At 40.3% G+C, this 72089-nt stretch overlaps 2 protein-coding genes and 1 pseudogene across 2 annotated transcripts; all 3 read left to right on the forward strand.

Annotated features, from left to right (window-relative positions):
• Positions 1 to 4362: 4362 nt before the first annotated feature.
• LOC139474336 (uncharacterized) lies at positions 4363 to 7333 on the forward strand. The gene is made up of 3 exons (XM_071257313.1): positions 4363 to 4477; positions 5022 to 5342; positions 7221 to 7333. Exons 1-3 carry the CDS (start codon positions 4411 to 4413, stop codon positions 7331 to 7333), a joined length of 501 nt encoding a protein of 166 aa, XP_071113414.1. The 5' UTR covers positions 4363 to 4410.
• Positions 7334 to 30838: 23505 nt separating this feature from the next.
• On the forward strand, positions 30839 to 38201 carry LOC139475465 (uncharacterized; annotated as a pseudogene).
• A 3279-nt stretch (positions 38202 to 41480) lies between these two features.
• LOC139475466 (uncharacterized) lies at positions 41481 to 47661 on the forward strand. The gene is made up of 3 exons (XM_071258671.1): positions 41481 to 41550; positions 46807 to 47121; positions 47492 to 47661. The coding sequence occupies exons 1-3, from the start codon at positions 41481 to 41483 to the stop codon at positions 47659 to 47661; spliced, it is 555 nt and encodes a 184-aa protein (XP_071114772.1).
• Positions 47662 to 72089: the final 24428 nt, after the last annotated feature.

A 72089-nucleotide genomic window follows, 5' to 3' on the forward strand; every position in this document is an offset into this window, starting at 1 on the left:
GACATCTAAGTCTCAAACAAAACTTGTTTACAGTAAGCTGAAAAACAATGTCCACCATGCGATACCTTAAGGCAGAGGAAGTTCATCGTTAGAAAGGGATCCGCGGGTTGAAACGGCAGGACAAACACGTGGGTGAGGCTACAAAGGGTTCATTTTTCTGAGAGCAAGATCTTTTTCTTCTGTGGATTTACCGTAATCAGTCAACAAGCATATATAGAAAATATATACTTAGGCAAGAATGATGACGGATACCACATTATTCACCTGATCTGACGATGAACCAGGTAGTGCTTAAGAAATTGTAAAACATTAAGAAGGGACTCCTGGAATTGACATGAGACCTGTACAGAATTATGACTAACATAGAAGTTGGAAAGGAGCAGAATACGGAATCCTGTGAGCATGGGCTTAGTCAGGGAATAAAACAACTCTCTTTATGCTCCTCCAACGCTTTACACGCCAATATATAAGTATATGCATTCATTTGTATAGGGGTTGGGTTGGGGAGATGTTTTGAATACAATTATTCCCCACATGAATCAACAAACTATTTTTTTAATTGAGCTGCATCAAACAATCTATTCATTTTCAAAGATTTCTCAAAACAAACTTTCATGTTTTTTTTATCACCACAACCAAACAGCTATTTCTATTTCAAACTATTCACTTAAAACATCTCTTCCCTTTACACAGTTTAATGATCTTCCAACAAGTTTAATCTACTCCACTCACATCCTTGATACACGTATTGAGTACAATTCATATGAACCTTTGTTAAATATTGCATCACATCATGATGTATCTTTTTTATAGTTTTTAAAGAAATATATGTTACCTGTATAGTCGATTGTGTGTGTTGTATTTTTATTTTTGACATCAGCTTCCGTAAACACTTTTTGAGTAATCAGTTATTACTATTCTTCGAGCTCGCTCTCACGTGGTTGTATAAATATGGTTCTTTACGAAATAGAAATAAAAGTTACAAAACTCTTATTGAACAATATCAGATCATCAATACAATTGAGCCTAAGTTAAACTTCTTGGCAAAATTACCTTGATTTAACTTTGCCAATCCGAGAAGAAATTTTGATTCATAGGTATAAAGAAACAGATCAGCAAAAATGGGGCACAATTGGTGTCCAAGGGGAGCTCTACTTCTCGCTTAAACGTTTTAGTCCCAAAGATATCGTAGAGATTATTGTGATTCATTCATTCACTCACTCATTTAATGCACGGTTCGTGCATATTCCGAGCACAGTTAATAGATGTGAGTTGATATCATAATATCAGCTTTCTGGTAGTCCCACGCAACAGTTTCTGGACCGACATCAAGACACAGCTTGCACCAACAGGTTACAATTAGAACACATTCAGAGAATTTCTCTCGAGACTTGATGGGTATGAAAGCTCGTATTAACATTTCTGCATTCGTAATAATACATTCAGATATGTTGCTTGACTCTCACTGTCCATATGGTAGTTTTTAATTTATTAATAAATTGGCAAATATTCATTTCGCGGGATAAATGCCTTGATTTGAGACGCCCTTAACGCCATACCTCGTGCAACACTGAGGACTGAAACTCTTCCCTACGATTTACATAAAGCCCCATGGTGATACATATTATTATAACATTAACTGATTCGGTAATTACTTTTCTTACTGATCGAGTTATTATTAGCATTGACAAAATTGACAGTTGCAATAGCTAATATACAAGCGTACTTGATGTTTAATATATAACTGTATTTGGACCGCCTCCATGGTTATAGAGCGGTTACCCGTAAGGGTTAAGATCAGTGGATTGATCCTCTTGATGAGTCGTACAAAACATATTTTAGTAGATGTTACATAATTCTCCAGTTTACCCCAAATAATACGTACATGTGCGAAGGGTGAAAACAGAAAACGTTTGAGCCTAACCATGACAGACTGCGTTGATGGACTTAAACCCCTTTTAGATCTATACACTTCTGTCAAAGATGCTGGATTGTCTCGATCCTACTGGTGTTGGGGGTTTGCTCCTGGTGGTGTAAACATTACTACAAGCCAGATATTACGTCATCGTCTATTGCATAATGCTTATCAAACAATTTGGGTGCAGGTGGAAATGTGACGATGTCAAAACTGGTAATTAATAATATGGGTAATGTTCAGTGAGTTCAAAGCAACAACATGCTTTGATGGCATGTCGACAACAGACTGGTACAGTGTCATGGTGGACAGGGTTTCAGTGTAAATGTTTCATGAAAATGTACTCTGTCCTTTTATCACTCCAACATTGTCATGTTAAACATTTTCCTTCTTCACGTTTACATTATCGATAAAGTTATCTATTGCTTGTCAGGAAAGTGAATACATCAATAAACGGAAATGGAAAGATTTTCAAGCAGTGAACCAGTATGACTAGTTTCACCATTTGTTATTTATGAAATGTAATCATTATGTATTCATCATTCGTTTCTACAACAGGAAGAAAATAATTTGATTGTATAAATGTTTAATTGTTGTTACCCTTCCTGGCGATAGGCTTTAAGGAGATAAAACAAGGACTGGTCGGCTCGGAGTCAGTATACGGTGTCTGAGTGCGGCAGTCATGTTAAACTGTGGCATGGTATCTCAGTGGGTCAGCACTATAAAATTGGCAGTAGTCCGGACTAGTACAAGCAGAGGCAGACACTCACAGACACACACACACACACACACACACACACACACACACACACACACACACACTCTCTCTCTCTCTCTCTCTCTCTCTCTCTCTCTCACACACACACACACTCACACCCACACACACACACACGTTGCGTTATAAGTGCTATACTCTTGAACGCGACGTTACAACTCTTTGATGTTTGTTTTATTGACGGTGACATGGAAACCAAACTGGGCGTATACGGTTCTGCCACTGATTGGTCAGGAATTATCCGATCTGTTAATGTGGCAGTTTGGTATCGATGCCGATGATGCACTTACCTAATATTGTTATCTTGTTGACATGACGTCACTCAAAGAAGACAGGAGCGTTGAAAGTCATGAGTGTTGCCCTGCTAAAGACAAGCTAATATTGTGTTTCGATGAGCATTATTATGTTTGGCAACTCCGTTTCGTCAAATTCCTGTTGGCAGTGTACTCATGGCGTGTCGACATTGATTTTCAGTAAGATGAGCCAATGCGTAAGCCTTATTCACGGGGTTTATGGATACCTTAAAGCAAAACAATCACTTTTTGCTGTTCACATTAACAATATGCGTGTTCCATGCTCCTAAGAAACACGCAACCATCCATATTGTGCGCCGTGCATTAACATGCAAGTGAAATTTGTGAACCACGTCGGGATGATGTCTTCAGGAATATGTATTGAATATTAATTTCAGAATACATTTATTTTTATTGAACGTTTTGTATAGCACTATTACATTTTTACGTTATGATAGGTTACATTTAGTTGAAGGCATCCAGATCAGCATTCAATTTCGGTGTCGGGGACAATGCAGCATCAACTGTGATAAAATTCAGTATGAGGTTTGGCTTCATACTAAAATAACAATTTCATGATATACCCATTTTCACTTTCAATATTAAAGATGTGATAACATCGGAAGCATAAATCAAAGAAGGTGGGATGCTTGTGCGATATTTGCCACATGGCATGAGGTAAAACATCAGGTCACAAATAAGGTCCACAGAGGTGTATGGTTACACTTTCTCCAAGAATGTGTAATATATGGGGAAGAACATGCTCGCTTTTTCGCGAACACCTGGTATCATCACTGTTTGATAATGATACATGCACTCATGGTTATGATTTTGTCGGAATCGTACAATGGACTCTGATTTCATATGAATAAAGGGTAGCAGCTTTCTTTTGTGAAAAATCTTTGGATATAGTTAAAAATGTTTGGATTAGACTAATCAAAGGCCAGGTTAATCATTCACTTGATCATGTTACGTAGGTATAAATATATAACGGTTTCTAGTGCACAGTTTCATGTACAACTACTTGCATTTCTGTCAAGGGTTGCCATGAAGGTTATTTGGCAAAACCTGCATGACATATGAATATATACATCTGGGTAACTGACCAAGTGTTGGTAAGCAAAGGTCTTTGCTGTGTGTTAAACTCTGATTCTAATACTTGAAAGTTATTGCATCTTAAGACGTTCTGATGCGTCAGGTCAAGATATGTCTGACATGTTTACTCTTCCAAATTGAATGCCCGTGTCATTATCATTTTCAACATTTCCGTTCCCGAGGAGAATTAAGAGTTGGAAGATAACAACAACACAACGAAAAATGAACACTTCCTCGTCCAGCTTATATATATCTAGTTCATGCTTAGCGGTGGATATGTGGTTTTGCGATGACCTTTACAGCCTGTATCACAATCTCAACACAATTTGAGGATGCAATGGATATCAGTTGTTACGGCAGTTGGATTAGCTGCCTTGGTCAATTTCTATGCAGCAGAAGGTAAATACAAACCATCAATAAGAGATATAGTTTTCTAAGACTTACATATCTGGAAAATAGTGAGGTCAAACTGTGGATTATAGTGTGCATTCGTTTTCATGCTTCCTCTGGTATATATATACTATATGGCTGACTACCGTATCAAATTCAATATCGAAAACAATATTTGAGACGATATTTGAGATGATATTTGAGATGATCTTTTACCTTTTCATTTCTGCAGGATTTCGAAGTGAACTCATGTTATTCATGGTGTATATCATTCTCTTTGGAAATTGTGTAGGGTTTTTGTCGATTAGGTAGCTGGATTTATTATCCACAATACCTAATTTTCGTGTTAAGTTGTGCCTGCATGTAACATCGGCGATGTTTATGGAGTCTTACTTGTTAGAGTTCCTCTTAGAAAAATTATCGTTAAGGGTTGCAACGAATTGTTTGTTTAAAAAATGTGTTGACATGTGTTGATTACACCGTTTATATGATGCGACAACATAACGGTTCATTATGTGGTAAATACATCATACAATGTTAAATTGTGTTGCAGAGGTGGATATGTGCAATGGAACAACGGCGAGTGCGCGGAACATCAGTCTGACAATAGATTTGACTTCAATGAACTATAGATGTTGTTGTCATCTATATTTGAAAACAACTCAGGTAGTGTCGAGAAAAATGACTGTAGACTGTGGAATAACACTTGTTCATAATGTATCATTCCTTGACAAAACCTGTAACGATACTGGCTACTTTGTTCAGAGAGTCGGTCCGGGGGAAATTGCGTTTGATCTGTGTGTCGTTCGGGAGGATTGCCATACACAGACACAGTCACTCCACGGTCAGCTGATGTTGAAGGCAACCTTTTATGGTACTGTATTCCATCTACATGTAATCTTCATGTTAAATGTTGTTCGTCCTCTATCCCAAACTAATTAGTGAATGTTTTACTTTTACATGTTCAACTGATCACTTGAAACTCGTGTAATTGTGATCACTGTGGTAACGTTGCCAACAAGTTGTTTTTTCAGTCTCATTCAAATCAGCTAGGTAAAACATAGGTTTGAGGATGTCAAATCGCAGGTCACGCAAGAACTACGTTTCATCCGACCAATTAGAGCGTCGTCAAATGTTCCTGTCTTTTTTTCATGTGAACAATTGACTTGTCTTTGCATTTGTTTATGATGGATGCCATCGCGAACACCTGGCATCATCAATATTTTAGAGTGATTCATAAACTAAACACATGTTCATGATATAGTCGGAATGCTACAATCGACCCTGCTTTGGAATATGCACATGCAAAGGGTTTTGTCGCTTTTATTTACAAGATCGCAAATTCAAAGTCCAAATGTTTTTTTTAATCATATAACCACGAATACTCGTAGGTTAACATGATTCATTCTGAACGATAGTTACGGGCTTTACGATTGGTTCCGTTAAGATCATCATCTATCTCCCGTTTCAATTGGAGAAACATTGGAAACGGATGAGTATTTCCATAGCCCCTGGGAAGTACTGCCATACAATCAGGGTCATCTATCAAACATTGGGGTCTTTAAATTTGAATCGAGAACTTTGTCAAAAGATTTTTCAAAACGTAGTCGGGAATGCGAGTCGCCTTTTTCAAACTTGTATCGCAAAGCTCGAGACAGCTGCTTTCTGATTGGCTATTGTCAACTTCCTGTTAGTCCTGTGAACGGTCAAACGTCACGGAAATCCGTTCTGACGTAATGTCCTCAAATCTTTGTGTTGCGGTTTAATGACAATGTTTTTTTATGAACACTATGACATACCTTTTGGTTGTTCCGGGTGATTATAAATTGGACTCTGATGTATTGCATATCAGTAAATGAACAGAAATAATATTTTGCGGAAAAGCACCGTTTGATCTGCTGCAGCGTTATGAAAATAAATTGATTTCAACAAACGTATGCGCTTTGTGGCAAGTACAACCAATCAGTTGTGCTTGATTAGAATTACTACTGTCTGCAAAATCTGGACAGTTTGTAGAATTATAATGCCCGTTGGCTTCAGTACTATTATATTGTACAGACATAGACGTGAACTGCAGCCAGCCAATACCATGCGCGGGTTCCTCCGAGCGAGGTGTGACCAAGATGGAGCCAACTACAGGACTGACTTCAACGTCTTCAGGTATAGCAGAACAATACACAATGATCCACATGTCACGTCACATCAGCTGAACGTTGACATCACAAAAATATATGGTTTAGATTATCAATCGCTCACCAAAACGTAATATCTTATTTATTTATTGTTATGTCGGAAGAATATCTCCAGAGTAACTTTTAAGTCGTATGGTTATAAATTGAATTCGGTGTGTTTGAGTAGAACTACTGCTGAATGTTTTAGAGAATTATACCATCCGACAAAAGAAACGCGAAAACCATAGTGAGGTAGTGAGTGAGTATGGTTTTACACCGCTGGTAAAAACTGGTGTTCCCCGCCTTGATATTGCTGGAATATTCCTAAAAGCGACGTAAAACCAATCTAACTAACTCTATATATTTGTATGGTAATCGTTTCTTTTGGCGGTGAGTATGTATTGGAAATCATGTGCAGCATAACGTGATAAGATTAAAGACACTGTGGTAACATTTGACGGATTGTTAGTTTTGTCAGAAACTTCTTGATGTACATACTTCTCTATATGTTTCTTTTGTTCGCGTTTCTTTTGGCTGTGAGTACATATTGGTTGTAAGCTGGGTGATATTATGTTTTACAGACATCGACGTGAACTGCTGTGATCCATTATCTATGATTCCAAGCACTGGATCCACTCAGCCATGTGTGACCGAGGTAGAGTCAACCACAGAGCTGACACCGTCAACGTCTTGATCAGGTGAGGGAAAGCAATACACAATGATCCACATGGAACACCAAATGATACACGCACATGTATGTAAGGTCCAACATCTTACAATTACGTCTTACCTTTTTAACACATAGGATTTGAATTAAGCACCACAAACCAAAGAAAAGTGATAATACGTCAGGATTATAATAGGACTTTTTCTCACAGACCACATAGATTAAAGGTTAGTATGTACATGTATGTGTACTGAATACGTAGGTTTGTTTGGTTTAACGCTGCCTTGAAAAGTATATCAGTTTTATCAATGTGTGTCAGCTTGAGATGTGCGAGGAAGACCCGAAGGTCTTTGACTTTCACAACTTCGCTTAAAATCACGAACACGGGCATGATGTTGTCAAACCCCAAAACACAATCAGGCGAATCCAAGATTCGAACTCACGATCAAAGATTCCTGGCACGCCAGAGCTACGTATATCTGAACAAGCGATGTGTTTGTTTAACGCTGCATTCAACACTATTCAAGCTTTATGACGCCGGTCAATAAGTAATCGAATTTAGAACACACAATCCAGTGACTGATGTCGAACCCCCTGGTGCCCGCGATAAAAGTGAAGAAGGACATTATGATATCTGACAACAGGCATTAGTTAAATCATCTGCTTGGAACACACTATCCAGTGACCGACGTCATGAACATCGATCTACGCAAGTGTGATATTTTGACACCGAACTTATCTTGGCTGATATTCGTTTAGCGAGATAAACGCCTCGATTCGGGACACGCATTTCCAAATTGCTAAAAAATCATTTGGATAAAGGTCAATGGTAATAATTGTTTGTATAACATTTTCTCATTCTGACATTTGTTTCTCAATGAGTTATTATTTACATAGATAAAATTGACAATTACAATAGCAATATGTGTGCATACTTGATATTTGATAGTTACATGGACCGCCTCCGCGGTCTAGTGAATAGGGCGTCTGCCTCGAAAGCGGAAGGTCAATGGTTCGATTCCGATCCCTGGGAGGGTAATACCAAAACTTTAAGAGATGATATTAGTTGTTACCCTACCTTGCGTTCGTCATTATGTTAAGGGTGTAAAACAAGGGCTGGTGTCAGTGTGATGCATCTGAGTAGGGTCGCACTCGCATAACTCCCGACTAGTACAGTCAGTTACACACACGGACATATGGGTCGCTATAGCAGTGAAATAATCTTGAACACGACGTTATTTCCCTTTGTCCTGACCTCAATTCATACATCTAGACAATGTTCATAAATCCTCAAAGCACTTTGACAATGATGGATATTCAGTCACATGTAGAAGGTGGTAGAAGCAGCCAGACGCACGCGCGTGTGCACGGCGCTATAAAAGTGCAATAATCGTGAACGCCAAGTTAAACCCTATTACATCTCGGCAAACACTTGGGATGAAAAGGGTGGTATGAGGTTATATTTGATAACTTGGTGTACACGTTTTATATAAACTAAGGAACACCGGTTTTAACAGTATTCCAGTTATATCACGGCGTGCCAGCTTAATTATAATGTAGGAGGAAAGACCGAAGTGATTCAGGTCTCAGACGTTTCCCACTTCGTTGAAACCCACGAGCACGGGTATGTTGCTGACAAACCTAGAAACGTAATCTTATCTGGCGTGCCCAAGGGACGCAACTCTGTACAGCGAATAACGGCGCCTTAGACGACTCGGCCACCCATGCCCCTAGCAGAGAATACGATGTCTTCTGTTGGCTTTGAAGCGCCATCCGTGATTTCGTCATTAAGTATGTGGTTACGGATTATTTTAGGTCTGGAAAAGGCTCGAAACATGTGACGTGGGGATACTCGTGTGGTGACGTGAGATTGGTGTAAACGCTGCTTTTAACAGTATTTTGTTGCACCACGGTGTGCCAGCTTGACATTGGGGGAAAGCCCATGGGTGGCGATTCGCTGTGCAGAGTTGCGTCCCTTGGACACCTCAGAAACCTAGGATTGTGGGTTCGAATCCCGGTTCGCCCCGATTATGTTTCTAGGTTTGTCAGCACCATACCCGTCACCGAAGTGGTAAACGTCTGAGACCTGAATCACTTCGGGCTTTCCTCCCACATTAAGCTGACATGCCGCGATATAACTGGAACACAGTTAAAAGCGGCTTTAAACCCAACTCACTCACTCACTCATGATCACGGGAATAAGGCTGATAAACCTAGGAACATAAACAGGGCGATTCTATGATTCTAATCTACGATAATAGGTTTCTGACACAACTCTCAACCGACGATGTGTAACCTGATCACATTGCAAAGAGTACATTGTCGTATCAGAGATGGAAAGCCTTGCCGTTTGATATAGGCTATTTGCAGTGCAGTCACTTTGGGATTTCATTCTACATTAAGCCGTGATATTTAATCATGACATATATCCTGGTTTATTTTCTATATATGTTTTTCAATATTAGTTTTTCTGATTTTTTAGGAGTCTACATAGCGACAGCGGTGGTTGTAGCGGTCTTGATGTGCATAGGTGTTGCATGCGTGATAATGTAAGTACACGGTAAATGGCAATGTTTTAAATGTAATGCTTTAAGTGAATGTGTGTGAAATGGATAAAAGATAAATTCAAGCATGGACTGCCAGCAGATCAGTTTGTTGTACAATGTATCTGAATTTAGAAATTCCGTCAAGAATTTAAAATTAAGCAGCAAACTATGGGATTTTACGATCTGAATAGAATTGCCTTACCCATCGATTCTGTGGTGTACACGAACGTTCGACTCGTAAACTACCGCATGCCACAGAATTGCGGCATGTACAAACTTAATCAGTGGTTTGTAGTTACATGGTCGTATGTGTTGAAATATGTTTCTGTAACAATAATACATATATCTCTGCCAGTGGACTCGGTACGGAAATGAACAGGGTCATTTATAACGTGACAAGCTAATGACGTCATACCAAACACAATGAAGTCATGGCACCCGTACAGGACGTTACACTTGTTTGATTGCACAAAACCAATATGATAGTCATTTTGCCATTTTTTTCCAGGCGACTTACATCAGTTTTTACACAAGCCAGTGAAACGGGGAATCCACAAGGTGGAGTTGAAAGAGGAAACCTGGGCCACTCACCAGACAGTGGTTACGAAAAACTACATAGACGAGGCGCAAACAGGGAAGAACTATCTCTGCCTGTGAATGGTGGAAACAGAGAGAGCCAGATCCATGAGTCGCACGGCGATTACGAAAGAATTCGAATAACACTTGAAGAGACATGTGAGGTAGACACTATTGCTGGCGCAGAGAGCAACACCCAAGATTTCCACCCAGATAATGTGTATAACACAGTGCAGGACTTAGAGGAGTTACCGGTAGACAGGGGTTCAGGTGCTGGGGTAACAGTGGGCATCGGCGACACACATAACAGTCACAACAAAAAAGAAATCTTGAATGTGGTACAACAAAGTATTCAGTGTGCTGAAGAGAGAATGAACCATGACAATGATATGCTGGGTGAGTATGTGAACATGAATGGCCAGGAAGTGTCATCAGCATGTCAAGAGATTACAGTTAAGGAAAACAAAATGCACACCAATGAGAAAACGAATGAGGAATTGGGTGACCAGGAAATGGAAATGATTTCACATGAACGTCTCTCTGCTGGGTGGAATAAGCTTGATATCAATGAAGAACCAAATAAAGGTGAAGGGAAAACGTACAAGGACAGATTAGTGGAATCTCACGTTGTCACTTGTAAAGCAAATTCCAATACTTCAGATATTACCAACGAACCAGCTCTGTCTGTGAAGGGTGGAAACACAGAGAGCCCAGTCAATGAGTCGCAGAACGATTACGAAAGAATTCGAACACATGAAGAGATATGTGAGGTACAGCCTGTTCCTGGCGCAGAGAGCAACAGTCCACATGTCTACCCAGATAATGTGTATAACACAGTGCAGGGCTTAGAGGAGTTACCGGTAGACAGGGGTTCAGGTGCTGGGGTAACAGGGGACATCGGCGACGCACATAGCAGTCACAACAAAAGAGAAATCTTGAATGTGGTACAACAAAGTATTCAGTGCGCTGAAGAGAGAATGAACCATGACAATGATATGCTGGGTGAGTATGTGAACATGAATGGCCAGGAAGTGTCATCAGCATGTCAAGAGATTACAGTTAAGGAAAACAAAATGCACACCAATGAGAAAACGAATGAGGAATTGGGTGACCAGGAAATGGAAATGATTTCACATGAACGTCTCCCTGCTGGGTGGAATAAGCTTGATATCAATGAAGAACCAAACAACGATTACGAAAGAATTCGAACAAATGAGGAGATATGTGAGATACAGGCTATTCATGGAGCAGAGAGCAACAGTCCACATGCCCAACCAGATAATGTTTATTACACAGTGCAGGACCTGGAGGAGTTACCGGTAGATGGGGGTTCAAGTACTGGAGTAGCAAAGGGCACCGACGACACACGAAGCAGTTACAGCAAAAGAGAAACCTTGAATGTGGCGCCTTAAGGTGTTCAGTGTGCTGTTCAAAGGGAAGCATGAACTATGACAATGATACTAGGGGAGTATGTGATAATGAATGGTCTTGAAAGGGTCATCGGCATATCAAGGGATTTCAGATAAGGAAAACGAAATGCACTCCTTGATTGTCCCAACGAGCAGGAAATCGAAAGGACTTCACAATAAGCTCCCCCTGCTGTGTGGACTGTGCTTGTTCTCAACAAAGAACCAACTAAAGGCCACAGTACAATGTACGAGGACAGGAGTCTCTCCTCTTGGAAGACGTACCAATCTGTACACATACTGTATATCGGGATGGCGGAATGGATACAGCCTGCGCGACTCAACAGACGATGGCTAAGAACATTCAGGCAGCCAGAAACGGACATCAAAGTTTCAAACAAAAACATATTTACAGTGAGTTAAACAAACAAAATGTCGACCTTGACGGTGTTCACGCGATACTTTAAGGCAGAGAGAGTGTATTGTTGGAAAGGGATCCGTGGGGTGAAAACGCAGGGGAAACACACCGGTGATGTTACAAATGGTTCAAATGTGTTGAGAGCAACGCGACCTGTGATCAACTGCATCTCGTTGGGTGCTGTACCAACACGCATGAACGGTCAGGGGCCTAACTTTTTTAAGGGGACTTTTTGACGTGGATTTACCATGATCAGTCTAAAAGCATACCACATATGCTTAGGAAGGACTGGTTACGGGTACCACATATGTTACCTGTTCTGATAGTGAACCAGGTGGTGCTTAAGAAATTGTAAAACTTAAGAAGAGACGCCAGATATTGAGATGAGACCTGTACAGAATTAAGAAATTGAAGTTGGAGAGGAGGGGAATACAGAATCCTGTCAGATTTGGCTTAGTCAGGGAAGATGTGCCTTACGTAATACGTTCTTCATGCTCCTCCAACGTTTTACACGCCAATAAATATGTAAATAACGTGGCTATTTAGGAAGCTTCCATTTGATTTACATGGGGTTTGGGTGGGGACTTTTTCAAAACAATTATTTCCCCCGTGAATTGAACAAACAATTTATTCATTGAGCCCCATCAAACAGTCTATTCAATTTCACTATTTACGCAATGTTTCCACAATCCAAACTTTTCATGTTTTTGTCACAACTGCCGAAAAGATATTTTCCATATTTCAGTATCTATTTCTATTTTTTCACTTAAAACATCTCTTCCCTTTGCACAGTTTCATGATCTTCCACCAAGTTTAATATCCTCCACTTTTGTGAATCACCAAAAATATATCTTATGTAGAGTTTAGAAATAATAAATGTGTAGTTGGATGTGTGTGTCATTTGATTTTGATTAACGTCAGGTACAGTAAACACTTTTTGAGTAATCATTTCACTCATATTTTTCGATAATGGTTAGTGTGTTTATATGGTATTGCAGGTGTTCTTCAACCTCGCTCTATTGTGGTCGTATAAATATGGTTATTAACGAAATAGAAGCAAAAGTCACTAAACTCTTACCATATATATAATAAATCTGCTAAAAGCAAAATCGATTGTTCAATTATGACGAAGTCATTATAATCATCATTCCCGATGGTACCTCAGACATTGTGAAATGCAGACACCAAAGTCTGGAGGTGCTGGAATATTGCTCGGCATGATGGAAAGGTTGACCGTTGGAAAGTTGAATTCATCCTCCTTGTCAGAAAGTCTCGTGGGAGGTTTTTGTAACTCAGAATATTAAAGCATAGATCAAAGTATGAAACGAATGAGCCTGTTTCATTGGTTTCCGTTACTTCTAGCTCAGTTGGGTAAAACAGTGGAAGGGGATTTGTTAGTTGGTGGTCATTGAACGATATCAGATCATCAATATAAACATCTGAAGCTAAAGTTAAACTTCTTGGCAACATTCTTGCCAATCCGAGGACAAATTCCTATTCATAGGTATAACGAAACAGATCAGCAAGAAGGTGTGCACAATTCCTGACCATGGAAATGTCTACTTCTCGCCTAAATGTCTTATCTCCAAGGACCAGGACGTCCAAAATTCCACATACACTTTTCTCAGTACACTTCAAATGGCAATTGCTCTTTTCTGGACAAACTATCCTGAACTGCAGAAGATAGATATGGAACTATATCTATGATCACCACGTTTAGTAATTAATGTCCGATTGATCAAGGAATGAAGTACTTTATACAGAAAAATACGACGGAGTATACAGATGATGAGCTTCACAGAAATATCTGCCGCCATACTGTCATTTCTAGAGAGGTGCTGTATTACCTGCGACTTTGCTGTCGTGAGTACTGAGGATCTGTCATATTTGCAAAGCAACTGTCATAGTTGTATAGGTGTATGCACTCAAACGTGTTTATGAGGTGCATACATTCACAAGTGCTTGTGAGGTGTGTGCATGTATACGTGTTAGTGAGTTGTATCCATGTACATAAGTTAATGAGATGTGTACATGTAATACATACGTGCCTGTACTCATACCCGAAAATCTCCGCTGGTCCACTCTGCAAATGGCGTTAGAATGCATGTACACCGAATACATGCATATTTTTTAGATTATTGTGATTCAAACACTTTTAATGCAAACATGCATTCACTCATTTAATGCACGGTTCTCTAACATTCTATGCACAGTAAATACGTGTAACTTAATATGATAACATCTGGGTTATGATAATCTCAAGTGTATCCCATAATGAGTGTATCCCACAAATCTCGCGCGGGACTCGATAGGTATGAAAGTACATATTAACAATATTTCTCATTCGTAATAATACATTCAAATATAAGGCTTGACTCCATTGTCAATTTGGTGGTACTTAATTTATTTAAACGTGGCTGACGCGCTTAACATATGAATAGTGCAGCACTGTGTACTGAAACTCTTCCCTATGATTACGATAAACGCCCATGGTGGTAAATGCTATTATAACATTTCCTTATACTGACATGTGTTACCATACAGAGTTATTTATGGTACTGATGAAACTAATACACGCGCAAAATGTGATCTTTTATATCTAACTATACGTGGACCGCCTCCATATTCTGGTGGATAGTGCATCTACCCGTAAAGGTGAAGGTCGCTGGATGATTCGAACCCAAAAAATGTTTTAATAGACACGTCACATGTTACCCCATTTCACCTCAACTCAACGTGCGAGGCGTGGAAAACTGAAATCGATTGAGCTTAACTATGATGGTCTCAATTGATGGACTTGGTTGGTAGTTATTTTTCAACTTAATCCCCTCTTAGATACACTTCTGTCAACGATGATGGAATGCCTGGATCCACGACGGTGGAAACTACTCCACACGAGAAATGATGTAATATGCTTTTGCATAATGCTTATCAGAAAATGTGGGTGGATGTCAAGACTGGTACATATGAAGAATGTTCAATGAGTTCAAAGCACAACATGCTTTGAAGCCATGTCGACAACAGACTGGTGCAGTGTCATGGTGGAACCTGTGTTCAGTGTTTATGTTTCGTTGAAATGTACTGTTACTCTGTCCTTTTATCACTCCAACATTGTCATGTTAAACATTTTCCTTTTTCATTCTCGCATTATTGATAACGTTATCTACTGCTTGTCAGGAAAGTGAATACGTCAATAAACGGAAATGGAAAGATTCCAGTATGACTAGTTTCACCACTCGTTACATATGAAGTGTAACCAATGTATATTCATCATTCGATTCTACCGCAGGAAGAAAATAAGTTTATTGTATACATTATTTAATTGTTGCTACCCTGCCTGGCGATAGGCATTAGGGGAATTATACAATTGCTGATCGGCTCAGAGTCTGTATGCTATGTCTGAGTGGGGTATTCATGTTCAACTGTGGCATGGTACATGTATCTCAGTGAGTCAGCACTATAAAATCGGCAGTCGTCCTGACCAGTACAAGCAAACGCAGACATTCACACACACACACACACACACACACACACACACACACACACACACACACACACGTGTATGAACGTCGCGTTATAAGAGCTATACTCTTGAACGCGACGTTACACCTCTTTGATGAGGGGATCTGATGTTATTTTTATTTGACGGTGACATGGAAGCAAAACTGGGCGCATTGCTTGCTCCCTCAAACGGTTGCATACGGTTCTGCCATTGAGTTTGTTATCAATGCTGTTGATGCACTTACCTGCACTGCTGTAGACAAGATAATAATCTGTTTCGATGAGCATTATTATATTTGGTAAATCCTTTTTATGAAATTCCTGTTTGAAGTGTACTCATGGCGAGTCGACATTGATTTTCAGCAAGATGTGGCATTGCATAAGCTTTATTTACGGGGTTTATGGACACCTTAAAGCTAAACAATCACAGTTTGCTGTTCACATTAACAATACGCGTGATTCATGCTCCCAACAGACACGCAAACATTCATATTGTTCGCCATGCATTAACATGCAAGTGAAATTTGTGAACCACGACCTTAAAGTCGAGGTGATGTCTTCAGGAATATGTATTGATTATTAATTTCAGAATACATTTATTTTTATTGAACGTTATGTGAAGCACAATTACTTTTTTCTGTTATTATAGGTTACATTTAGTTCAAAACATCCAGATCAGAGGTTAATGGTTACACCCTCTCCAAGTATGTGTAATATACTGAACCGCAACAGAAACGTCACCATGCATAGATATATGAGAAACCTTATTAGTCCAAACACTGTAAACATACTTTGAGACATAGCATAGAGATGAAACTTGGCAAAACTGAACATCAAGGTTGCAGTTAAAGTGTCAAATTTCCTAAAGTGAAACACAACACTAGTCTCTGAGAAAATGGCACCACAAGTCAGTATCTCGTGTGCATTGATGACTGCCGTGCAACGTCGATACATGTGGTCTCAAGACTTGATCAATGTACCGAGCTGATGTGACACCATTGCCTCTCCCTGGACCGATGGTCTGGGAGACAACAGGGCCGACCCTCTGTGCAAGACCAATTCCACCCCACACCATGATGCTTGGACCACCCCACGAGTCTCTCTCAACAACACAAGCATCCGAATAACGCTCCCCACGGCGTCGCCAGTTTCTCTCTCTACCATCTGCTGTTGAGATACAGTAACGGCTCTCGTCTGAGAAGAGGACTCTTCTTCACTGCCAGTGGCGCCAATACTGGTGCTGTGTTGCCCACTGAAGACGGTCCCGGCGATGACGTGGTATCAGAATGGGTCCTCGGTGTGGCCTGTAACAGAACAGTGGAGGCGTCTGTTCGTCAATCGTCGATGTGTCGCTGGTGTGTCCCCATGGTCTGTCAAACTTTTTCTGCAGCAGTAACAAAGCGATCTTGAAGATGTTGTCACAAAATCTGACGATCCTGACGTCGGGTGTTGAGCCTTGGTCTTCCATTACGTGGTCGGTCATCTGTTGTGTTGGTGGTCTTATACCGTTGCTGGAGCCTGTAAATGGTCCTTACGTGGACTTGAAATGCATTGGCTACTTGCCGGGCGGTTTGTCCACCTTGCAATCGTCAAAGGGCTTGGTTTCAATAACGAATGAATGTTATCCGATCTGGATGGATATTTATAGGGCAAGAAATGGGGGAACGCATGTGCATTTCAGTTTGCTCGGAACTCACGTGCATCGGGTTACCATGGCCAATGCCGTGATGCGTTTTGGCGATCGGTTTTATTTTCATCTGCTTTGTTTTTATATCATCAATTTTATTTTTCCGGACAAGGTAATGTTAAATTTTAGCAGTTTTGACTAAAATTACCCAGATATTTGAATGACAGCTTTTCATGCAATGTTTCTTGAGGTGACGTTTCTTTTGCGGTTCAGTATATATGAGGAAGAATATGCTCGCCTTTTCGCGAACACCTGGTATCATCACTGTTTGATAATGATACATGCACTCGTGTTGATGATTTTGTCAGAATCGTACAATGGAATCTGAATTCCATATGACTAAAGGGTAGCAGGTTTCCCTTTTGAAAATGTTTGAATATAGTTAAAAACGGTTTCTAGTGCACAGTTTCATGTACATCTACTTGCATTTCTGTCAAGGGTTGCCATTAAGGTTTTTTGGCAATACCTGCATGGCATATGGATATATACATCTGGGTAATTGACCAAGTGTTGGTAAGCAAAGGTCTACGCTGTGTGTTAAACTCTGATTCTGATGCTTGAAAGTTGTTGCATCTTAAGACGTTCTGATGCCTGATGGTCCAGATATGTCTGAAATGTTTACTCTTCCAAATTGAATGCCCATGTCATTATCATTTTCAACATTTACGTTCCCGAGGAGAATTGAGAGTTGGAAGATAACAACACAACGAAATATTAACACTTCCTCGTCCAGCTTATATATATCTAGTTCATGCTTAGCGTTGGATATGTGGTTTTGCAATGACCTTTGCAGCCTGTATCACAATCTCAACACAAGTTGAGGATGCAGTGGATATCAGTTGTTACGGCAGTTGGATTAGCTGCCTTGGTCAATTTCTATGCAGCAGAAGGTAAATACAAATCATCAAAAGACGATATAGTTTTCTAAGACTTACATATCTTGAAAATAGTGAGGTCAAACTGTGGATTATCGTGTGCATTCGTTTTCATGCTTTCTCTACATGTATATGGCTGGCTAACGTATCAATTGCAATTTGAAGAACGACATTTGAGGTTTGTAGGTTTGCGAGATGAACTCATGTTATTCATGATGTATTTCATTCTCTTTGGAAATTGTGTAGGGTTTTTTGTCGACTAGATAGCTTGATTAATTATCCACAATACCAAATGTTCGTGTTAAATTGTGCCTGCATGTAACATCGGCGATGTTTATGGAATCTTATTTGTTAGAGCACCTCTTAGAGAAATTATATCTTTAAGGGTTGCAGCGAATTGTTTGTCTCCAAGTGGTTGACAAATGTGTTGACATGTGTTGATTACACTGTTTATATGATGCGACACAATAACGGTTCATTATGTGGTAAATACATCATACAATGTTAAATTGTGTTGCAGAGGTGGATGTGTGCAATGGCGGAACGGCGAGTGCGCGGAACATCAATCTGACAATAGATTTGACTTCAATTAACTATAAATGTTGCTGTCATCTAAATTTGAAAAGAACTCAGGTAGTGTGGAGAAATATGACTGTAGGCTGTGGAATAACACTTGTTCATGATGTATCATTCCTTGGCACAACCTGTAAAAGTAGAGGCACCAGTTCTCAGAAAGTCACTCCAGGTGAAATTGCGTTTGATCTGTGTGTCGTTCGGGAGGATTGCCATGCACAGACACAATCACTCCAAGGCCAGTTGATACTGCAAGCAACCGTTGATGGTATAGTATTACATCTACATGTAATCTGCTTTATGATACAAGCTGTACATCACTTCATGTTAAATGGCGTTCGTCCTCTATCCCCAAACTAAGTAGTGAATGTTTAATTTTTACAGGTTCAACTGTTCACTTGAAACTCATGTAATTGTGAAGATTTGGTAAAAATTGTGGTAACGTTGCCTATCAAGGTTTTTTTCAGTCTCATTCAAATCAGCTAGCTAAGACATAGGTTTGAGGATGTCACATCGCAGGTCACGCAAGAACTACGTTTCATCCGACCAATTAGAGCGTCGTCAAATGTTCCTGTCTTTTTTTCATGTGAACAATTGACTTGCCTTTGCATGTGTTTATGACGGATGCCATCGCGAACACCTGGCATCATCAATATTTTAGAGTGATTCATAAACTAAAGACATGTTCAGGATATAGTCGGAATCCTACAATCGATCCTGCTTTGGAATATGCAAAGGGTTTTGTCGCTTTTATTTACAAGATCGAGAAAGAAGTGAAAGTCCCAATTATATTTTTTTTAATCATATAACCACGAATACTCGTGGGTTAACATGATGCATTCTGAATAGTTACGGGCTTTACGACTGGTTCCGTTAAGATCATCATCTATCTTCCATTTTTTGGAAACGGATGAGCATTTCCATAGCCCTTGGGAAGTACTGCCATACAATCAGGGTCATCTATCAAACATTGAGGTTTTTAAATTTGAATCGAGAAATTTGTCAAAAGATGTTTCAAAACGTAGTCGGGAATGCGAGTCGCCTTTTTCAAACTTGTATCGCAAAGCTCGAGACAGCTGCTTTCTGATTGGCTAGTGTCGACTTCCTGTAAGTCCTGTGAACTGTCAAAAGTCACGGAAATCCGTTCTGACGTAATGTCCTCAAATCTTTGTGTTGCGGTTTAATGACAATTTTTTTTTATGAACACTATGGCATACCTTTTGGTTGCTCCGGGTGATTTTAGATTGGACTCATGTATTGCACATCAGTATATGAACAGAAATAATATTTTGCGGAAAAGCACCGTTTGATCTGCTACAGCGTTAATGAAAATAAATTGATTTCAACAAACGTATGCACTTTGTGGCAAGTACAACCAATCAGGTGTGCTTGATTAGAATTACTACCGTCTGCAAAGTCTGGACAATTTGTAGAATTATAATGCCCGTTGGCTTCAGTAATATTATGTTGTACAGACATAGACGTGAACTGCAGACAGCCAATACCATGCGCGGGTTCCTCTGAGCAAGGTGTGACCAAGGTAGAGCCAACAACAGAACTGACTTCAAAGTCTTCAGGTAAGGCAGAACAATACACAGTAATCCACATGTCACATCACAGGAGCTGAACGTTGACACCACAAAAACACATGGTTTTGATTATCAATCGATCACCAAAACATAATATCTTATTTATTATTTATGTCGGAAGAATATTTCAAGAGTAACTTTTAAGTCGTATGGTTATAAATTGATTCCGGTGTGATTGAGTAGAACTACTGCTGAATGTTTTAGAGAATTATACCATCCGACAAAAGAAACGCGAAAACCATGCATGTTGAGAAGTGAGTGAGTATGGTTTTACGCCGCTGGTAAAAACTGGTGTTCCCCGCCGTGATACTGCTGGAATATTGCTAAAAGCGGCGTAAAACCAATCTCACTCACTCTATATGTTTGGTTAGCGTTTCTTTTGGCGGTGAGTATGTACTGGAAATCATGTGCAGGACATCGTGATAAGATTAAAGACACTGTGGTAGCATTTGGCGGATTGTTAGTTTTGTCAGAAACTTTTCTTGACATACATACTTCTCTATATGTTTCTTTTGTTCGCGTTTCTTTTAGCGGTGAGTATATATTGGTTGTAAGCTGGGTGATATTATGTTTTACAGACATAGACGCAAACTACAGTGATCCATTATCTATGATTCCAAGCACTGGATCCACTCAGCCAGGTGTGACCGAGGTGGAGCCAACTACAGAACTGTCTCTGTCAACGTCTTCAGGTGAGGGAAAGCAATACACAATGATCCACATGGAACACCAAATGATACACGTATGTAAGGTCCAACATCTTACAATAACGTTTTAACTTGTTAACACATAAGATTTAAATCAAGTACCACAAACCAAAGAAAAGTGATAATACGTCAGGATTATAATAGGACTTTTTCTCACAGACCACAATGCCCATATATTTCTTTTGTTCGCGTTCCTCTGGGCGGTGAGTATATATTGGTTGTAAGCTGGGTGATATCATGTTTTACAGACATAGACGTGAACTGCAGTGATCCATTATCTATGATTCCAAGCACTGGATCCACTCAGCCAGGTGTGAGCGAGGTAGAGTCAACCACAGAGCTGACACCGTCAACGTCTTCAGGTGAGGGAAAGCAATACACAATGATCCACATGGAAAACCAAATGATACACGCACATGTATGTAAGGTCCAACATCTTACAATTACGTCTTACCTTTTTAACACATAGGATTTGAATTAAGTACCACAAACCAAAGAAAAGTGATAATACGTCAGGATTATAATAGGACTTTTTCTCACAGACCACATAGATTAAAGGTTAGTATGTACATGTATGTGTACTGAATACGTAGGTTTGTTTGGTTTAACGCTGCCTTGAAAAGTACATCAGTTTTATCAATGTGTGTCAGCTTGAGATGTGAGAGGAAGGCCCGAAGGTCTTTGACTTTCACAACTTCGCTTAAAATCACGAACACGGGCATGATGTTGTCAAACCCCAAAACACAATCAGGCGAATCCAAGATTCGAACTCACGATCAAAGATTCCTGGCACGCCAGAGCTACGTATATCTGAACAAGCGATGTGTTTGTTTAACGCTGCATTCAACACTATTCAAGCTTTATGACGCCGGTCAATAAGTAATCGAATTTAGAACACACAATCCAGTGACTGATGTCGAACCCCCTGGTGCCCGCGATAAAAGTAAAGAAGGACATTATGATATCTGACAACAGGCATTAGTTAAATCATCTGCTTGGAACACACTATCCAGTGACCGACGTCATGAACATCGATCTACGCAAGTGTGATATTTTGACACCGAACTTATCTTGGCTGATATTCGGGACACGCATTTCCAAATTGCTAAAAAATCATTTGGATAAAGGTCAATGGTAATAATTGTTTGTATAACATTTTCTCATTCTGACATTTGTTTCTCAATGAGTTATTATTTACATAGATAAAATTGACAATTACAATAGCAATATGTATGCATACTTGATATTTGATAGTTACATGGACCGCCTCCGCGGTCTAGTGAATAGAGCGTCTGCCTCGAAAGCGGAAGGTCAATGGTTCGATTCCGATCCCTGGGAGGGTAATACCAAAACTTTAAGAGATGATATTAGTTGTTACCCTACCTTGCGTTCGTCATTATGTTAAGGGTGTAAAACAAGGGCTGGTGTCAGTGTGATGCCAAAACCAAAACTTTAAGAGATGATATTAGTTGTTACCCTACCTTGCGTTCGTCATTATGTTAAGGGTGTAAAACAAGGGCTGGTGTCAGTGTGATGCATCTGAGTAGGGTCGCACTCGCATAACTCCCGACTAGTACAGTCAGTTACACACACGGACATATGGGTCGCTATAGCAGTGAAATAATCTTGAACACGACGTTATTTCCCTTTGTCCTGACCTCAATTCATACATCTAGACAATGTTCATAAATCCTCAAAGCACTTTGACAATGATGGATATTCAGTCACATGTAGAAGGTGGTAGAAGCAGCCACACGCACGCGCGTGTGCACGGCGCTATAAAAGTGCAATAATCGTGAACGCCAAGTTAAACCCCATTACATCTCGGCAAACACTTGGGATGAAAAGGGTGGTATGAGGTTATATTTATAACTTGGTTTACACGTTTTATTTAAACTAAGGAACACCGGTTTTAACAGTATTCCAGTTATATCATCGCGTGCCAGCTTAATTGTATTGTAGGAGGAAAGACCGAAGTGATTCAGGTCTCAGACGTTTCCCACTTCGGTGAAACCCACGAGCACGGGTATGTTGCTGACAAACCTAGAAACGTAATCTTATCTGGCGTGTCCAAGGGACGCAACTCTGTACAGCGAATAACGGCGCCTTAGACGACTCGGCCACCCATGCCCCTAGCAGAGAATACGATGTCTTCTGTTGGCTTTGAAGCGCCATCCGTGATTTCGTCATTAAGTATGTGGTTACGGATTATTTTAGGTCTGGAAAAGGCTCGAAACATGTGACGTGGGGATACATGTGTGGTGACGTGAGTGAGATTGGTGTAACGCTGCTTTTAACAGTATTTTGTTGCACCACGGTGTGCCAGCTTGACATTGGGGGAAAGCCCATGGGTGGCCCAGTCGTCTAAGGCGCCGCGATTCGCTGTGCAGAGTTGCGTCCCTTTGACATGCCAGAAACCTAGGATTGTGGGTTCGAATCCCGGTTCGCCCCGATTATGTTTCTAGGTTTGTCAGCACCATACCCGTCACCGAAGTAGTAAACGTCTGAGACCTGAATCACTTCGGGCTTTCCTCCCACAATAAGCTGACACGCCGCGATATAACTTGAATACTGTTAAAAGCGGCTTTAAACCCAACTCACTCACTCACTCATGATCACGGGAATAAGGCTGATAAACCTAGGAACATAAACAGGGCGATTCTATGATTCTAATCTACGATAATAGGTTTCTGACACAACTCTCAACCGATCGACGATGTGTAACCTGTTCACATTGCAAAGAGTACATTGTCGTATCAGAGATGGAAAGCCTTGCCGTTTGATATAGGCTATTTGCAGTGCAGTCACTTTGGGATTTCATTCTACATTAAGCCGTGATATTTAATCATGACATATATCCTGGTTTATTTTCCATATATGTTTTTCAATATTAGTTTTTCTGATTTTTTAGGAGTCTACATAGCGATAGCGGTGGTTGTAGCGGTCTTGATGTGCATAGGTGTTGCATGCGTGATAATGTAAGTACACGGTAAATGGCAATGTTTTAAATGTAATGCTTTAAGTGAATGTGTGTGAAATGGATAAAAGATAAATTGAAGCATGGACTGCCAGCAGATCAGTTTGTTGTACAATGTATCTGAATTTAGAAATTCCGTCAAGAATTTAAAATTAAGCAGCAAATTATGGGATTTTACGATCTGAATAGACTTGCCTTACCCATCGATTCTGTGGTGTACACGAACGTTCGACTCGTAAACTAAATGAACAGGGTCATTTATAACGTGACAAGCTAATGACGTCATACCAAACACAATGAAGTCATGGCACCCGTACAGGTCGCTACACTTGTTTGATTGCACAAAACCAATATGATAGTCATTTTGCCATTTTTTTCCAGGCGACTTACATCAGTTTTTACACAAGCCAGTGAAACGGGGAATCCACAAGGTGGAGTTGAAAGAGGAAACCTGGGCCACTCACCAGACAGTGGTTACGAAAAACTACATAGACGAGGCGCAAACAGGGAAGAACTATCTCTGCCTGTGAATGGTGGAAACAGAGAGAGCCAGATCAACGAGTCGCAGAACGATTACGAAAGAATTCGAATAACACTTGAAGAGACATGTGAGGTTGACACTATTGCTGGCGCAGAGAGCAACACCCAAGATTTCCACCCAGATAATGTGTATAACACAGTGCAGGACTTGGGGGAGTTACCGGTAGATAGGGGTTCAGGTGCTTGGGTAACAGTGGGCATCGGCGACACACATAGCAGTCACAACAAAAGAGAAATCTTGAATGTGGTACAACAAAGTATTCAGTGCGCTGAAGAGAGAATGAACCATGACAATGATATGCTGGGTGAGTATGTGAAAATGAATGGCCAGGAAGTGTCATCAGCATGTCAAGAGATTACAGTTAAGGAAAACAAAATGCACACCAATGAGAAAACTAATAAGGAATTGGGTGACCAGGAAATGGAAATGATTTCACATGAACGTCTCTCTGCTGGGTGGAATAAGCTTGATATCAATGAAGAACCAGATAAAGGTGAAGGGAAAACGTACAAGGACAGATTAGTGGAATCTCACGTTGTCACTTGTAAAGCAAATTCCAATACTTCAGATATTACCAACGAACCAGCTCTGTCTGTGAAGGGTGGAAACACAGAGAGCCCAGTCAATGAGTCGCAGAACGATTACGAAAGAATTCGAACACATGAAGAGATATGTGAGGTACAGGCTATTCCTAGCGCAGAGAGCAATAGTCCACATGTCTACCCAGATAATGTGTATAACACAGTGCAGGGCTTAGAGGAGTTACCGGTAGACAGGGGTTCAGGTGCTGGGGTAACAGGGGGCATCGGCGACACACATAGCAGTCACAACAAAAGAGAAATCTTGAATGTGGTACAACAAAGTATTCAGTGCGCTGAAGAGAGAATGAACCATGACAATGATATGCTGGGTGAGTATGTGAAAATGAATGGCCAGGAAGTGTCATCAGCTTGTCAAGAGATTACAGTTAAGGAAAACAAAATGCACACCAATGAGAAAACGAATGAGGAATTGGGTGACCAGGAAATGGAAATGATTTCACATGAACGTCTCCCTGCTGGGTGGAATAAGCTTGATATCAATGAAGAACCAAACAACGATTACGAAAGAATTCGAACAAATGAGGAGATATGTGAGATACAGGCTATTCATGGAGCAGAGAGCAACAGTCCGCATGCCCAACCAGATAATGTTTATTACACAGTGCAGGACCTGGAGAAGTTACCGGTAGATGGGGGTTCAAGTACTGGAGTAGCAAAGGGCACCGACGACACACGAAGCAGTTACAGCAAAAGAGAAACCTTGAATGTGGCGCCTTAAGGTGTTCAGTGTGCTGTTCAAAGGGAAGCATGAACTATGACAATGATACTAGGGGAGTATGTGATAATGAATGGTCTTGAAAGGGTCATCGGCATATCAAGGGATTTCAGATAAGGAAAACGAAATGCACTCCTTGATTGTCCCAACGAGCAGGAAATCGAAAGGACTTCACAATAAGCTCCCCCTGCTGTGTGGACTGTGCTTGTTCTCAACAAAGAACCAACTAAAGGCCACAGTACAATGTACGAGGACAGGAGTCTCACTTTAAAGCAAATTCCAATACTCCGATGCTTCTGATGGCCAACCTCTTGGAAGACGTACCAATCTGTACACATACTGTATATCTGGATGGCGGAATGGATACAGCCTGCGCGACTCAACAGACGATGGCTAAGAACATTCAGGCAGCCAGAAACGGACATCAAAGTTTCAAACAAAAACATATTTACAGTGAGTTAAACAAACAAAATGTCGACCTTGACTGTGTTCACGCGATACTTTAAGGCAGAGAGAGTGTATTGTTGGAAAGGGATCAGTGGGGTGAAAACGCAGGGGAAACATACCGGTGATGTTACAAATGGTTCAAATGTGTTGAGAGCAACGCGACCTGTGATCAACTGCATCTCGTTGGGTGCTGTACCAACACGCATGAACGGTCAGGGGCCTAACTTTTTTAAGGGGACTTTTTAACGTTGATTTACCATGATCAGCTTAACAAGTTGTAAAACTTTAAGACGAGACTCCGGATATTGAGATGAGACCTGTACAGAGTTATGAAATTGAAGTTGGAGAGGAGGGGAATACAGAATCCTATCAGCTTGGGCTTAGTCAGGGAAGATGTGCCTTACATAATATTTTCTGCATGCTCCTCCAACGCTTTACACGCCAATAAATATGTAAATAACGTGGCTATTTAGGGAGCCTCCATTTGATTTGCATTGGGGTTGGGTGGGGACTTTTTCAAAACATTTATTTCCCACGTGAATGAAAAAAACCGATTTATTCATTGAGCCCCATCACACAATCTATTCAATTTCACTATTTACACAATGTTTCCACAATACAAACTTTTCATGTTTTTGTCACCACTGCCGAAAAGATATTCTCCATATTTCAGTATCTATTTCTAACTATTCACTTAAAACATCTCTTCCCTTTGCACAGTTTCATGATCTTCCACCAAGTTTAATATCCTCCACTTTTGTGAATCACCAAAAATGTATCTTATGTAGAGTTTAGAAATAATAAATGTGTAGTTGGATGTGTGTGTCATTTGATTTTGATTAACGTCAGGTACAGTAAACACTTTTTGAGTAATCATTTCACTCATATTTTTCGATAATGGTTAGTGTGTTTATATGGTATTGCAGGTGTTCTTCAACCTCGCTCTATTGTACATGTGGTCGTATAAATACGGTTGTTTACGAAATAGAAGCAAAAGTCACTAAACTCTTACCATAGATATAAGAAATCTGCTAAAAGCAAAATCGATTGTTCAATTATGACAAAGTCATTATCATCATCATTCCCGATGTTACCTCAGAAATTGAGAAATGCAGACACCAAAGTCTGGAGGTGCTGGAATATTGCCCGGCATGATGGAAAATCTGACTGTTTGAAAGTTGAATTCATCCCCCTTGTCAGAAAGTCTTGTTGGAGTTTTTTGTAACTCAGAATATTAAAGTAAAGATCAAAGTATGAAACAAATGAGCCTGTTTTATTGGTTTCCGTAATTTCTAGCTCAGTTGGGTAAAACATTGGAAGGGAATTTGTTAGTTGGTGGTTATTGAACGATATCAGATCATCAATACATCTGAAGCAAATTCTTGCCGCCATACTGTCATTTCTAGGGAGGTGCTGTATTACCTGTGACTTTGCTGTCGTGAGCACTGAGGATCTGTCATATTTGCAAACAACTGTCATAGTTGTATAGGTGTATGCACTCAAACGTGTTTGCGAGGTGCATACATTCACAAGTGTGAGTGAGGTGTGTGCATGTATACGTGTTAGTGAGTTGTATCCATGTACATAAGTTAATGAGATTTGTACATGTAATACATACGTGCCTGTTATCATACCCGAAACTCTCCACTGGTCCACTCTGCAAATGGCGTTAGTATGCATGTACACCCAATGTACATGTATGCATATTTTTTTAGAATATTGTGATTCAAACATTTTCATTTCAAACATGCATTCACTCATGTAATGCACGGTTCTCTAACATTCTATGCACAGTTAATACGTGAGACTTAATGTAATAATATCAGGGTTCTGATAATCCCAAGCAACAGGTTCTGGAACGACATCAATGCTACAAACAGACTACAAACTTAACACATTCAAAGACATTCAGGAGTGCATCCTACGGGACTCGATGGGTATGAAAGTCCGTATTAACAATAGTTCTGCATTCGTAATAATACATTCTAATATAAGGCTTGACTCTCATTGTCCATTTGGTGGTACTTAATTTATTTACAACTTGGTTGACACGCTCAACATATGACTAGTGCAGCACTGTTGACTGAAACTCTTCCCTATGATTAAGCTAAAGGCCCATGGTGATACATGTTATTATAACATTTCCTTATACTAACATGTGTTACCATACTGAGTTAATTTTGGTACTGATAAGATGACAGTCACAATAACTAACACACGTGCAAAATGTGATCTTTTATATCTAACTATACGTGGACCGCCTACATGGTCTGGTGGATAGTGCATCTACCCGTAAAGGTGAAGGTCGCTGGATGATTCGAACCCAAAAAATGTTTTAATAGACACGTTACATGTTACCCCATTTCACCTCAACTCAATGTGCGAGGTGTGGAAAACTGAAATCGTTTGAGCTTAACTATGATGGTCTCAATTGATGGACTTGGTTGCTAGTTATTTTTCAACTTAATCTCCTCTTAGATACACTTCTGTCAATGATGATGGTATGCCGGGATCCTACTGGTGGTTAGGACTTCCTCCTGGTAGTGTGAACAGTACTCCACACGAGAAATGACGTTATTTGCTTTTGCATAATGCTTATCAGAAAATATGGGTGGAGGTGGAAATCTGACGATGTCAAATGTTCAGTGAGTTCAAAGCACAACATGCTTTGAAGCCATGTCGACAACAGACTGGTGCAGTGTCATGGTGGACCCTGTGTTCAGTGTTAATGTTTAGTTGTAATGTACTTTTATCACTCCAACATTGTCATGTTAAACATTTTCCTTCTTCACGCTCACATTATTGATAACGTTATCTACTGCTTGTCAGGAAAGTGAATACATCAATAAACGGAAATGGAAAGATTTACAAGCATTGCACCAGCATGACTAGTTTCACCATACGTTACATATGAAGTGTAACCAATGTATACTCATCATTCGTTTCTACCACAGGAAGAAAATAAGTTAGACACAATTTTTATGAATAACAACTTCTTTAATACTGTGAAAAGCTGTTATCCATAAAAATTGTGTCTATCTGTCATCCGTCAACTTCTAAGTAATGCCTATCAAACAATTTAAACAAAAAGTTGATTGTATACATTATTTAATTGTTGCATTAAGGCATTAAGGGGCTAATACAATTGCTGATCGGCTCAGAGTCTGTATGCTGTGTCTGAGTGGGGTATTCATGTTCAACTGTGGCATGGTACATGTATCTCAGTGAGTCAGCACTATAAAATCGGCAGTAGACCAGTACAAGCAAACGTAGACATTCACACACAAAAACAAACACAAACACCCCCCCCCCCCCCACCCCATATTGTTCGCCGTGCATTAACATGCAAGTGAAATTTATTAACCACGACCTTAGAGTCGGAGTGATGTCTTCAGGAATATGTATTGATTATCAATTTCAGAATACATTTATTTTTATTGAACGTTATGTGAAGCACAATTACTTTTTTCCGTTATTATAGGTTACATTTAGTTGAAGGCATCCAGATCACAGGTGTATGTTTACACTTTCTCCAAGTATGTGTAATATACTGAACCGCAAAAGAAACGTCACCATGGATAGTTATATGAGCAATCTTATTTGTCCAACACTGTAAACATACTTTGAGACATATCAAAAAGATAAAACTTGGCAAAACTGATCATCAAGGTTGTAATTAAAGTGTCAAATGTTCTTAAAGTGAAACACAACACTAGTCTCTGAGATCTGAGAAAATGGCATCACATGTCAGTATCTCTTGTGTCCACCATGTGCATTGATGACTGCTGTGCAACGGCGATATATGGAATGGATGAAGCGGTTGATGAAGGCCATAGGCACTTGAGCCCATACTCTGAGGAACGCCAAACGAAGTTCAGCTGCAGTTGTCGGCCTTGGTCGAACGTCATTCAGCCGTCTTTGCATCTCGTCCCACAGGTGCTCAATGGGATTTAAATCGGGACTGAGTGCAGGCCACTGAATGGTTCGGATGCCATTCTGATGGAGGAAGTCTCTTGTTGCTCTCGAAGTGTGGGCACGGGCGTTATCATGCTGAAAACCATGGTTGCGGCGACGTGCCAAATGAGGCATGTCGTGTGGTCTCAAGACGTGATCAATGTACCGAGCTGCTGTGACACAATTGCCTCTCCCTGGACCGATGTTCTGGAAGACCACAGGGCCGACCCTCTGTGCAAGACCAATTCCCACCCCACACCATGATGCTTGGACCACCCCACGAGTCTCTCTCAACAACACAAGCATCCGAATAACGCTCCCCAGTGCGTCGCCAGAATCTCTCTCTGCCATCTGCTGTTGAGATACAGTAACGGCTCTCGTCTGAGAAGAGGACTCTTCTCCACTGCTTGTGGCGCCAATGCTGGTGCTGTGTTGCCCACTGAAGACGGTCCTGGCAAAGACGTGGTATCAGAATGGGTGCTCGGTGTGGCCTGTAACAGTGGAGGCGTCTGTTCGTCAATGGTCGACGCACGGTGTCCGCCCTAATGTGTCGCTGGTGTGTCCCCATGGTCTGTCGAGCAGTTTCCGCAGCAGTAACAAAGCGATCTTGAAGATGTTGTCGCCCAATCTCACGATCCTGACGTCGGGTGGTGAGCCTTGGTCTTCCACTACGTGGTCGGTCGTCTGTAGTGTTGGTGGTCTGATACCGTTGCTGGAGCCTGTATATTGTCCTCACGTGGACTTGAAATGCATTGGCTACTTGCCGGGCGGTTTGTCCAGCTTGCAATCGTCCAAGGGCTTGGTGTCCCTGATTTCTTGTCAATCTTGGCATGTGGTAGCAATTCATTAACGAATGAATGTTATCCGATCTGGGTGGATATTTATAGGGCAAGAAATGGGGGAACGCATGTGCATTTCAAATTGCAAGAAACTCACATGCAATGGGTTACCATGGCCGTTGCCGTGGTGCGTTTGGTCGATCGGTTTTATTGTCATCTGCTTTGTTTTTTATCATCAAATTTCATTTTTCCGGACAAGGTAATGTTAAATTTTAGAAATTTTGACAAAAATTACCCAGATATTTGAATGACAACTTTTCATGCAATGTTACGTGGGCTGACGTTTCTTTTTTGTGGTTCAGTATATATGAGGAAGAACATGCTCGCCTTTTCGCGAACACCTGGTGTCATCACTGTTTGATAATGATACATGCACTCATGGTTATGATTTTGTCGGAATCGTTCAATGGACTCAGATTTCATATGACTAAAGGGTAGCAGGTTTCCCTTGTGATTTTTTGGGGATATAGTTAAACATGTTTGGATTAGACTAATCAAAGGCCAGGTTAATCATGCACTTGATCATGTTACGTAGGTATAAATCTATAACGGTTTCTAGTGCACAGTTTCATGTACACCTACTTGCATTTCTGTCAAGGGTTGCCATGAAGGTTATTTAGCAAAACCTGCATGGCATATATCTGGGTAATTGATCAAGTGTTGGTAAGCAAAGGTCTTTGCTGTGTGTTAAACTCTGATTCTAATACTTGAAAGTTGTTGCATCTTAAGACGTTCTGATGCGTCAGGTCAAGATATGTCTGAAATGTTTACTCTTCCAAAGTGAATGCCCATGTCATTATCATTTTCAACATTTACATTCCCGAGGAGAATTGAGAGTTGGAAGATAACAACACAACGAAATATGAACACTTTCCTCGTCCAGCTTATATATATATCTAGTTCATGCTTAGCGGTGGATATGTGGTTTTGCGATTACCTTTACAGCCTGTATCACAATCTCAACACAATTTGAGGATGCAATGGATATCAGTTGTTACGGCAGTTGGATTAGCTACCTTGGTCAATTTCTGTGCAGCAGAAGGTAAATACAAATCATCATTAAGACGATATAGTTTTCTAAGACTTACATATCTTGAAAATAGTGAGGTCATGCTTTCTCTCGTATATATATACTATATGGCTGACTACCGTATCAATTTCAATATCGAGAAGGATATTTGAGATGATATTGGAGAAGATCTTTGAGATGATCTTTTACCGTTTCATCTCTGCAGGTTTTCGAGGTGAACTCATGTTATTCATGGTGTATTTCATTCTCTTTGGAAATTGTGTAGGGTTTTTGTCGATTAGGTAGCTGGATTTATTATCCACAATATCTAATTTTCGTCTTAAGTTGTGCCTGCATGTAAACATCGGCGATGTTTATGGAGTCTTACTTGTTAGAGTACCTCTTAGAGAAATTATCGTTAAGGGTTGCAACGAATTGTTTGGTTCAAAAATGTGTTGACATGTGTTGATTACACTGTTTAATTATATGATGCGACACAATAACGGTTGATTATGTGGTAAATACATCATACAATGTTAAATTGTGTTGCAGAGGTGGATATGTGCAATGGAACAACGGCGAGTGCGCGGAACATCAGTCTGACAATAGATTTGACTTCAATGTACTATAGATGTTGTTGTCATCTAAATTTGAAAAGAACTCAGGTAGTGTTCAGAAATGTGACTATTGGCTGTGGAATAACACTTGATCATAATGTATCATTCCTTGACAAAACCTGTAACAGCACAGGCACCATTTCTCAGAAAGTCGATCCAGGTGAAATTGCGTTTGATCTGTGTGCCGTTCAGGAGGATTGCCATGCACAGACACAGTCACTCCAAGGCCAGCTGATGCTGCAAGCAAACGATGATGGTATTGTATTCCATCTACATGTAATCTGTTTTATCATACATGCTGTACATCACTTCATGTTAAATGCCGTTCGTCCTCTATCCCAAATTAAGTAGTGAATGTTTGACTTTTACATGTTCAACTGTTCACTTGAAACTCATGTAATTGTGATGATTTGGTAAAAATTGTGGTAACGTTGCTAATCAAGTTTGGTTTTTTTCAGTCTCATTCAAATCAGCTAGCTAACACATAGGTTTGAGGATGTCACATCGAGGGTCACGCAAGAACTACGTTTCATCCGACCAATTAGAGCGTCGTCAAATGTTCCTGTCTTTTTCTCATGTGAACAATGGACTTGCCTTTGCATGTGTTTATGACGGATGCCATCGCGAACACCTAGCATCATCAATATTTTACAGTGATTCATAAACTAAACACATGTAAATGATATAGTCGGAATCCTACAATCGACCCTACTTTGGAATATGCATATGCAAAGGGTTTTGTCGCTTTTATTTACAATATATATTGCGAAAGAAGTGAAAGTCCAAATGTTGTTTTTTTAATCATATAACCATGAATATTCGTAGGTAAACATGATTCATTCTGAACGATAGTTACGGGCTTTACGACTGGTTCCGTTAAGATCATCATCTATCTCCCGTTTCAATTGGAGAAACACTGGAAACGGATGAGCATTTCCATAGCCCTTGGGAAGTACATGTACTGCCATACAATCAGGGTCATCTATCAAACATTGGGATCTTTAAATTTGAATCGAGAACTTTTTCAAAAGATGTTTCAAAACGTAGTCGGGAATGCGCGTCGCATTTTTCAAACTTGTATTGCAAAGCTCGAGACAGCTGCTTTCTGATTGGCTATTGTCGACTTCCAGTTACCCCTGTGAACGGTCAAAAGTCACGGAAATCCGTTCTGACGTAATGTCCTCAAATCTTTTGTGTTGCGGTTTAATGACAATGTTTTTTTACGAACACTGTGGCATACCTTTTGGTTGTCCCGGATGTTTATAGATTGGACTCAGATGTATTGTGTTTCCGTATATGAACAGAAATAATATTTTGCGGAAAAGCACCGTTTGATCTACTGCAGCGTTTATGAAAATAAATTGATTTCAACAAACGTATGCGCTTTGTGGCAAGTACAACCAGTCAGGTGTGCTTGATTAGAATTACTACTGTCTGCAAAGTCTGGACATTTTGTAGAATTATAATGCCCGTTGGTTTCAGTAATATTATGTTGTACAGACATAGACGTGAACTGCAGACAGCCAGATCCATGCCCGGGTTCCTCTGACAGAGGTGTGACCGAGGTAGAGCCAACTACAGAACTGACTTCAACGTCTTCAGGTAAAGCAGAACAATACGCAGTGAACCTAGTCGTATTGTTAAAAATTGAATCCGGTGTGTTTGAGTAGAACTACTGCTGAATGTTTTAGAGAATTATACCATCTGACAAAAGAAACGCGAAAACCATACATGTTGAGTAGTGAGTGAGTATGGTTTTACGCAGCTGGTGTTGCTGTAATATTGCTAAAAGCGGCGTAAAACCAATATCACTCACTCTAAATTTTTGGATGGTTAGCGTTTCTGTTTGCGGTGAGTATGTATTGGAAATCATGTGCAGTATATCGTGATAAGAATAAAGACACTGTGGTAACATTTGACAGATTATTAGTTTTGTCAGAAACTCTTCTTGACGTACATACTTCTCTATATGTTTCTTTTGTTAGCGTTTCTTTTGGCGGTGTGTATACATTGCTTGTTAGCTGGATGATTATGTTAAGAGTGTAAAACAAGGGCTGGAGTCGTAGAGCGTGATATATCTGAGCAGGGTCGCACGCGCATAACTCCAGTCAGCTACACACACGGACATATAGGTCGCTATAGCAGTGAAATAATCTTGAACACGACGTTAATCCCCTTTGTCCTGACCTCAATTCATACATCTAGAAACTGTTCATAAATCCTCAAAGCACTTTGACAATGATTGATATGACATCTGCTTGCAGAAGCTAGTAGAAGCAGCCACACACGCGCGTGTACACGGCGCTATAAAAGTGCAATATTCTTGAACGCCACAAGTACTTTGGGATGAAAAGGGTCGTATGAGGTTATATTTGATAACTTGGTGTGCACGTTTGATATGAATTAAGGAAACTCTAAATAAATAATCTCCAAATAACAAACTACTTGTCACACGTTACGTTTATCACTTAAAGAACTTAGACGACAGGGCCCCTGGTGCCAGCGATAAAAAAAGTGAAGAAGGACATTATGATATCTGATAATCAGCTAAATCAGCTGCTTTCTTTTTCATCATAAATACAAATAGTACTGTAATCGTAGAGCTTTTGATCAGGTGTTTTTATCGTTCATACCAGTTTCCAGATGCAGTATGTGACTTTGGTCATGTTTGTCTCGTCGCTGTTGCTCTGGTCATATAACTGATCACAATATAATTCCTCAGATGAGAGGGTAATCGAATAAAGAATATATATATATTCCTGGCAAATCATTAAGACGAGATATTCGTCTTCTATAATAGTGTTACAGAACACGTATGAAGGTGCTTTTTGTTTAAGGAGTTTTGGAAAATCTGTCAACTCTGATATGCAAATTATGACAGTTACATCTACACTTCGGTGTAAAGTTATTTGGTATATGCTTAATACGAACAGTGAACCTTTCATTTTTATTGCCAATCAATCACCAAAACGTCTCATCACATTTGTTTTTGACATTTATTTCACAAGATAATAACAAGGCTCTCCTATTGATAGTATCACAGAATATTTGATGGGAAGAGAACTTCCTTGATTCAAACACACACTAATTATCAAATAAATAATTGTTTTCAAGAAAGAAAAAGAAGCTTATCAGTATTTGTAACTTAATTTAAATAATGAGTTGAGTTGATGACGCTCACATGTCGCATTAATTTCACACTGGGGACGGGGGCACATGACATGAAAAGCATGACTTATTTCATCATATGTTCAGTGTGAAAAATATATGTTTTATGATCCGTAGGAGTTTACATAGCGTTAGCGGTGGTTGGAGGCGTCTTGACGTGCATCGGTGTTGTATGCGTGATATTGTAAGTACACAGTAAAAGGTGATCATTTTCGTAATGTGTGTGAAACGAATACAAGAGAAATACAAGCATTGACTACTAGAGTTTTGTGTGTTATAAACCGATACATTTTCGCCGAGGACAAAACGAAACCTAGGTAAAAAGTCACTTCCTCAGCAGTACATCAGTTTCTTAAATATGAATTTAGAAATTCGTTAACGTTAAGCTTCGCTCTGAAAATCTGCTTGAAAATATGACTGTTCAACCGATCTTTCCGAATGTTAAATGCATGGTTCTGCGGTGTTGTTTTGTCACAAAAGTAACAAATATAAGGTTAAACATACAGAGAAAATGGTAGGACAGCCGTTGGAATACGATCCAATTCCAATTCGAAAACAATCGTAGAAATCTTTATTTTTAGAAAGTATTTATTTACTTACAGGGTACATCGGAGGAACCAAAACTTTCCTGTGCCACAAGAGACAGTTTGTGATGTTAAAGTGAAGAGGTACAACGAAGACATCATTTTACATGTTGACATGGCAGAAAACCAGAAAGAAACGAATGTGCCAGCAGAATGTGCTTGCGAAGATAACGGAAAAAGGAGCGGCCAGGTCATTAATGGCCATTTTGATGATGTTGACAACACCGTAAAGAACCCGGAAAATATAATTTCCGAATCACAATTGACGGCTTCCTGCAGTACTCTGAAACAGTACATCCAGGGCAACGGAGTGGGTAAAGATAATTATGAGGACGTTGACAACACAACAACGAAACAGATCTCTGAATCACAATCGAAAGCTTCGTGTAATACTCTGGAACAGAATAGCCTGGACAAGGGAGTCGGCGGAGATTATGAGGATGTTGACAACACAGCTAAGAGCCAGGAAGATAATTCTGAATCACAATCGACAGCCTCGTGTAATACTCTGGAACAGCACAGACAGGGCAACGGAGTCAGTGGAGATTATGAGGACATTGACAACACAGCAACGAACCATGGAGTTATCTCTGAATCACATCCGACGGCCTCGTGTAGTGCTCAGGAACATAACAGCCAGGGCAAGGGAGTCTGTGGAGGTTATGAGGATATTGACAACACAGCAAAGAACCAGGAAGATATTTCTGAATCACAATCGACGGATTCTTCTAATACTCAGAAACAGAACAGCCAGGCTGACGGAGTCGGTGGAGGTTATGAGGATATTGACGACACAGCAAAGAACCAGGAAGATACTTCTGAATCACAATTGACGGCTTCTTGTAATCCTCTGAAACTGAACATCAATCTCAACGGAGCAAATGGAGGTTATGAGGATATTGACAACACAGCAAAGAACCAGGAAGATATTTCTGAATCACAATCGACGGCTTCTTCTAATACTCAGAAACAGAACAGCCAGGCTGACGGAGTCGGTGGAGGTTATGAGGATATTGACGACACAGCAAAGAACCAGGATGATATTTCTGAATCACAATTGACGGCTTCTTGTAATCCTCTGAAACTGAACATCAATCTCAACGGAGCAGATGGAGGTTATGAGGATATTGACAACACAGCAAAGAACCAGGAATGTGCATGTATCTCTGCATCACAATCGACGGCTTCTTGTAATAGTCTGAAACAGAACAGCCAGGCTGACGGAGTCGGTGGAGGTTAGGAGGATATTGACGACACAGCAAGAAACCAGGGATATATTTCTGAATCACAATTGACGGCTTCTTGTAATAGTCTGAAACAGCACAGCCAGAGCAACGTAGTCGGTGGAGATTATGAGGACATGGACAACACAGCGGATGCCAATGAGCAGCCGACAGGACCAGAAAAAGTTGAATTTGATACATGCATCAAGGACATCATACAGGATAATGCATATGAAAGAATATCCACCGGAGAGGGTAATCACAGACCAGCATCCATTTTACAGATGTGCCACGAGACCATCCTTAAAACTGGTGATGTTTATGCGAAAGTGAAAAAGTGAGGATATGGAACGTTATGATCAGTGAGAGGCTACACATGGTACATGTAACACAACCAAAAGGTGCATGGAGCTTAACATTGACAGCAGTATTTATTTATCTCCATTCCACCATACTGACGTGTAGGCGGAGTTCTGCATTTCAACTTAATCGTCTATTCCAGAATGTGGCTGTTTGTTTTCATTTTACTGCAAATGTGTATTTTTGTTCGGAAGTAATCTTTGGAAATCAATATTGGCTTATTAAAAAGTACCTTCTGCGCCGTGTGGAAATTCATACGACGTGAAGCGATGGTCAAGTTACTGTTTAATCAGAGACATGCTATTGTGATTTAAAACCGTTGATGTGAATGGTTTGTTTTTTTAATTTCAATCACTGTATATACTCAATTAAACCACGAACAATAGAATTTGAATAATGATATTATGCGCTGGGAGACTGATGCAGCTCTACATGTATGTGATATTTTCAACTTTTGCCTGCAATAGTGCACATAACACATCCATCAAGTTAAAACATGTGTAAATAATGTATTGTGTTCTGATGGTCACTTGAATTTAATTGTTCATTTCTATTTGTTATCAAAGTAATGTTTTTTTGTGTGTACGTGTGCGTGTGTGCGTGCGTGCTAGCGTGCGTGTGTGTATGTAGATTAGTTACATCTCCAGTGAAAACAGCCTGGGGGATGTGTTTCCAAATGTCAACAAAAGATTGATTCAACCGAGCAGGCGTCACCTGTTGGTTTTTGTCGTGTCATAGGAGTCGTTCCGTTTCATCCAATACATGTTCTAAGGGGTTGAGGTCTGGAGAATCATCCGGCCATGGTAGTAGCACAGCAATGTGATTTCCTGCCTCAGCTTGGTATCGATTCCGTAGATGGACAAACCGAATACGTTTGTCTTGTTGACGTCACGTGTGGATGACCGACCGGTGGGAAGTCATGAGTGCTGCCCTGCTGTTGTACCTGAGAGATGGTAATGTAAAATATCTGGCACCTCCGTTTTGCGCCATTCCTGTTTGCAGCATGCCCAGGGCGCGTCGACTGGATTACGGTACAACATAATTGTTTTTATGAGCACCTGATAGCTAAACTGTCATTGTGCTCTGTTTACATTAAAAAACACATATCATGCTCCAAACCAACATGCAGACGTCCTACTTGTGTGCCATACATTAACATGCATGTGAAAATTGTGAATCACGACCTAAAAGTCGAGGTGATGTCTTCATGTATTGAAATATAGATTATTTATTTTCAGAATATATGTACTTTTTTTGCACTTTATATAAAACAATGATACATTTTTCCGTTAGTATATATATTTTCGTGATGTCATTTACAGTAATTTCCCTTTTAAACTCGCTTTTGACTATTTGATTGTTTTATTCATACATGTACCACTGCAGTCACCTCATGTTAACAACATTTCAACCACTGTAACCACATAAGGAATCTGAAACTGACAATCGCACCCACCTTAGATTTGATTTTACATGTCAAGTATTGCACTCAACATGTGATTATAGGATTTCGACGTTATCCTGCAACTGGTACAGGCTTTTGTTCCTCATTTGTGAGCATTAAAAATAAACATGTTCATTTTTGTATTTGTCCTTCAGAAGGTATCAATTAAAAAACGATTTACTCCCATGTGCCATGATATAGTTAAATGTGCTTGGATTAGATATTAGTAATATACATAACATTCAACACAACTTGTGCAACAATACCATGGTGCTATTACTCTATTTTGTTACTTAAATTTTGTTTAAACTCCGTTTCCTTCTTCTTTCTTGAGGTGCTCTGAGATTCTGTCCTATTTAACTACCTAAACAGACACAAATAACAACGTATACAATACACATTGACGTATACAATCACATCATTGTCGGTCAGCAGTAGAATCGAATTCCCTGAGAATGCTCTGAGATTCTGTCCTATTTAACAACCTAAACAAATACGCAACAACGTATACCATAAACATTGACGTGTACAATCACATCATTGTCGTTCGGTAATAGAATCGAGTACCCCTAATAAATTGATGAAACAAGATATATATATACTTGTGCACTGCGTGTAATTCTCGATTTCCGTTGATTCGGGCAGTAGATAACGTTATCGATAATGTAAACTAGAACAAGGGAAGTGTTGAACAAAACGTTTTAACATGTGACTCACAGAGAGATAACAGCATAAAGTATAGTATGTTGAAACCATAGCACTCAACACCACGCGAGTATAAAGTTCGGGCTTTCAGATGAAAACAAATGAAAGCATGTTTCATTGATGAATCCAAAAATTGGCATGCATGTTGAGTAGATTGTAGTGTTCATAGAGTAGATATCATAGTAGATATCTTCGATGTGATTTAGAATTTTAAAACATTAGGTTTAATCGAAATACTGCTTCAAATATGCTCTCTTCAAGAAACATAAATTCTGTGAAAGGTAATGGTTTTTAACAGACTCTGTGTGATGAAGTGATAATGAGCAGCATTCAATAGCCCTGTCGGAGACGATTAAGCACCATGCTTACCTGTGCTTACATTCAGCACTGAAGTTTGGCTTCAAGATAAAGTGTTAAATAAGGCCGTCAAAACTAATGATATTACCTCTATTAACTTCAAAACTAATATATGTGAACACGAACTTCTTTTAGCTTTGTGCGAGTGATAATACGCAGTTTCTTTGTATTTTTCATGAGGTCAAAGGTCAAGGTGACAAAAGGGGTTCGTCTGGTATTAATCACCATTTGATAGTGAAGCATATACACATTATAATGATATAGACGGAATTGTACAATAGACTCTGCTTTGTGCGGAGATTTCGTAGGATTATGAAATGGGTTTTGTCACTCTTATTTTATCACCAAAGGTATGAAATGCGATCCTGTTTTGAAAATGCATTCATGTATATTAGTCCAAGATCAAAGGGATCATTTAGTTTATCCCAACACGTAGCTATAGTTTCATCTACTTGTACTTTAGTCAATTGTCAAGGTCGTCATTAAAGTTATTTGTTATGCATTCTTATAAATATTTACACACAATGTGTGATTCTTATACTTGGTATGTCTAAAAAATATTCTGATCCATGTTGAAAGTCCGCGTCGTTATCACTGTTAACGTTTATTTTCCTGAAAGGTTAGCAGATAACAACATAACGTAAAACACTTCCTCGTCCAGGTTAAATATATACTATATATATATCGATTTCATAAATAGCGATAGAGAGTACTTAAATGATTTGAGTTTATGTCACGATCTCCACACAAGGTGATGATGCAGTGGATGTTTGCTGTAATAGCTGTTGGATTATCTGCCTTGGTCAATGTCTGTCCAGCAGAAGGTAAATACAAAGCATCAATAATATGGTTTAGAGATCTAAGACATTCAAATAATATTGATTTGAGATTAACGGTAACTCCATTATCGACTTTCTGATAAGTTTATAGGCATAAGCGAGATTTGTACCATGAGTGACCCTCACATGGCCATACCCACGTATCTGGAACCTTAAAACCCACGGATATTGACTTTTGGGGCCAAAGAAAGGCGGTTAAAATAGTGAACATGCGAGAGTTCATGTTATATTGAACATTGTTATGTTATGACGCCCCCTGCACCGTCTACTTTTGTAGGTTTTAGGGACGAATGGTAGTAGTACCGCAACGTTACTGCACTGTCGCCTGATTGCCTGGCGTAAAATCACTGTATGACGTCATCAAAAGAATGTTACTGCCCATTACGAATGGAGAGAATTATATCACTACGCACATTTCCTTTTGTTATGTTGTGAAATATATAACATGCTAACACATTGATATTATGATGTTTTGTTATAGATAAAAGTTTCATCCATAAGTGGTTACAGCTTTCAAAAAAGTTAAATGCGTGTGTGCTAAAGTGTCTTTTCAAAAGTTAAATAAATTGAACTAAAGTTAATATTTTCAAAGAACTTCATACGACTCTGGCGCAAAAGTTGTTTGATCACTAATACAACATTCAAGGCCACAGCAAAGCTTTCAAACAGTTTTATTATAGATATATCATGTTTAGGAGAACATTTCCAGGCCTTTGCAAGTGTTTGTGACGGGTGGCAGCAATGTGGTACCATTCGGTCACCTTTTAGCGAACACCTGGTATTATTTTATAGTGATCCATAAACACATGCTCATGTTGCAGTCAGAATAGTAAACTTGAAAATACTTATGACTGTGAAGATGGGTTCGTACAATAGGAGAACTACAGAACACGTAGATATTTGTACAAATAGGATGGCGTTTTTTTTTCTTAATTTTGAATTTCATGTTTCAAACATTCACGTTACTCTCTGTTTCTGCAAGCGTTGTTTGCAAGTTTTATTTATAAAACACACGCTTTTCCTTCTACTCCACCTTCATTTACATGCCCCAAATACTAGTACATATTTGCCAGAGAGTCTCAGGGACCAAAAAGTAACTATTGGACACACAGTTTCAAGTGAAACTTTCTGGATTAATGAAACAGTTTAGTGAACAGTGTGTCCTGTGTCAAATATGTTCATTATCACAAGAACTATTGTGGCATTCATTCATGAAAACCACACAATTAAAACACCAAACATGGAAACTAAACAAAACACTTGTGTGTTGCAAAATATGGGCGCAGTATTCATTATTGGTGGCGGTACCCTGGGGGAGATACATGTACCTATCACAAATATTATCCTATCGCCATTATAAAACACCCGAGCAGCTCAAAACCCAGGGGAGATAACCCACGAGGGTAACCATCGATGAGCAACTCCCTTCCCTGCCCCTGTCGACAAACTGTCGAAGCAACCTAGCAAATAAAATGCCAGAGCAACTCCCCTCCCTGCGACTATCGACAAGCCATCGACTAACACTCGGCAAGTGCTAAATCAAGCAAAAACCCGACAAGCCGTCGGAACATCCCCTCCAGCAGGCCGCTGGACCAACTTCAAAACATAGCCATAAACACATAGCAAAGAGATGCTTCTGAGAGCAACTCGTAGACAAACATTGTCCCCCGCTACCTATTCCTAATCAAATAAAGATTTCCCCAAGGATCCCGCCACTGATCCCGTATGGGATGACCGCAATCAATATGTTCCGAAGTTGGCTATTGCAGAGCCTCCTTGATGACATTGATGAAAAAGGCAGGACCTATCTCAGACAGATGAATGTCAGCATCAAAATACAGGCATGCATCCTTTGCCTTGATCTGATGCTTGATTCTAGCACCTCCCATTTGACAGATTTTGCGAGTCATGAACCGGTTTACTCGTTTTCGTTTTACATCAATTGACACTGGCGAGTAAGCTCCACCACATCGCCTGCGCGGCAACATATCCGACCAGATAATCCGAGTTTTTGGCAGGATTTTATGTAATTCATCCATGTCTGCATCCATGTGATTACACATCTCTTTACCCTTACGGCGTATAAGGTCATTTGAGCCAACATGTGGTAGGATAGCACCTGGAGGATGGTTGTGATGGAGCTTTGCTTTGATACAGTGCAGCAACTCAGGCCAATGGTGTCCCCTCTTCCCCAGCCAAGAAATGCAAGAATCAGGGCCCAAACCTAGGTTTCTTCTTAACCCCAAATCAAACAAACTCTTCTGTTCCCAATAAAGGTAAGATGATCCCACAATCCCAATATCTGAAACTTTGAAAGAGGTATTTGGCACATTACATTGCATTGTTACTTAAATTCAAGTAATCAAACCGATTCTGATGTAGCGCGTAAAGGAATCTGACTTTCATCTGCCCTACAGCTTTATTGTCTCCTGTGGTACGCCTTGCATGGCTGCCATTGTTGCTGCCCCGATTCGGAAGGGATGAGATTTAAATGCAGCCTCTGGTAGTTGACTGAACTTGAGGGCCTTGAGTAGTAAAGCTGGAAAAAAACTGTGTTTTCGTAACTGGAGAATGGTTGATGTGAATGAAGAGAGCATGAGATTGAGGCGTGGGTGGCAGGATTGCCAAACAGAAGGAAATAGCTTGTACTGGGCATATTTCATATTAAGAATGAGATCCAACTATGAGCTGCATTTGCCTGCCTGTTTGATTAGTCTTGGGGTGGCTAATATTTAGCTCAATCTGTTGTGCTTGTGTCTTTATATCCATTAAAAGTAAACTGTGACCAGGAACCCCGTTTATGCAATTCAGTTCACCAATCCGTAGAAATGCGAAGAAAGCCAACGAGAACATAGCCTTGTAAAGGAGAATTTCATAATTTGAGATGCAAACATGTTTTAAGATGTGCTTAACTTATGCAGTATGTCCAAAGTAATCGGAGCACGAGGATCTGGTTTGCCATTGCTCATGCTGAGCAACATGTTTCTTAGTATGAAGTGATCAGTGGTGTCTGCGAGCTTCATTACTTTGTAATACCAGCAGATTGCTGCCACATGTAGTGATGCAGTTGAATGAGCTCTGTTGTACGGAGATAAATATGAGATATATTGTAGTAAGTGTTCTATAGGGCCTGGCCATAGTTCTTGTAAGTTGTAAGTTGATCTAAACCTGGCAAAGGAATGCAAAGCAATTGTATAGGCTTTCTTAGTGTTGTCAGCTTGTGAAAGCTCTAGCAGCCTGATAGCTTCAGTTTCCAGTTGTCCCAGTGTTGGCTTGGTATGTCTGTTGGTCGCAGATCGAGATTGGGAGCCAGCTGTGGTAGGCGATGAAACTGAAAACGAGAGATAGCATCTGCGATGACATTCTTACTACTACCCTTACTAAGATGCTGCGCTGTGAACAGTGAAGCACAAAAGATCTAACTAGAACCATGACACGTGCAGCCTTAGATGTCAATTTGTTTAGAATCGTCACAACTGATTGGTTGTCTGAATGATCAAGCTGATCTGCGCACAGGCGTACTAGTACCAGAATTGGAAAGAACTCCATAAAGGTTGTGTCCGCTGTGTAACCAGCTTTTCTCCAATCTGATTGCCAAGCACCATAGGACCACTGATACCCAAAATATGGCCCGAAACCTCTCCCCTCGACCCAGCGCTGTCCATATAAAAGTACCTCTGTATTTGATTGCCATTTTTATCCAGAAACAATGAGACTCCATTGTGCTGATCCAGGAATTCCTGCCACAGTTGTAAATCCTTTTTAACTCCTTGCGTCAAGCAACTGGATCATTGGATTTTTCTGCATGTCGAGTGGCATCAATTAGCCTGCAAGAGAAAAGACGGCCTATTGGTGTGGGCCCTGCAGATAAAAATCAGTAAACCCAGTCGTGATTGTATTTGTTTAAGTAAGACTTTGTTTTGCTGAAGTAAATCTGATATTGCTTTCTGACATTGTATGGTTTTCTCAGCAGGGATTCTTGCTTCCATTGCCTCTGTGTCTATTTCTATGCCCAGAAATGTAAAGCAAGTGCATGGTAGTACGGTCTTTTTCGCTGCTATTGTAGTCTGTCTTACAGACCCTGATACAAATATATATCAAATACAGCCCATGTAAGTCTATAATGTTTGGCAAATGAAGAGAGTCACTGGGCTCCTTTTTATGATATTTTTATTAAGATAACTGAACAACTGTTTTTTTAATGTAAGATGTGTTCATTTCAGAGACTAGATGTTAGTCTACTGCTATTGGTACTCAACGACTATTGCAAATATCCAGAAAGATATCCAAATTTCGTTGAGCCTGTAGTGTATTCGCTGATCCCCGAAAGAGAAAATCATCTAGGTGATTTTACAGCCCATTGGGAGGCACATCAGCTACCTTGAAATTGAAAACCAAGGCGATCGCATCATCAAAGCGGGTGTATGTGACAGAGGATACATTGTCATCACTATCATTTATGGATGAACTTTCTGGATATGATTAGTGGTGAATAAATCTGAACTCGCCAGGGATTTTTAGGGAACCAGTCCTATGGGAAATATTCTAAATTCTTGCAATGGGGTCTTAGATAGGGTCCTGCCATCCGGCAATTGTACGATTATGGGGTCATGAATAACAACCATAATTCCTGGTTAATTTTAGACCAAGGCGTCAGTGGGTAACGCGACAGACGCAGTATAGGAACGTTCTGAGGGTTGTCAAATGGGCCTAACTGAGGGTGAGATATACCTAGGGTTTCAGGAGGAGTAATTGAAATTATGTTAAGAATAACCTCACCCTATATGGCGTCATCTGGGACCCGAGCGGACGGCTGGCACTGGATGTCTGCAGCGGCGGCCTGCTCAGTTGTCTGCGGTCCCCGGTCACTGTCAGGCCTCGCCTGTTTTCGTCCTGCCCTCCTCACAGACCCCACACTCTTCCTTATGTTCATCATGCTGCTCCTGTTACGCGGCGATATGGACTGTGAATGTTACCCACGTGTAGCTCGCTTTCAAAGTTAGACAGGAAAGGACAACTCGTATCGATGACCTGAATAACCTATCCAAACGTTTTAGAGTTATCTCACTTTAAGTTGCTTTCAGTTGCCAGTAATAATGAATTGTATCTCAAATGCTTTCAATCAAATATCTTACTCAGCCGTTAACTCTGCTAGAAGTTGTCTATCTGTTTCGACTTTGTCTGTTACATTTATGGCATATATGTGACAACTACATCACATCAGGTGACATTGTTTTGTAGAGGTGGAGATGTGCAATGAGGGATATGCGAGGGCACAGAAGATCAATCTGACAATAGCTTTGACTCCATCCACCTTAAGATGTTGTTGTTATCTAGATTTCAAAGCAGCTCAGGCAGTATGGAGAAGGACGACTGTGGACTGTGGAATAACGCTTGTTCATAATGTAACATTCCTTGACAAAAACTGTAGTGAAAATTTCAGCTTTTCTCAGACGGTCGATAAGAATAAAACAGATCTGTGTGTTGTTCGGGAGAACGGCCTTACACAGAACAAGTCACTCAAAGGCCAGATGCTATTGCAAGTGAACAGTTATGGTAATATATCAAATCAGAATCCTATCTATTGTATCATGCAGGATGTACAACATCACTTTATTATCTTTATGTTTTTTACTTTCGATCCCTTAAAAATTAGTGAATGTTTGACTTTGACATGTTCCACTGATCAACCTGACATGTTTTTCATTTTGCTCTTTATAAAAACTGTCATACTATTTGCTTTAAAAGTATTTCAAGGAATGATAAGAAATCACACTTTTCGAGCATAGTTTAGTAATGATCATCCAGAACTTCAATACAAATAAATTGATGTTGACAAACTGACATGCTTTGTGTCAATTACGACCTATCCGAAGTACGTGAGAGTTGAGTTGCTTGTTGACTACAGTTATATTATGTTGTTCAGACATAGACGTGAACTGCAGTGATCCAGTATTGATGAGTCCAAGCACTGCTTCCACTCAGCCAGGCGTGTCCGAAGTGGAGCCAACTACAGACCTAACTCCGTCAACGTCTTCTGGTAAGGACGAACAATACACAATGATCCACATGGAACATCAAATGATAAAAGCATAGACGTTTTAACCCAACTTTACAATTATGCTTTTAATTATGCCTAAACACACAAACTAAACTTTAAACATCATAATAGCCAAATGTTGATAAAGGTTGATAATACGTCAGGATGAATTAGTAGGCTTCAACACTTTTCCTTTGGTTCTAATCGTATGATCACAGCACACAATGCCCATATGTATGTGTAGTGGCAACCGTTCGTGAGGTTGGCTTCACACGGCTTTGAACAGTATTGGAATTATACCATGATGTGTGAGCTTGACATTATAGAAAAGCCGGAAGTGATGCAGGTCTCAGATGATGCTGATAAACCTAGAATCAGGGCATAGCTATAATACCAACCCAAGATCATAGAATTCTGGTACGTCAAAGTGACGTAACTCTAAACAGACGATGCGTTACTTAATAACATGGCAAAGAATACATTGTCATACAACAATGGAGGCTACGGCACTTCTTCCATAATAACACACCATTCAGAACACCTTCTAAATTGGTAAGCAATTGTGATGTTCTGAGGCCTGCATCGCTTCGGGATGTCCTTCTACAGTAAGCTGACACGCCGTGATATAACTAGAATACTGTTCAAAGCGGCGTTAAACCCCAACGCATTCACCCATCACTTTTTATTTCGGAAGGTAAAAGCCAGGCTGTGATTTAATCTGTTGGTGTATTTACAGTTTTAGATGTACCGCCTCATTTACAAAGAGGATGTTTGGTAAGAAGAGAACAATCTGGATTCAAATATTCACGAATAACTAAAGAATTAATAGTTTTCCAGAGACGAAAGGAATCTTTTATTCATTTGTTTCTTTATCTAAATATTCATAGGAATTGATAATGCTCCTATTTCATGCCTTAATTTCATGTGATGGGATGGGGGTCCATGACATGAAACCATGACCAGTTTATTTTCAATACATGTTTTTCAATATATGTTTTCTGATTCCCTAGGATTTTACATAGCGATAGCGGTGGTTGGAGTGTTCTTGGTGTGCATAGGTGTTGCATACGCGATAATGTAAGTACACATGAACAGCCAGCCAGTAGATAAGTTTGTTGTATATGAATTTATAAATCCCCGTAAACAATTAAAATTGAGCAGGCGTATGCGTTCCGACGACGGAAATAACAGTGCTTAATCGATCGACAATAACAACACCTGTTGGATTTTACCAACTGAATAACCTTGCCTTAACCATCGATCTTGTGATGTGCACTATTGCAGATAGACAGACAGACAGATATTTATTCGGTATAAGGCCACTGGCCCAAAATACATTAGCATTATAGAGATGTAACCATCTGCACAATATAGTTATACATAATATACTGAACAACATTGAAAACGCACCACCATGAAAATGGATGTATTTTTATCCGGGCTTAAGTCATATGAAAATATATAAGTGAATGAGTAATATACGACGTTCTGGACGAAGCATGAAGAAGAACAGCTCGTCAAAACACTTTCCTAATTTTTTTTTGTGAGCGAAATCGCCAAAACGCAACAAATGTCGTGCACATCATGGAAAACGTGTTTTGAGCATGCAGAATAGGGCTATAACAGACAGACTTTTAAAAGCCACATCACTTGTTGCTGCAGACGTAAAGGATACTGACACTAGAAATGCCAAGATTAACAGCAGAGGAACGTGAACGTGCCTTGGGCATGCTTCAAGTTGGTACGTCAAATAGAGTCGTTGCACAACGGTTTCAATGCCATCATTCAACAGTCCCCAGGCTACTGAGCAGATACCACCAGACAAGAACCACCAGAGATCGACCACGTCCGGGTCAACGTCGTGTAACTACACGACGTCAGGATCGCCATATTATTCTTCGGCATCTTCGTGATCGTACACTTCCGGCTACCAGGACTGCAGCAACCGTACAAGGCCGACGGAATTGATCAGTGCTGACACTGTACGTCGACGTCTCCGCTCAGCAGGGCTACGTGCTCGACGTCCATATGTTGGACCCATACTCATTGATTGACATCGAAATGAACGTCTGCGTTGGGCCAAAAGGCATCGTCATTGGAGATGGCGGCAGTGGCATGGTGTGCTGTTCTCTAATGAGTCCCGTTTTCATTTCCGGAATGCTGACGGTCGACTGCGAGTGTGGCGTCGACGTGGAGAACGTTACCACAATAACTGCGTTGTACAGACAGATCGATAGGGGTGTGGGTGGGGGGTGGGTGGGGGAGGTGGGGAGTGTCATAGTGTGGGGCGGCACCAGTCATAACCATCGAACAGAGCTCCATGTTTGTCGTGGAAGAGTTAATGCCCCTTACTACAGGAATAACATATTGGCAAATCACGTCATCCCATTCTTTCATCAGCACCAGGATATGCACGCCTTCCAGCAAGATAATGCAAGAGCGCACACAGCACGTGTTTCAACACAGTACCTAGCGAACAATAATGTGCCTCTGCTTCCATGGCCAGCCCTGTCACCCGATCTATCGCCAATTGAACATCTATGGGATTACCTGGGTCAACGCCTCTCATGTCGTCCGCAAGTACAGAACCTGAGAGAACTTGAAGATACACTACGTCAAGAGTGGAATGCCTCAGAACTCTATTCGCAAACTTATTCGATCAATGAGAAGACGTTGCATGGCCTGTGTTGCTGTCAATGGCGGACATACCAGATATTGACTTTTCATTTTAACCCTATGTGTCTTCCTTACACTGAGTACGTAATTGTAATTACTTTGTGGTATTCCTGTTTCCATTGTCGTCTTTCTTAATAATCCGTCTACGTCTGTTCTAATCAAAATCGATAAAAGCTAAAGTTGTTTTTGTAATATTTCAAGATTTATTGCTGGTTCGTTTTCAATGCTGTTCAGTATGCATACAGAAGGAGATGTGTATTTATATCAGGAATTATTTAAGGAACAGTGTTTTTTATTTGATTTACTTTCAGGAGGAATACACTTATGTTATGTTCATAATCCTGTTTTGCAATCAAGTTTATGAAAGAGTATATGGATGTGTATTTACCCATTAAGTTATTTCTTGGGAGATTATAAAACACACAAACAAAATAAGCCATTCATCAATACGATACGAACAGTCTTTTCTTAACATATGCTGCAATGTCAACGTTTCTGTATCTGAAGCGTGATAAAATCCTTCTAAGGTGAAGTAGCAGAGGAATATTTGAGTGGGTTTCAATGTTTAATAGAGAGTGAGTGAGTTTATGCTTTACGTCCCATCGGCAATATTTCAGCCATATCGTGACAAGTAATAGAGATTGAAAATGTGTTTAAGAGTATGAGTCTGTTAGGTTGTTGTCTTTACCACACCAGGTTTGCTGTAGACTGTCAAAGAGTCTCTGCTTGAACAGAGTTATATATATATATCTTTATTCCCTACAGTCTGGGATATCCATGCAAACCCAAATCCAAATTTAAATATAATATTCTTAATATGGGTTGCCAGAGTGAGCCTGCCAGTATCGTCCAACGCAGTTAACATGTTGTAGCACTTGTAGGGTAATCTATCTGGGCTGAGCTGTAAAAGCCTCAACCAGGGCTGTAAGATTACTAGTGTTTTTGTAAACTTTCAGAAATGATTTACACATTTTGCACTTGAATATATTCAGTTAGTTATAGTAAGTGGTACCCACACTATTGCGGCATGTACAGACTTGATCAGTGATCAGTAGTTACATGGTCATATACGGTAAAATTTGTATGTGTAACAATATTACATATATCTGCCAGTGGACTCGGTGACAAGCTGATGACGTCATATCAAACACAATAAAATCATGGCGCCCGTACAGGCCGGCACACTTGTATGATTGCACAAGACGAATCGGATAGTCATTTTTTTAAAACAAGCAATTTTATTATTTTTCTAGGCGCCTAACATCAGTTTTTACCCAAACCAGTGAAACGGGGAATCCACATGATGGAGTTGAAAGTGGAAACCTGAGCCACTCACCAGACAGTGGTTACGAAAAGCTACACAGACGACGCGCAAACAGGGAAGACGTTATTGTTGAACCATCTCTGTCTGTGAATGGTGGAAACAGAGAGAGCCTGATCAATGAGTCGCACGGCGATTACGAAAGAATTCGAACACCACTTGAAGAGACATGTGAGGTAGACACTATTGCTGGCGCAGAGAGCAACACCCTAGATTTCCACACAGATAATGTGTATAACACAGTGCAGGACTTGAATGTCTTGAATGTGGTACAAGAAAGTATTCAGTGCGGTGAAGAGTGAGTGAGTGAGTATGATTTTACGCCGCTTTAAGCAATATTCCATCAATATCACGGCGGGGGACACCAGAAATGGGCTTCACACATTGCACCCATGTCGGGAATCGAACCCGGGTCTTCGGCGTGACGAGCGAACGCTTTAACCACTAGGCTACCCGACCGCCCCAGTGCGCTGAAGAGAGAATAAACCATGACAATGATATGCTGGGTGAGTATGTGAAAATGAATGGCCAGGAAGTGTCATCAGCATGTCAAGAGATTACAGTTAAGGAAAACAAAATGCACACCAATGAGAAAACGAATGAGGATTTGGGCGACCAGGAAATGGAAATAATTTCACAGGAACGTCTCCCTGCTGTGTGGAATAAGCTTGATATCAATGAAGAACCAAGTAAAGGTGAATGGAAAATGTACAAGGACAGATTAATGGAATTTCACGTTGTCCGTTGTAAAGCAAATTCCAATACTTCAGACATTACCAACGAACCAGCTCTGTCTGTGAAGGGTGGAAAGAGCCAGGTCTATGAGTCTCACAACGATTACGAAAGAATTCGAACACATGAAGAGGTATGTGAGGTACAGCCTGTTCCTGGCGCAGAGAGCAACAGTCCACATGTCCAACCAGATAATGTGTATTACACAGTGCAGGACCTGGAGGAGTTACCGGTAGATGGGGATTCAAGTTCTGGAGTAGCAAAGGCACCGGCGACATACGAAGCAGTTACAGCAAAAGAGAAACCTTGAATGTGGTGTCTCAAGGTGTTCAGTGTACTGTTCAAAGGGAGTATGAACTATGACAATGATACTGAGGGAGTATGCGACAATGAATGGTCAGAAAAGATTCAGATTTCAGATATGGAAAAAGAAATGCACACCTTCAATGTTCCAACAGATGTATATGAGGACCTGGGCGACCAGGAAATCGAAAGGGCTTCTCCTAAGCTCCCCCTGTTGTGCGGACTGTGTTTGTTCTCAACGAAGAACCAACTAAAGGCCATAGTACAATGTACGAGGACAGGAGTCTCACTTTAAAGTAAATTCCAATACTCCGATGCTGCTGATGGCAAACCTCAAGGAAGACGTACCAATCTGTACACATACTGTATATCTGGATGGCGGAATGGATACAGCCTGTGCGACTCAACAGACGATGGCTAAGAACATTCAGGCGGCCAGAAACGGACATCAAAGTTTCAAACAAAACATGTTTCAGTGAGCTAAACAAACAAAATGTCCACCTTGACGGTGTTCAGCCGATACTTTAAGGCAGAGAGAGTGTATTGTTGAAAAGGGATCCGTGGGGTGAAAGCGCAGGGGAAACACACCGGTGATGCTACAAAGAGTTCAAATGTGCTGAGAGCAACGCGACCTGTGATCAACTGCATCTCGTTGGGTGCTGTACCAACACCCACGAACGGACAGGGGCCTAACTTTTTTAAGGGGACTTTTTGACGTGGATTTACCATGATCAGTCTAAAAGCATACCACATATGCTTAGGAAGGACTGGTTACGGGTACCACATATGTTACCTGTTCTGATAGTGAACCAGGTGGTGCTTAAGAAATTGTAAAACTTAAGAAGAGACGCCAGATATTGAGATGAGACCTGTACAGAATTAAGAAATTGAAGTTGGAGAGGAGAGGAATTCAGAATCCTGTCAGATTTGGCTTAGTCAGGGAAGATGTGCCTTACGTAATACCTTCTTCATGCTCCTCCAACGTTTTACACGCCAATAAATATGTAAATAACGTGGCTATTTAGGAAGCTTCCATTTGATTTACATGGGGTTTGGGTGTGGACTTTTTCAAAACAATTATTTCCCCCGTGAATTGAACAAACAATTTATTCATTGAGCCCCATCAAACAGTCTATTCAATTTCACTATTTACGCAATGTTTCCACAATCCAAACTTTTCATGTTTTTGTCACAACTGCCGAAAAGATATTTTCCATATTTCAGTATCTATTTCTATTTTTTCACTTAAAACATCTCTTCCCTTTGCACAGTTTCATGATCTTCCACCAAGTTTAATATCCTCCACTTTTGTGAATCACCAAAAATGTATCTTATGTAGAGTTTAAAAATAAATAAATGTGTAGTTGGATGTATGTGTCAATATGATTTTTGATTAACGTCAGCTACAGTAAACACTTTTTGAGTAATCAGTTCACTCATATTTTTCGATAATGGTTAGTGTGTTTATATGGTATTGCAGGTGTTCTTCAACCTCGCTCTATTGTGGTCGTATAAATACGGTTATTAACGAAATAGAAGCAAAAGTCACTAAACTCTTACCATATATATAATAAATCTGCTAAAAGCAAAATCGATTGTTCAATTATGACGAAGTCATTATAATCATCATTCCCGATGGTACCTCAGACATTGTGAAATGCAGACACCAAAGTCTGGAGGTGCTGGAATATTGCTCGGCATGATGGAAAGGCTGACCGTTGGAAAGTTGAATTCATCCTCCATGTCAGAAAGTCTCGTTGGAGGTTTTTGTAACTCAGAATATTAAAGCATAGATCAAAGTATGAAACGAATGAGCCTGTTTCATTGGTTTCCGTTACTTCTAGCTCAGTTGGGTAAAACAGTGGAAGGGGATTTGTTAGTTGGTGGTCATTGAACGATATCAGATCATCAATATAAACATCTGAAGCTAAAGTTAAACTTCTTGGCAACATTCTTGCCAATCCGAGGAGAAATTCCTATTCATAGGTATAACGAAACAGATCAGCAAGAAGGTGTGCACAATTCCTGACCATGGAAATGTCTACTTCTCGCCTAAATGTCTTATCTCCAAAGACCAGGACGTCCAAAATTCCACATACACTTTTCTCAGTACACTTCAAATGGCAATTGCTCTTTTCTGGACAAACTGTCCTGAACTGCAGAAGATAGATATGGAACTATATCTATGATCACCACGTATAGTAATTAATGTCCGATTGATCAAGGAATGAAGTACTTTATACAGAAAAATACGACGGAGTATACAGATGATGAGCTTGACAGAAATATCTGCCGCCATACTGTCATTTCTAGAGAGGTGCTGTATTACCTGCGACTTTGCTGTCGTGAGTACTGAGGATCTGTCATATTTGCAAAGCAACTGTCATAGTTGTATAGGTGTATGCACTCAAACGTGTTTATGAGGTGCATACATTCACAAGTGCTTGTGAGGTGTGTGCATGTATACGTGTTAGTGAGTTGTATTCATGTACATAAGTTAATGAGATGTGTACATGTAATACATACGTGCCTGTACTCATACCCGAAAATCTCCGCTGGTCCACTCTGCAAATGGCGTTAGAATGCATGTACACCGAATACATGCATATTTTTTAGATTATTGTGATTCAAGCACTTTTAATGCAAACATGCATTCACTCATTTACTGCACGGTTCTCTAACATTCTATGCACAGTAAATACGTGTAACTTAATATGATAACATCTTGGTTATGATAATCTCAAGTGTATCCCATAATGAGTGTATCCCACAAAGCTCGCGCGGGACTCGATAGGTATGAAAGTACATATTAACAATATTTCTCATTCGTAATAATACATTCAAATATAAGGCTTGACTCCATTGTCAATTTGGTGGTACTTAATTTATTTAAAACGTGGCTGACGCGCTTGACATATGAATAGTGCAGCACTGTGTACTGAAACTCTTCCCTATGATTACGATAAAGGCCCATGGTGGTAAATGCTATTATAACATTTCCTTATACTGACATGTGTTACCATACAGAGTTATTTATGGTACTGATGAAACTAATACACGCGCAAAATGTGATCTTTTATATCTAACTATACGTGGACCGCCTCCATGGTCTGGTGGATAGTGCATCTACCCGTAAAGGTGAAGGTCGCTGGATGATTCGAACCCAAAAAATGTTTTAATAGACACGTCACATGTTACCCCATTTCACCTCAACTCAACGTGCGAGGCGTGGAAAACTGAAATCGTTTGAGCTTAACTATGATGGTCTCAATTGATGGACTTGGTTGGTAGTTATTTTTCAACTCAATCCCCTCTTAGATACACTTCTGTCAACGATGATGGAATGCCTGGATCCACGATGGTGGAAACTACTCCACACGAGAAATGATGTAATATGCTTTTGCATAATGCTTATCAGAAAATGTGGGTGGATGTCAAGACTGGTACATATGGAGAATGTTCAATGAGTTCAAAGCACAACATGCTTTGAAGCCATGTCGACAACAGACTGGTGCAGTGTCATGGTGGAACCTGTGTTCAGTGTTTATGTTTCGTTGAAATGTACTGGTACTCTGTCCTTTTATCACTCCAACATTGTCATGTTAAACATTTTCCTTCTTCATTCTCGCATTATTGATAACGTTATCTACTGCTTGTCAGGAAAGTGAATACATCAATAAACGGAAATGGAAAGATTCCAGTATGACTAGTTTCACCACTCGTTACATATGAAGTGTAACCAATGTATAGACGTATATTCATCATTCGATTCTACCGCAGGAAGAAAATAAGTTTATTGTATTCATTATTTAATTGTTGCTACCCTGCCTGGCGATAGGCATTAGGGGAATTATACAATTGCTGATCGGCTCAGAGTCTGTATGCTGTGTCTGAGTGGGGTATTCATGTTCAACTGTGGCATGGTACATGTATCTCAGTGAGTCAGCACTATAAAATCGGCAGTCGTCCTGACCAGTACAAGCAAACGCAGACATTCACACACACACACACACACACACACACACACACACACACACACACACACACACAAACACACACACACGCACACACGCACGCACGCACGCACGCACGCACGCACCCACGCACGCACGCACGCACACACACACACACGTGTATGAACGTCGCGTTAAACTCTTGAACGCGACGTTACACCTCTTTGATGGGGGGATCTGATGTTATTTTTATTTGACGGTGACATGGAAGCAAAACTGGGCGCATCGCTTGCTCCCTCAAACGGTTGCATACGGTTCTGCCATTGAGTTTGTTATCAGTGCTGTTGATGCACTTACCTGCACTGATGTAGACAAGATAATAATCTGTTTCGATGAGCATTATTATATTTGGTAAATCCTTTTTATGAAATTCCTGTTTGAAGTGTACTCATGGCGAGTCGACATTGATTTTCAGCAAGATGTGGCATTGCGTAAGCTTTATTTACGGGGTTTATGGACACCTTAAAGCTAAACAATCACAGTTTGCTGTTCACATTAACAATACGCGTGATTCATGCTCCAAACAGACACGCAAACATTCATATTGTTCGCCATGCATTAACATGCAAGTGAAATTTGTGAACCACGACCTTAAAGTCGAGGTGATGTCTTCAGGAATAGGTATTGATTATTAATTTCAGAATACATTTATTTTTATTGAACGTTATGTGAAGCACAATTACTTTTTTCCGTTATTATAGGTTACATTTAGTTCAAAACATCCAGATCAGAGGTTAATGGTTACACCCTCTCCAAGTATGTGTAATATACTGAACCGCAACAGAAACGTCACCATGCATAGATATATGATAAACCTTATTTGTCCAAACACTGTAAACATACTTTGAGACATAGCATAAAGATGAAACTTGGCAAAACTGAACATCAAGGTTGCAGTTAAAGTGTCAAATTTCCCAAAGTGAAACACAACACTAGTCTCTGAGAAAATGGCACCACAAGTCAGTATCTCGTGTGTCCGCCATGTGCATTGATGACTGCCGTGCAACGTCGATACATGTGGTCTCAAGACGTGATCAATGTACCGAGCTGATGTGACACCATTGCCTCTCCCTGGACCGATGGTCTGGAAGACAACAGGGCCGACCCTCTGTGCAAGACCAATTCCACCCCACACCATGATGCTTGGACCACCCCACGAGTCTCTCTCAACAACACAAGCATCCGAATAACGCTCCCCACGGCGTCGCCAGTTTCTCTCTCTACCATCTGCTGTTGAGATACAGTAACGGCTCTCGTCTGAGAAGAGGACTCTTCTCCACTGCCAGTGGCGCCAATGCTGGTGCTGTGTTGCCCACTGAAGACGGTCCCGGCGATGACGTGGTATCAGAATGGTTCCTCGATGTGGCCTGTAACAGAACAGTGGAGGCGTCTGTTCGTCAATCGTCGATGTGTCGCTGGTGTGTCCCCATGGTCTGTCAAACTTTTTCTGCAGCAGTAACAAAGCGATTTTGAAGATGTTGTCACAAAATCTGACGATCCTGACGTCGGGTGGTGAGCCTTGGTCTTCCATTACGTGGTCGGTCATCTGTTGTGTTGGTGGTCTTATACCGTTGCTGGAGCCTGTAAATGGTCCTTACGTGGACTTGAAATGCATTGGCTACTTGCCGGGCGGTTTGTCCACCTTGCAATCGTCAAAGGGCTTGGTTTCAATAACGAATGAATGTTATCCGATCTGGATGGACATTTATAGGGCAAGAAATGGGGGAACGCATGTGCATTTCAGTTTGCTCGGAACTCACGTGCATCGGGTTACCATGGCCAATGCCGTGATGCGTTTTGGCGATCGGTTTTATTGTCATCTGCTTTGTTTTTATATCATCAATTTTATTTTTTCCGGACAAGGTAATGTTAAATTTCAGAAATTTTGACTAAAATTACCCAGATATTTGAATGACAGCTTTTCATGCAATGTTCCTTGAGGTGACGTTTCTTTTGCGGTTCAGTATATATGAGGAAGAATATGTTCGCCTTTTCGCGAACACCTGGTGTCATCACTGTTTGATAATGATACATGCACTCATGTTGATGATTTTGTCAGAATCGTACAATGGAATCTGGATTCCATATGACTAAAGGGTAGCAGGTTTCCCTTTTGAAAATGTTTGGATATAGTTAAAAACGGTTTCTAGTGCACAGTTTCATGTACATCTACTTGCATTTCTGTCAAGGGTTGCCATTAAGGTTTTTTGGCAATACCTGCATGGCATATGGATATATACATCTGGGTAATTGACCAAGTGTTGGTAAGCAAAGGTCTACGCTGTGTGTTAAACTCTGATTCTGATGCTTGAAAGTTGTTGCATCTTTAGACGTTCTGATGCCTGATGGTCCAGATATGTCTGAAATGTTTACCCTTCCAAATTGAATGCCCATGTCATTATCATTTTCAACATTTACGTTCCCGAGGAAAATTGAGAGTTGGAAGATAACAACACAAAGAGAAATGAACACTTCCTCGTCCAGCTTATATATATCTAGTTCATGCTTAGCGGTGGATATGTGGTTTTGCAATGACCTTTGCAGCCTGTATCACAATCTCAACACAAGTTGAGGATGCAGTGGATATCAGTTGTTACGGCAGTTGGATTAGCTGCCTTGGTCAATTTCTGTGCAGCAGAAGGTAAATACAAATCATCAAAAGACGATATAGTTTTCTAAGACTTACATATCTGGAAAATAGTGAGGTCAAACTGTGGATTATCGTGTGCATTCGTTTTCATGCTTTCTCTACATGTATATGGCTGGCTAACGTATCAATTGCAATTTGAAGAACGACATTTGAGGTTTGTAGGTTTGCGAGATGAACTCATGTTATTCATGGTGTATTTCATTCTCTTTGGAAATTGTGTAGGGTTTTTTGTCGACTAGATAGCTTGATTAATTATCCACAATACCAAATGTTCGTGTTAAATTGTGCCTGCATGTAACATCGGCGATGTTTATGGAATCTTATTTGTTAGAGTACCTCTTAGAGAAATTATATCTTTAAGGGTTGCAGCGAATTGTTTGTCTCCAAGTGGTTGACAAATGTGTTGACATGTGTTGATTACACTGTTTATATGATGCGACACAATAACGGTTCATTATGTGGTAAATACATAATACAATGTTAAATTGTGTTGCAGAGGTGGATGTGTGCAATGGCGGAACGGCGAGTGCGCGGATCATCAATCTGACAATAGATTTGACTTCAATTAACTATAAATGTTGCTGTCATCTAAATTTGAAAACAACTCAGGTAGTGTGGAGAAATATGACTGTAGGCTGTGGAATAACACTTGTTCATGATGTATCATTCCTTGGCACAACCTGTAAAAGTAGAGGCACCAGTTCTCAGAAAGTCACTCCAGGTGAAATTGCGTTTGATCTGTGTGTCGTTCGGGAGGATTGCCATGCACAGACACAATCACTCCAAGGCCAGTTGATACTGCAAGCAACCGTTGATGGTATTGTATTACATCTACATGTAATCTGCTTTATGATACAAGCTGTACATCACTTCATGTTAAATGGCGTTCGTCCTCTATCCCCAAACTAAGTAGTGAATGTTTAATTTTTACAGGTTCAACTGTTCACTTGAAACTCATGTAATTGTGATGATTTGGTAAAAATTGTGGTAACGTTGCCTATCAAGGTTTTTTTCAGTCTCATTCAAATCAGCTAGCTAAGACATAGGTTTGAGGATGTCACATCGCAGGTCACGCAAGAACTACGTTTCATCCGACCAATTAGAGCGTCGTCAAATGTTCCTGTCTTTTTTTCATGTGAACAATTGACTTGCCTTTGCATGTGTTTATGACGGATGCCATCGCGAACACCTGGCATCATCAATATTTTAGAGTGATTCATAAACTAAAGACATGTTCAGGATATAGTCGGAATCCTACAATCGATCCTGCTTTGGAATATGCAAAGGGTTTTGTCGCTTTTATTTACAAGATCGAGAAAGAAGTGAAAGTCCCAATTATATTTTTTTTAATCATATAACCACGAATACTCGTGGGTTAACATGATGCATTCTGAATAGTTACGGGCTTTACGACTGGTTCCGTTAAGATCATCATCTATCTTCCATTTTTTGGAAACGGATGAGCATTTCCATAGCCCTTGGGAAGTACTGCCATACAATCAGGGTCATCTATCAAACATTGGGGTTTTTAAATTTGAATCGAGAAATTTGTCAAAAGATTTTTCAACACGTAGTCGGGAATGCGAGTCGCCTTTTTCAAACTTGTATCGCAAAGCTCGAGACAGCTGCTTTCTGATTGGCTAGTGTCGACTTCCTGTAAGTCCTGTGAACTGTCAAAAGTCACGGAAATCCGTTCTGACGTAATGTCCTCAAATCTTTGTGTTGCGGTTTAATGACAATTTTTTTTTATGAACACTATGGCATACCTTTTGGTTGCTCCGGGTGATTTTAGATTGGACTCATGTATTGCACATCAGTATATGAACAGAAATAATATTTTGCGGAAAAGCACCGTTTGATCTGCTACAGCGTTAATGAAAATAAATTTATTTCAACAAACGTATGCACTTTGTGGCAAGTACAACCAATCAGGTGTGCTTGATTAGAATTACTACCGTCTGCAAAGTCTGGACAATTTGTAGAATTATAATGCCCGTTGGCTTCAGTAATATTATGTTGTACAGACATAGACGTGAACTGCAGACAGCCAATACCATGCGCGGGTTCCTCTGAGCAAGGTGTGACCAAGGTAGAGCCAACAACAGAACTGACTTCAAAGTCTTCAGGTAAGGCAGAACAATACACAGTAATCCACATGTCACATCACAGGAGCTGAACGTTGACACCACAAAAACACATGGTTTTGATTATCAATCGATCACCAAAACATAATATCTTATTTATTATTTATGTCGGAAGAATATTTCAAGAGTAACTTTTAAGTCGTATGGTTATAAATTGATTCCGGTGTGATTGAGTAGAACTACTGCTGAATGTTTTAGAGAATTATACCATCCGACAAAAGAAACGCGAAAACCATGCATGTTGAGAAGTGAGTGAGTATGGTTTTACGCCGCTGGTAAAAACTGGTGTTCCCCGCCGTGATACTGCTGGAATATTGCTAAAAGCGGCGTAAAACCAATCTCACTCACTCTATATGTTTGGTTAGCGTTTCTTTTGGCGGTGAGTATGTACTGGAAATCATGTGCAGCACATCGTGATAAGATTAAAGACACTGTGGTAGCATTTGGCGGATTGTTAGTTTTGTCAGAAACTTTTCTTGACATACATACTTCTCTATATGTTTCTTTTGTTCGCGTTTCTTTTAGCGGTGAGTATATATTGGTTGTAAGCTGGGTGATATTATGTTTTACAGACATAGACGCAAACTACAGTGATCCATTATCTATGATTCCAAGCACTGGATCCACTCAGCCAGGTGTGACCGAGGTGGAGCCAACTACAGAACTGTCTCTGTCAACGTCTTCAGGTGAGGGAAAGCAATACACAATGATCCACATGGAACACCAAATGATACACGTATGTAAGGTCCAACATCTTACAATAACGTTTTAATTTGTTAACACATAAGATTTAAATCAAGTACCACAAACCAAAAAAAAGTGATAATACGTCAGGATTATAATAGGACTTTTTCTCACAGACCACAATGCCCATATATTTCTTTTGTTCGCGTTCCTCTGGGCGGTGAGTATATATTGGTTGTAAGCTGGGTGATATCATGTTTTACAGACATAGACGTGAACTGCAGTGATCCATTATCTATGATTCCAAGCACTGGATCCACTCAGCCAGGTGTGAGCGAGGTAGAGTCAACCACAGAGCTGACACCGTCAACGTCTTCAGGTGAGGGAAAGCAATACACAATGATCCACATGGAACACCAAATGATACACGCACATGTATGTAAGGTCCAACATCTTACAATTACGTCTTACCTTTTTAACACATAGGATTTGAATTAAGCACCACAAACCAAAGAAAAGTGATAATACGTCAGGATTATAATAGGACTTTTTCTCACAGACCACATAGATTAAAGGTTAGTATGTACATGTATGTGTACTGAATACGTAGGTTTGTTTGGTTTAACGCTGCCTTGAAAAGTACATCAGTTTTATCAATGTGTGTCAGCTTGAGATGTGAGAGGAAGGCCCGAAGGTCTTTGACTTTCACAACTTCGCTTAAAATCACGAACACGGGCATGATGTTGTCAAACCCCAAAACACAATCAGGCGAATCCAAGATTCGAACTCACGATCAAAGATTCCTGGCACGCCAGAGCTACGTATATCTGAACAAGCGATGTGTTTGTTTAACGCTGCATTCAACACTATTCAAGCTTTATGACGCCGGTCAATAAGTAATCGAATTTAGAACACACAATCCAGTGACTGATGTCGAACCCCCTGGTGCCCGCGATAAAAGTAAAGAAGGACATTATGATATCTGACAACAGGCATTAGTTAAATCATCTGTTTGGAACACACTATCCAGTGACCGACGTCATGAACATCGATCTACGCAAGTGTGATATTTTGACACCGAACTTATCTTGGCTGATATTCGGGACACGCATTTCCAAATTGCTAAAAAATCATTTGGATAAAGGTCAATGGTAATAATTGTTTGTATAACATTTTCTCATTCTGACATTTGTTTCTCAATGAGTTATTATTTACATAGATAAAATTGACAATTACAATAGCAATATGTGTGCATACTTGATATTTGATAGTTACATGGACCGCCTCCGCGGTCTAGTGAATAGGGCGTCTGCCTCGAAAGCGGAAGGTCAATGGTTCGATTCCGATCCCTGGGAGGGTAATACCAAAACTTTAAGAGATGATATTAGTTGTTACCCTACCTTGCGTTCGTCATTATGTTAAGGGTGTAAAACAAGGGCTGGTGTCAGTGTGATGCATCTGAGTAGGGTCGCACTCGCATAACTCCCGACTAGTACAGTCAGTTACACACACGGACATATGGGTCGATATAGCAGTGAAATAATCTTGAACACGACGTTATTTCCCTTTGTCCTGACCTCAATTCATACATCTAGACAATGTTCATAAATCCTCAAAGCACTTTGACAATGATGGATATTCAGTCACATGTAGAAGGTGGTAGAAGCAGCCACACGCACGCGCGTGTGCACGGCGCTATAAAAGTGCAATAATCGTGAACGCCAAGTTAAACCCCATTACATCTCGGCAAACACTTGGGATGAAAAGGGTGGTATGAGGTTATATTTATAACTTGGTTTACACGTTTTATTTAAACTAAGGAAGACCGGTTTTAACAGTATTCCAGTTATATCATCGCGTGCCAGCTTAATTATATTGTGGGAGGAAAGACCGAAGTGATTCAGGTCTCAGACGTTTCCCACTTCGGTGAAACCCACGAGCACGGGTATGTTGCTGACAAACCTAGAAACGTAATCTTATCTGGCGTGCCCAAGGGACGCAACTCTGTACAGCGAATAACGGCGCCTTAGACGACTCGGCCACCCATGCCCCTAGCAGAGAATACGATGTCTTCTGTTGGCTTTGAAGCGCCATCCGTGATTTCGTCATTAAGTATGTGGTTACGGATTATTTTAGGTCTGGAAAAGGCTCGAAACATGTGACGTGGGGATACACGTGTGGTGACGTGAGTGAGATTGGTGTAACGCTGCTTTTAACAGTATTTTGTTGCACCACGGTGTGCCAGCTTGACATTAGGGGAAAGCCCATGGGTGGCCCAGTCGTCTAAGGCGCCGCGATTCGCTGTGCAGAGCACAGGGCACGCCAAAAACCTAGGATTGTGGGTTCGAATCCCGGTTCGCCCCGATTATGTTTCTAGGTTTGTCAGCACCATACCCGTCACCGAAGTGGTAAAAGTCTGAATCACTTCGGGCTTTCCTCCCACATTAAGCTGACACGCCGCGATATAACTGTTAAAATACTGTTAAAAGCGGCGTTAAACCCAACTCACTCACTCACTCACTCATGATCACGGGAATAAGGCTGATAAACCTAGGAACATAAACAGGACGATTCTATGATTCTAATCTACGATAATAGGTTTCTGACACAACTCTCAACCGATCGACGATGTGTAACCTGTTCACATTGCAAAGAGTACATTGTCGTATCAGAGATGGAAAGCCTTGCCGTTTGATATAGGCTATTTGCAGTGCAGTCACTTTGGGATTTCATTCTACATTAAGCCGTGATATTTAATCATGACATATATCCTGGTTTATTTTCCATATATGTTTTTCAATATTAGTTTTTCTGATTTTTTAGGAGTCTACATAGCGATAGCGGTGGTTGTAGCGGTCTTGATGTGCATAGGTGTTGCATGCGTGATAATGTAAGTACACGGTAAATGGCAATGTTTTAAATGTAATGCTTTAAGTGAATGTGTGTGAAATGGATAAAAGATAAATTGAAGCATGGACTGCCAGCAGATCAGTTTGTTGTACAATGTATCTGAATTTAGAAATTCCGTCAAGAATTTAAAATTAAGCAGCAAATTATGGGATTTTACGATCTGAATAGACTTGCCTTACCCATCGATTTTGTGGTGTACACGAACGTTCGACTCGTAAACTACCGCATGCCACAGAATTGCGGCATGTACAAACTTAATCAGTGGTTTGTAGTTACATGGTCGTATGTGTTGAAATATGTTTCTGTAACAATAATACATATATCTCTGCCAGTGGACTCGGTACGGAAATGAACAGGGTCATTTATAACGTGACAAGCTAATGACGTCATACCAAACACAATGAAGTCATGGCACCCGTACAGGTCGCTACACTTGTTTGATTGCACAAAACCAATATGATAGTCATTTTGCCATTTTTTTCCAGGCGACTTACATCAGTTTTTACACAAGCCAGTGAAACGGGGAATCCACAAGGTGGAGTTGAAAGAGGAAACCTGGGCCACTCACCAGACAGTGGTTACGAAAAACTACATAGACGAGGCGCAAACAGGGAAGAACTATCTCTGCCTGTGAATGGTGGAAACAGAGAGAGCCAGATCAATGAGTCGCAGAACGATTACGAAAGAATTCGAATAACACTTGAAGAGATATGTGAGGTTGACACTATTGCTGGCGCAGAGAGCAACACCCAAGATTTCCACCCAGATAATGTGTATAACACAGTGCAGGACTTGGAGGAGTTACCGGTAGATAGGGGTTCAGGTGCTGGGGTAACAGTGGGCATCGGCGACACACATAGCAGTCACAACAAAAGAGAAATCTTGAATGTTGTACAACAAAGTATTCAGTGCGCTGAAGAGAGAATGAACCATGACAATGATATGCTGGGTGAGTATGTGAAAATGAATGGCCAGGAAGTGTCATCAGCATGTCAAGAGATTACAGTTAAGGAAAACAAAATGCACACCAATGAGAAAACTAATAAGGAATTGGGTGACCAGGAAATGGAAATGATTTCACATGAACGTCTCCCTGCTGGGTGGAATAAGCTTGATATCAATGAAGAACCAAATAAAGGTGAAGGGAAAACGTACAAGGACAGATTAGTGGAATCTCACGTTGTCACTTGTAAAGCAAATTCCAATACTTCAGATATTACCAACGAACCAGCTCTGTCTGTGAAGGGTGGAAACACAGAGAGCCCAGTCAATGAGTCGCAGAACGATTACGAAAGAATTCGAACACATGAAGAGATATGTGAGGTACAGGCTATTCCTGGCGCAGAGAGCAATAGTCCACATGTCTACCCAGATAATGTGTATAACACAGTGCAGGGCTTAGAGGAGTTACCGGTAGACAGGGGTTCAGGTGCTGGGGTAACAGGGGGCATCGGCGACACACATAGCAGTCACAACAAAAGAGAAATCTTGAATGTGGTACAACAAAGTATTCAGTGCGCTGAAGAGAGAATGAACCATGACAATGATATGCTGGGTGAGTATGTGAAAATGAATGGCCAGGAAGTGTCATCAGCTTGTCAAGAGATTACAGTTAAGGAAAACAAAATGCACACCAATGAGAAAACGAATGAGGAATTGGGTGACCAGGAAATGGAAATGATTTCACATGAACGTCTCCCTGCTGGGTGGAATAAGCTTGATATCAATGAAGAACCAAACAACGATTACGAAAGAATTCGAACAAATGAGGAGATATGTGAGATACAGGCTATTCCTGGAGCAGAGAGCAACAGTCCACATGCCCAACCAGATAATGTTTATTACACAGTGCAGGACCTGGAGGAGTTACCGGTAGATGGGGGTTCAAGTTCTGGAGTAGCAAAGGGCACCGACGACACACGAAGCAGTTACAGCAAAAGAGAAACCTTGAATGTGGCGCCTTAAGGTGTTCAGTGTGCTGTTCAAAGGGAAGCATGAACTATGACAATGATACTAGGGGAGTATGTGATAATGAATGGTCTTGAAAGGGTCATCGGCATATCAAGGGATTTCAGATAAGGAAAACGAAATGCACTCCTTGATTGTCCCAACGAGCAGGAAATCGAAAGGACTTCACAATAAGCTCCCCCTGCTGTGTGGACTGTGCTTGTTCTCAACAAAGAACCAACTAAAGGCCACAGTACAATGTACGAGGACAGGAGTCTCACTTTAAAGCAAATTCCAATACTCCGATGCTTCTGATGGCCAACCTCTTGGAAGACGTACCAATCTGTACACATACTGTATATCTGGATGGCGGAATGGATACAGCCTGCGCGACTCAACAGACGATGGCTAAGAACATTCAGGCAGCCAGAAACGGACATCAAAGTTTCAAACAAAAACATATTTACAGTGAGTTAAACAAACAAAATGTCGACCTTGACTGTGTTCACGCGATACTTTAAGGCAGAGAGAGTGTATTGTTGGAAAGGGATCCGTGGGGTGAAAACGCAGGGGAAACATACCGGTGATGTTACAAATGGTTCAAATGTGTTGAGAGCAACGCGACCTGTGATCAACTGCATCTCGTTGGGTGCTGTACCAACACGCATGAACGGTCAGGGGCCTAACTTTTTTAAGGGGACTTTTTAACGTTGATTTACCATGATCAGCTTAACAAGTTGTAAAACTTTAAGACGAGACTCCAGATATTGAGATGAGACCAGTACAGAGTTATGAAATTGAAGTTGGAGAGGAGGGGAATACAGAATCCTATCAGCTTGGGCTTAGTCAGGGAAGATGTGCCTTACGTAATATTTTCTGCATGCTCCTCCAACGCTTTACACGCCAATAAATATGTAAATAACGTGGCTATTTAGGGAGCCTCCATTTGATTTGCATTGGGGTTGGGTGGGGACTTTTTCAAAACATTTATTTCCCACGTGAATGAAAAAAACCGATTTATTCATTGAGCCCCATCACACAATCTATTCAATTTCACTATTTACACAATGTTTCCACAATACAAACTTTTCATGTTTTTGTCACCACTGCCGAAAAGATATTCTCCATATTTCAGTATCTATTTCTAACTATTCACTTAAAACATCTCTTCCCTTTGCACAGTTTCATGATCTTCCACCAAGTTTAATATCCTCCACTTTTGTGAATCACCAAAAATGTATCTTATGTAGAGTTTAGAAATAATAAATGTGTAGTTGGATGTGTGTGTCATTTGATTTTGATTAACGTCAGGTACAGTAAACACTTTTTGAGTAATCATTTCACTCATATTTTTCGATAATGGTTAGTGTGTTTATATGGTATTGCAGGTGTTCTTCAACCTCGCTCTATTGTATGTGGTCGTATAAATACGGTTGTTTACGAAATAGAAGCAAAAGTCACTAAACTCTTACCATAGATATAAGAAATCTGCTAAAAGCAAAATCGATTGTTCAATTATGACAAAGTCATTATCATCATCATTCCCGATGTTACCTCAGAAATTGAGAAATGCAGACACCAAAGTCTGGAGGTGCTGGAATATTGCCCGGCATGATGGAAAATCTGACTGTTTGAAAGTTGAATTCATCCCCCTTGTCAGAAAGTCTTGTTGGAGTTTTTTGTAACTCAGAATATTAAAGTAAAGATCAAAGTATGAAACAAATGAGCCTGTTTTATTGGTTTCCGTAATTTCTAGCTCAGTTGGGTAAAACATTGGAAGGGAATTTGTTAGTTGGTGGTTATTGAACGATATCAGATCATCAATACATCTGAAGCAAATTCTTGCCGCCATACTGTCATTTCTAGGGAGGTGCTGTATTACCTGTGACTTTGCTGTCGTGAGCACTGAGGATCTGTCATATCTGCAAACAACTGTCATAGTTGTATAGGTGTATGCACTCAAACGTGTTTGCGAGGTGCACTTATTCACAAGTGTGAGTGAGGTGTGTGCATGTATACGTGTTAGTGAGTTGTATCCATGTACATAAGTTAATGAGATTTGTACATGTAATACATACGTGCCTGTATATCGAGAGTATAGGTTTGGTGCGTGACTTATCACACAGTACTTTCAGAAAGTGTGCATATTCTGTTTATCGGCAATAAATTACATAAGACGATTCATACGGGTAAATACGATTTACTTCAGAACTAGTATAGATTATTTAAGGTTAGGGGGAAATGTATGTAATTAACAGAACTTTGGCCGGGTTTGAAGGATTTGGGTCCTGGCTTGGGCTTTGTGTTGGACGTGTAGACGGCATTTCAAGGTTTGACGTATCAATGACAAAAATGTGGGTGGGGGTGGGGGGTGGGTGGGGGTGGGGGTGTGTGGTGTTTGCACTTCTTTATTTAATCATTACGCTTTTTTACCCTAATAGTATAAGTGCTTCCCCGTGTGCGAGATAGGCTAAAGTCGGAAAGCGCACGTTAAATCTCCGAGGTACCTATCTACCAGAACTTTATTTGCTGTTCTGGTCATACATAAATATATGTAAGTTACGTACATGGGGAGGCTAGATTATTTACAGCTTACAGCAATATAGTGCAAATATTATGTTCAATAAAAGAAAACGTTGATAGATCTATAACACACTTTTTGTACTTTTCAACAAACTGTGGACTTTTAAGACATTTTCGCTTATTGTAATAACATCTAGCTAACCAATCATGTCTATCTATGAAATCTACAAGCATAGTTGCTGTCAAACCTAAAAAACATATACAGGGAGGTAAGTTTTGACTTGACAAGCACCTTAAGGTGAGTTTACTTTAAAACTGTCAAAAGCTATTGTCCCTTCAATACTAGTATAAGTCTGCAAGCTGTCTCTCGGACTGTTATGAGTTAAGATGTATTTTATGATATAACTGGGGAATGTTCAAATTTGTTACTGTCATTTAATCCAACGTTCTAACTGTCAACTGTCTCAACAGGATCATAGGTTTGGTTATATATCTCCTCCCTGTCTCTATGTCTTAAGTTGTTAACTGCGGTCCAAATGTATCAACTTATTCATCTATTGTTGCAAACTTGACTGATTTAAACATATCTTATTGATCATGAACTACTCAGTCAGTCAAGCACCTGTATCAGAAATGTAAAACCAGCCATGTTTCCTGTAGTCCCAATATCACTGAAAAATGCCGATGTAACGTGACATATAAATTTACTCACAGACAATATATTTTTCGTGAGAGTGAAGCACAATTTTATTAAAGTTTTATTAACAATTTCATAAACTATAATAATATTAATATTAAAATTCATCATCACTTGCCAAGTTTATGAAAATGTCCCCATTTGGGAGATGTCACATATAAACAAGGATTCGAACTAAATTTGATCGTCTTTGACACTGAGGTTTATCCCCACTTTGCCAGCAAACTGCAGAAGATTAACAGTGAGTGAGTGAGCATCGTTTCTATGTTTATACAAGAAAAGATGTCATGCCAAAAACGCTCACAGTAGTTAGTGAGTAAACTCACGACCTGTCATGACCTGGTTGAGTGACTTCCTCCAATCAACATGAAAGGATTACCCACAGAGAAAGAAAGGATTAAAGTCACCCATAAATCTTCTCCTAACGTAGTACTCCAACTTCTAAATGCCTCTCAAAGAAGGATTAAAATCCTAAAGATATAGTATCTACGTGGTATAGGTACTCACAACCTCTAATAATAAACTGTTACGTTTGGTATCCCCAGCAATAATCACCATGGTCATTGGGCAAATGTAAAAATCACAAACCCTAACGAGATTCTGTCAACATGGTCACACCCGGTGATTGTGAAGATCTCAAATTCTATCAACTGTCAGACAGCTTGGCTGTTCATATTCATTTACAACATCCTCTTATAATTAGTATAAAAGTGTCCCACACACAACCTTCGTTTATTTATTCTTTCAAAATACAACACAGAAAGTGGGGTGTGGGGAAATGGGACATATTCCTACGTGAAATAATGAGACATTAGTAGTGGTGACGGCTATATCATAATTGTACTGTCTAAAGCATAAATTTGGCGAACGAAAAACGTTATATTTGCAATCAAATGGAATGACTCGTGTGGGCAAATGAATATGTTCGCAATCCACAAACAATCATTTTATTAATGGCGAACATTTACCAACCCGCGACAATCGTGTCAACACGGGGGTTCCCCTAGCAATAAACTCGCATCTAAATTCACTACTGTTCTACTGTCGGCTAGCCACAATGGCTAGACTGGACCCTAGTAGAATGGTTCATGCCATAAAAGTCTAGCAACCGAACACTAATTAAGATGGGCCGACCTTGTATTTACGGTCTGGTGAGCACAGCTCAATGGCCGCTCATTAACTCAAATTTCACATCTCACTGTTTTGTTTTATCTCACTATTCATTTGATAAATTTGTCAACTTCAACTGGAACCCGGTCCCGTGTTACACGCGTGGCACACGCATGTGCAACGGGTTGCACACGCGACGCACACCCGTTGCACACCCGTGTCCAACGGGTGCTCACCCCGTGTGCAACCCGTTGAGCACCCGTGTCACATGCGTGTTACACGCGTTCTCAACGCGTGTTAGGGGAATGAACTTTTAGGCAGTAGTGTATTTATGCCATTATTTCAAATTAGAATGAGAACACATCAGGAAAGCATGGTACTTTAATATACGTATCTTGTTAACCCAATATTCTTTTTTAAGTAAGAGCAGCATGTATATCGAGAGTATAGGTTTGGTGCGTGACTTATCACACAGTACTTTCAGAAAGTGTGCATATTCTGTTTATCGGCAATAAATTACATAAGACGATTCATACGGGTAAATACGATTTACTTCAGAACTAGTATAGATTATTTAAGGTTAGGGGGAAATGTATGTAATTAACAGAACTTTGGCCGGGTTTGAAGGATTTGGGTCCTGGCTTGGGCTTTGTGTTGGACGTGTAGACGGCATTTCAAGGTTTGACGTATCAATGACAAAAATGATATCAGATGCAATTCTCTGCCTTTTCGGGTGAACGATTGGCTTGCCTTTGGATGTGTTTGTGGCGGGTG

This window comes from Haliotis cracherodii, unplaced genomic scaffold (assembly GCF_022045235.1).
Source record: "Haliotis cracherodii isolate W230 unplaced genomic scaffold, xgHalCrac1.p SCAF_3, whole genome shotgun sequence".
NCBI lineage: Eukaryota > Metazoa > Mollusca > Gastropoda > Lepetellida > Haliotidae > Haliotis > Haliotis cracherodii.

Coding starts and splice junctions, on each gene's coding strand:
- LOC139475466 (XM_071258671.1), top strand. CDS start 41,481: ATGATGCAGTGGATGTTTGCTGTAATAGCTGTTGGATTATCTGCCTTG. Junction 41,551..46,806: donor CAATGTCTGTCCAGCAGAAG/GTAAATACAAAG, acceptor ATTGTTTTGTAG/AGGTGGAGATGTGCAATGAG. Junction 47,122..47,491: donor ATTGCAAGTGAACAGTTATG/GTAATATATCAA, acceptor TATGTTGTTCAG/ACATAGACGTGAACTGCAGT.
- LOC139474336 (XM_071257313.1), top strand. CDS start 4,411: ATGCAATGGATATCAGTTGTTACGGCAGTTGGATTAGCTGCCTTGGTC. Junction 4,478..5,021: donor CAATTTCTATGCAGCAGAAG/GTAAATACAAAC, acceptor ATTGTGTTGCAG/AGGTGGATATGTGCAATGGA. Junction 5,343..7,220: donor GTTGAAGGCAACCTTTTATG/GTACTGTATTCC, acceptor TATGTTTTACAG/ACATCGACGTGAACTGCTGT.